The sequence below is a fragment of the Mustelus asterias genome, chromosome 25 (assembly GCF_964213995.1).
Source record: "Mustelus asterias chromosome 25, sMusAst1.hap1.1, whole genome shotgun sequence".
Taxonomy (NCBI): Eukaryota; Metazoa; Chordata; class Chondrichthyes; order Carcharhiniformes; family Triakidae; genus Mustelus; species Mustelus asterias.
Genome location: NC_135825.1, coordinates 18628984 through 18701072, shown reverse-complemented (window position 1 = coordinate 18701072; position 72089 = coordinate 18628984). Strand labels below are relative to the sequence as shown.

Below are 72089 nucleotides of genomic sequence, written 5' to 3'. Positions count from 1 at the left end.
TTGGCTTTTGCTACCAAATAAACCTGTTGGACTTTAACCTGGTGTTGTTAAACTTCTTACTGTGTTTACCCCAGTCCAACGCCGGCATCTCCACATCATGCCTGCCAAAGTTGACAGTGATTTACATTCCTCACCTGTGCTGCAGTCGGGAAACTGTGGCGAGTGCCTCAGCAGGATCCAAATCATGGAACCCTACAGTGCAGAAGGAGGCCATTCAGCCCATCTCGTCTGCACTGACCACAGTCCCACCCATGCCCTATCCCCACAATCCCATCCATTTACCCTAGCTTGTCCCCTGACACTAAGGGGCAATTGAGCATGGCCAATCCACTTAACCTGCACATCTTTGACTGTGGGAGGAACCCGGAGGAAATCCACACAGACACGGAGAGAATGTGCAAACTCCACACAGACAGTGACCCAAGGCCGGAATTTAACTCTGATCCCTGGGGCTGTGAGGCAGCAGTGCTAACCACTGTGCCATTGTGCTGCCCAATGGTGGCAGAAAAGGCTGGAGAATTCTGTCCATTGATTGAAGAATGATTTTTCCTTGATCATAGTGGTACCACCACAGTCAATATCAATGAAATACACTGTTTACTGAAAGCAACTATAAACACTAGATATGTATCAATTTATTCTGTTATGAAATTTCTGATATTTCTCTATTTCTTGTGTCATTGATGCATTTGAAGTAGCAAAGTTTGTGTATTGGTAGAAAACTACTATTGATTAAAAAAAACTTACTTTTCAGTTCCAAAATTCCAGCCGCCGATAGATATGAGTGTTTGCAAGTTTGGATTTCTGTGAAAATCAAAAGAGATGAAAAGTATTTCTAACAGCATAAAGCAATTTCTTTCTGAAAATGACGGTGATGACCTGATTTTCTTTCATTCTTGGAGATTGACTGCTACTTTTGATTTCTTTAATGAAGGAGTTTTCATTGACACAATCCTCGAATTTCCAAAGCAAAATGCTGAGAATGCTGGAAATCTGAAATAAAAGTGCTGGAAAGTGGGCAGGAAGCAGTGCAGAGAGAATGAGCTGGACTTTGTCCTCTGCTGGCATCGGGCAACCCCCCGGGCCTATTGGGGATCTAAAGTGGCCATTTAAAAGCCTAGTTCAATGTAGACTGCTATTTTATCTACGGCATAGTGAGGTCCAACCCAGATGGGTAGCTTGACATGTTTTATTGCAGAGGCTGGTGTTAGGCAAGAGGGGGATTACTTTGGAGGGAGTGGGTGCCTTGTGCCCACTGGAGGCACCCACTCCCTCTGCATCCCCCTCAAAGTATTATTCCTCTTTAACCCATTGCGCTCCCCCCATCACTCTTCCCACTGCCCTGTAGCCCCCCTGATGTTACGTTGGAGGGGCTCTAAAATGGCCATTAATTTGGCCACTTAAGGGCCTCAATAGGACCAAGGGTGGGTCGGTTGTTTGATGTCTTCCTTGTCCACTAAGATTGGAGATATGTGGGTGGGACAGAGGTCCAGTTCCATAACCCTTTGGGTACTGCCTGTGATCCCATCAGTGGCCACCGCTTGAACCTGGCATTGCTGGGACTACAGAGTTGCCAGCCAATTAGATAGGCAGAACTCCCTCCCTTGATTGAGTTGGAAGTCTAACCTTGAGACAGTTGATGCTGCTTCCAGTGTAATAGGACTGCAACGGAGCTGGCCTTCTGGTGGGCAGGCTTATGACTGACTTATCAGCAGGGGAAAGGTTGGGGAATATGGCACACCGTAAAATCCAGCCTAATGTTTCAGATTAATGACCTTTCACAAGAATCCGTTCTAATGAAATATTATGGATTGGAAAACAGTAGTTCTTTCTCTTGCCAGACCTGCTGAATATTTCCAGCACGTTCTATTGGATTTATTCAAATACCAAAATATCAGGCTCAGAGGAAGATCTAATTGAGGCTACGACTAACTTTCTGATTTTTAGCAAATTCATGATTGAGGCAAAGCTGCTTTTCTGAGATTGAGTAAGGAGAATAATACAAAGTTTTAGCATCTATTTTTAAAAAAAAGCTTTACTTGAGTTCGTGGTGTTTGACACTGACACTGAATTGTGGAAACATTCAATTTGTCATCACTAATTAATTTCTGTAATTAAGCTTTGTATAGCTGAATTATCAGGATACTTAGTGTTTACCAAAGGGACATTTCTATTGAATGGTGCCTTCTAATTATTTTATATTCACTTCTGTATAATGCAATAAGTTTAATACGTATTTAATTTTAAACTGGTGATATTTTCATGCATAATTTTCCAAAACTGATTTCCCATTTTACGAACAGAAGGACCTCATCATTCTGAAAATGTTTCATGAAGAACCTTCATGGTGGAATGTATGACTTCAGAATATATTTTAAACAATATTAAGTCGCATACCGTTTTTTAAGATTGTTGAATGAGATGTAAAGATCTTCATCATCCGTTTGCTGTGCAACTATTTGATGATTATTCCCAATAACAGCAAAAGCATAAATAAGATGGGTGCACAATTTGGGGTTAATGTCCTCTGGTAAGAACTTGCAGTCCCCTCTTTTATGGGCCCAGTTTGTGTAATAACAAACCAACTTGTAGTCCTTGTCTAAAACTGTGGCACAAGAAAGTTGTTAGTTGCTTATTTGTGCACATTCTAAAATTTATTTATTATTTATCAGTCACAAGCAGGCCTACATAAACACTGCAGTGAAGTTACTGTGAAAGTCCCCTAGTAACTACACTCTGGTACCTGTTCAGGTACACCGAGGGAGAATTTAGCATGGCCAATGCACCTAATCAGCATGTCTTTTGGATTGTGGGAGGAAACCAGAGCACCCGGAGGAAACTCACGTAGACACGGAGAACGTGCAGACTCCGCACAGACAGATCCAAGCCAGGAATCAAACCCAAGTCCCTGGTGCTGTGGAGCAGCAGTGCTAACCACTGTGCCACCAAAGTAAGTTTAAAATGACAACAGATGTTTTGGAATGACATTTGAACTCACAACACTGACTTTGCGTGCTACCAGCTGAGCCACAACAGGCTTCCTGTTATCTGCAGTGATGGAGAGAGAAAAAACACCACACTGGCATTTAACTAGCAGCCCTAACTTAAAATTGTATTGGCAAGGAGCTGTGAGTTGAGCTGAACATGCAGGCTGAGTATCTCTAATTTCAAATAGGAAGCACCAAGACAAACCTCTGGTGTTGGATTAACAGAGCATCTTGGAATAATATGTTTCAGTGTGTTATTTAGAGTGGTGATATAAGTAATCATAACAACCATATGGGATAGGTGGAATAGTGACATAAACAAAACTATTACTTGAGTGACCTGGGAGATGACTTGCATGCTTGGAGTGAGTTGCGTACCTTGGCAATACAAGTTATTGTGCGTGTTTCCATCGATCTGACGTCATTTTATTATTGTTACATTTTATTAGTTTCAGTATTATTTCAAATTGTTAGTTTAAATACTTCAATTTTCACTATGTATTTTACATCACATTATATGATAAGGGGTTATATTACTATAGATTTATTTCCAACATTGTAATGTGCCTTGATAGCACTGCGTTTGGGCACATGCACTGTAGATGATTTCTCACAACTTAAAATGGATTGAAAAAATTTAGTTGTCCAACCGGTTATTATGAGTTGTATCAAAATGCGTCGAAATTACACATTAATCTTTTGTCTATAATCCCACTATAAATGTCAACATTGAGCATGTGTAATGAGCTGACAACCCGATTAGTACATGTTTGCAGGAACTTTTCCAGACGCTACAAAATTTCTGTGCTGAATAACATGGTAAGAAATTCTTTGTAATAAAGAATTGCCCCACCCTATTCAACAGCCTTGATTTTGAACTGGAAAAGATATAGATCAAAATGCTCAGACTTTTGCAGATTGACTTTTTCAGATCCAAGCAATAGTATGAGCATAAAATGTGGTCATCAATTTAACAATGAATGGCAATGAACAGGTTAAAATTTGTTGCTGCTTACCACTGTACACTTCTGACAGCAGGACCAATCCCACTAAAATAAAAAAACATAGTGGGCATTACAGCATTTATTGAAATTTACAACTCCTAAATCATTTTAAATGTCATCTTTGGACATTCAATTATGCAGAAGTCATAATTTCCTGTTAGTTTTTCATGCCATGAAATGTATTTCTATTTATGAATTACGAACGAAAAACAATTAAAATATCTATCTGCATATTGCCCTTACCAGCACAAAAAAGGATTTTGACCATCTTGAACTTGCTGTTCGGAGGCTTTTATACAAGGTGTCTGCTCAACACTGATTACTGCACGAGCTGTATATCAGACAGCACTGAAAACATCAACATGTTATCAAGGTTTCATCTGAGAAAATGAAACATTGCAGCAGATATCTTGATAAATTATCGACCAAATAGTGACTGTGAGCAAAGCAAATGTGTGAGGAAATAGTGTTTAAAGTTCAAAGGTACGAGATAACATATCAACTATTGTCAATAATAGAGCCAGCTTCCTCAAAGACCAGTTTTCCCCCCCTCCCATCTGCACTGTAAATTTACATTCTTCTGACTTGCTGGTCTTTATTGCTCACTCCTCTGCTAGCCACTGGATCTGTGGTACATTCTCCAAGCACCTGAGGCCACTGCAAGCCTTCACTAGGGGGCAACAGGATCAATATCTGTCTCTTGATTGGCTCCCTGCTCCTTCTTAGCTCTGATTCCTCTGGACAATCTCAACATGTGCCTTTCAAAATGTTCTGTCCCTTGAATGTTCCTGGATTCATTGCCTCTCCACAGCTGATTCCAATCCTGAATGTTGGGTTGTGGATCCAGCAAGCTGACTTTATTCAGCCTATAAATTGACTTCATTCCACCACAGGGCCTCATACTTCAACTTGGGAGTGCTTCATAGCATGGGTGTGCTGTCTCTTGTTTCCAATCATGGCACGTCTTTCTTATTCTGTGCCATGCCTATTGATCATTTGTCAGACATTGCTAGCTAGGCCAGCATTTATTTCCCCATCCCTAAATAACCCCAATTCTTTGCGTCTTTTCCGCTGCATACTTTGGCAGTTGTCTGGAACTGAGCTCATTGCTCAGCACTTCTATTTCCCCGAGCATAAATTGTTATAAAAACCCATCTGCTTCACTAATGACTTTTAGGGAAGCAAATTTGCCAGATCTGGGCTACATGTGGCTCCAGATCCACAGCAACATGGTTAACTCTTAAACACCATCTGAAATGGCCTAGGCAGCAACTCAGTTCAATGGCAATTAGGGAAGGTCTAAAATGCTGACCTTGCCTGCAATGCCCACATCTCATGAAAGAATAAATAAACATTTTCATGACCATTGTATGCTCTTGTCCTCTCACTTCCCCCTTTTCTAATCCAGCCTAAAGCTCACTTTTATCTCTGTCCCCACACCCCACTCCACAATTGATGTACTGCACCTGGAGTACTATGTACAGTTTTGGTCCCCTTATTTGAGGAAGAATATTCTGGTGTTAGAGAAGGTTCACTGGATTGATTCCAGAGAGACTTTGGGAAGTTTAGGTCTGTACCCTCTAGAGTTTAAAAGGATGAGAGGAGATCTAATTGAAGTATATAACATGATCAAAGGTATTAACAAAGTGGACTGAACAGATGCTTCCTCTTGTTGGGCAATCTGGAACAAGAGGTCATAGTTTTAGGATACGAGGTCGCAGATTTAAAACAGATGAGGAAAAATTCCCCTCTCAAAGGGTCGTGAATCTGTGGAATTCACTGCCTCAGAGTACAGTGGATGCCAGGACATTGACTTAATTTAAGCAAGATGTAGACAGATTGTTAATTAGTAATGGGTTGAAGGGTTATGAAAAATGGAATTGAGGCCAAGACAAGATCAGCCACGGTTGTATTAAATGATGGCGCAGACTCGATCTGAATTGTCTACTCCTCCTAGTTCTTATCATCATATGATATTCAGTTGGCCATGGCATCTAACTACATTTGCCATTGGTTCATTTGCCTTTCATGTTTAGGTTTAGAATTCTATGCTTGGTAGGTTCCTGGGAGTGAGAGTTGATAATGGCACAGAGGGGGAAAGGGTATTTGGGAGCTGGGTACAAAGCAAGCAACTTATATCACCTTGACTAATCGGATTGAAGGATTCTATGGATTCCCCTGCTTGCTGTGCTGTTCTCGGGGCTGGACTCTAGGACCTGGCTGGTGGACCCCCTTGGCTGCTTCCTAGATTTGCCTGCAACAGAAAGGAGAGATCGTTATTGCAGGAGACATCACTCAGCATTGTTCTCTGATGGATATTGCAGTTTTATTGCCACTGGCCTCACCGTCAGCACAGGAGCAGTCCACATCCTTGCCAGCCACTTGGATTGCTCGTTTCCTTGCCTGTGAGGACCTTGATGTCAGGCATCCCTCCACCAGTCGGGATCATACTTTAAAGATGCCTGGCATGTGTGGGTGGTGAATGGGACCGTGGACCTGATGAGGACCTGACCTGCAAGGGTGAAGAGGGCCTGTGTGGGAGACTGAATTATGGTGTCTCTTGAGTTGGCACTGAATGAGATCTCTGTGATGGGTCTGAGTGTTTAAGTTGATGAGAAGAATGACGTATCCTGGTGGAACGGAAGATATCATTCATCCTCCGATGGCTGTTCTCTTTTGTAGCATGCGTCCCATGCTAAATTTGCCACCTTGCTTAGTAGTCTTTGCCCACAGCTGATGCAGAGGGCATTGTGGCAGACGTCCGCTGCATCTAGTGGGCTCTTGTGGGGGAGGCCAGGTGGTTGGGTCGAGGGGTGGATAAAGAATCCTGTGTGTTGTGGGTGGAGTGCTTAGTTGGAGGGGGAGCTATGTGGGAGTCCCTGGAGAGTTTGGGTGTTGTCCCATCTAGGTATTTAATATAATTGCACTGAAGTTGGAAGTGCTTTTATTTTTTTGAACTATTCGTGTGGTGTAACACTGGCAGAACAATCTGACGTTAGCGATCTAAATCGCTTTGTTGGATAGTTCCCAGCACAGCTCAATTGTCCAGGAAAAATTAGTACTTCTGGATAATTGCTGGGTAAACCCAGGGCATCTCCTCCCAATGTTGGGAAACCCAGAGCCATTATCTTAAAGCATGAGCTATCTATTCACAACTGTAAATCAATCTTTGTGATTATTAAACCTGCCTCTTGTTGAGTTAGAAAGTCTCTCGTTCCTCTAGCTGTAGAGAAAAATAAATAAAGTCAACATAGGTTGTCAGTTAGGCTATGTTCTCAACAACTTGCACGGTCACTGCGCCATGAACGTTGATCATCTCTTTCTCAAATGTTAGCACATTGATATCCACGATGTCGTCATTTGATATATTTAACCATGAACCAATGGATTTTGCAGCCACTGTGCACTTGGAGTAAACATTATAAAACAGGGACATTTTGACATTTTACAAGCATTAGGTCAACATACAAATAGGCAAAATGCCAAAATTATACCCATCCTCTCCAAGTTCTGTCACTGTGCAATTTACTGCTGATGAATGAATAAGGTCGCAATAATGTACATGAGTCTCACGTTCCCCATCTACCCTCTGCTATAAGTTACTACTAAAAATACCACAGGTATCATCTTCCACACAGTAACCTGAAGACCATCAATCATACAAAATGATGTGACTAACGATAAACACGGACTAAAAATATCACCATAGTGGTGGATAGAGGACTGTCAGGCTGTCTATTATTCATTTCAATTGCTATTTATTTGCGAGATCTGAACTGCTGAGATTTTTCATGCTGGGGCTGCGAGAAGCAAGAAATACATGAAAGTTTTAAGAAAATAGAATTTTTGGTATAAATGGGTATTATTAGTATTGTAGACCTTTGTTGTTGAGAGCAATATGGGCTGTAGGATTTTCCCTCCATTTTTACTGGAAAGTGCTCTTGCTACACTCAGCTCTGCCAGGAGCTTGCATTCAGAAAATTTACTCTTTTTTAAAAAAAAAATAGCCATGGCAAATGAGAATTCAAGGGGAGACTGTTGGTTGAAATGTGCGATGTAAGATTATGCGTTTTCTTGCTGGCCAGAGCAAGCAATATGCTACTCTGCATGGCTCTGAATGAGGGCTCATTATGCTGTCTTCGCCAATCTTATAGGATCATGATAGAACCAGCAACACCACTGAAAATAATGGTCCGGAATTTTCTGCAGCATTGCGAATGTTTGAACCCACACTTCAGCTCTGAAAACCTTGCTGCTGCGAATTGTTGAACTGCGGGCTGATAGCAGATCCAGGTCAATTGGGAATTTGATAATCATGACAAACAGTCCTCCTCCCAAACAAACAAATAAGGCTTAAAAGTTGAGAAAGGAACTGAGGAATGATAGGGAAGGAAATATCCTGAATTAAAGTCACAAAAAGAGAGGGAAACAAATAATGGAGTAACAGACAGAGAAGAAAGAGCCAAAATACATAAAGTATATTAAAAATTTTCAAGACTTCTAGGAAAGATTCATGCTGGAGTGAAGCTTTGTTTCAATTGTCCCCTTTCTGGGTCGGAGAGATTGAACAGCGTTGTAGAACATAAAATCTCATCATTAAAAGAGTCCTTACGTCATTGAATACTCGCCCTAACTTTCTGCAACGAGTTTATTTTGTAATTAATCCAGTAATTTGTTGAAGCTCGTGGGGAGGTTATTTTGGAGAGGCTAACAGTGGGGCAATACTAATCATGCTGCAACTTGTGATATGCAGCACATGGGGCATTTCTTCCTCACTGCAAATTTAAGCACAAACAAGCAGCCAGCATAACCACCAGGGGTCACATAGCCACCTTCTGTACTGCAAGTTTCCATGAAAGTCCTGTCTGTATGTAAATGCTGCATAGATATATTTTTGTATACAAATGTTATTATAACACCTTGCATTTTATTAGATCCTCTATTATTTAATGATCCTGAAGCAAAATGGGAATGATTACAATTGATTTATCTTTGGTGAATATTTTGAATTATATGTTAATCTATTTCAGAGTTAATGACAGCACATGATAAAGTTTATAATTTTCTGCCCCTGTGTACTGCTGGGACACAATATTGGATGATCCTGTGTCTACATAGCCCATTGTTGATGGAAAATTCTGGGCTGTACTTTTAGGCCCAGAACAGCATGCACCTGGGCCTGGCCAAGTTTACCATCAAGAGTTCAAGGCAGCGGGTAGTCAACAGGGTTGTCCAACCTGGTTGCCTGCCACTCTACTACAGCTGTTTTTGCAGCCAGGTGTCCTTGGAGAGGGAGCATGCGGTGTCCACCGGCAAGCTTCAGGCAAAGGGCCCCGGGGGAGCTGGGGTGCATCATCACCCCCAGGAATGATATTTCTGTTTAGTTAAGTTTCCTTTGACATCTTATTAGGTTACAGTGCCCCACTGGGGACTTTAACCCCTTATCTTTTTTTGTTTACTTTATTGATTCTTAGTTTGTATTGGAAGAATATAGGCCCAGAACTTCTGTTCTTCAGGGATCATACCCTAGGCCTAGAGGTATTCCAGAAGATTTGTTTGGGGAGCCTCCAGATGTCCTTGTGGAAGGATTGAATGGGCATTGCCCAGGAATTTTAAACTTCCGCCAGGCAATTACCCTGCACCAGGTATCATAGAATCACGGAATCGCTACAGTGCAGAGGGGCCATTTGGCCCATCAAGACTGCACTGACAACAATCCCACCGAGGCTCTATCCCCGTAACCCCACGTATTTACCCTGCTAATTCCCCTGGTACCAAGGGGCAATTTAGCATGGCCAATCCACCTCATCTGCACATCATTGGACTGTGGGAGGAAACCGGAGCGCACAGACACGGGGAGAACGTGCAATTCCACACAGACAGTTGCCTGAGGCTGGAATTGAACCCGGGTCCCCGGTGCTGTGAGACAGCAGTGCTTGCCACTGTGCCCCCTGGTGATGGATCCGATACTCCGATTTAATTCAGAGACTTTGGATGGTTTCAAATAGTTACAGTCAAGAAACGATGGAAGGATTAAAACACCTAGGTAACTATGGCACTGACTCCCCCAAACCTCCACTGGCCCTCTTGATCCCGCAAATCCCCCCTTTCCAACCACGTACCTAACAGCCCTGACTATTCCCTACTGCCTGGCACCCTACCTGACAACCCACCCATCCTCATTGAAGGGGGCATGGTTTTACTTTCCCTGATGCTGCTGCCTTGCACAGGAAGTACTCTAGACTGCTCTGTATATTTCCCACCGGGCCTAGGTCAGATGATATGGTGTAAAATGCGCAACTCCCAACATTGGTAAGTAAAAGGAATGTTGTGGCAATACAATGGTGATCGACATTCCACGGAAGTTCTGGTCCATACAGTTTTAAAGTGTGAACTCTCTGGGTGTTTCCTTGGGGTTGTGCAATTAGCAAATGTATCCTTAATCTAAAAGAATGTGCTAATTTTACCAGTTAAGTGTTTCAAACTCTACCTTTGAGCTTTGAAGTTCTAATATTCACAGCCAACAATGTCTTCAGGTTTTTATTTCTGTCGGAAACAAGCATAAAGTTTTTGCTAAAAAAAAATAGTGTTTGAGGTTATTGCAATCTCCATTTGTCTTGTTAAATGAGTGTGCAAAAGGATCTTGTTAAATAGACATAACCGTTGTCATTTTGTGCTTCTGTCTCCACCACCCTGAGAATTTTCATCCCTTCGATTTAATCAGCAGAAACTTCTGGTGAGTTTAGAAGTGGAAACCTCTGCCCAAAATATCAAAGATCAGCATGCTACCTGATTTGGAGAGTCACCTGTTAAAATAAAGTATTGGTAAGCAATCTCATTAAGCCAGTAGTTCCCAAAACGTTTTTCACTGGGCCGCACTTTCGGAATAAAAATTTGCTCGCGCCACACCGAATTTTTTATTGATAAGAAATACATTCAAAAACAAAAAAAAAACAACTTCTAACAGTGCTTGATTCATAACAGAACATAACTACTTTATAATATGATCATGGGACATCCAGAAAGTATAAAACAATGCAGCTACATAAAACCATGATTCATTCCCAAAATATACTTATAGATGAGCCTCTTACCTTAAGTAAGTATACAAACTCAATGAGAGGTGTGAGCTTGTTTTTGTTGGGTAATCTCATTTATATTAGGTCTAATTTGAGACAAACAAACTCATCTCCTCATCAACACAAAGAAGCCTTTCTCTTTTCTGGTCTTTGATATTTGTCAGAGCTGAAAATCCCTGTTCACAACAATATGTCGTGGAGAACTGTAGAAGAATAGCTAATGCTCTTGAAGAGATGCGTGGATACTGTTTCTGGTTGTATATCCAAAAAGAGTCCAGTGGCATACTCCTGTGTTTCATTTTCAAGGTGCGATCACTCGAAATGCAGGCCATTTCCTCCTCCTCATTCAATGTCAGACCTGAACAGCTGGAATTCGCAAAGGAGTCTCTAACCCAGTCGAATTTTTCTGTAGACAACGATGGGAAGTAATGATCAATCTTTTCTACCAGTGTTGCAAGATGTTCCTGTATGAGGCCGTACAATTCATTGCTCGTTTTAAAACTTTTTACCAGTGGGAACATTTCGAGGTTATGTTGCATCGCTCTTCCGAGCCAGAGCTGAAGCTTTTTTTTGAATGCAGTTAGTTTGTCTGTAGTTGTGAGGATATTGTCATTGCGGCCTTGCATACTGGCATTGAGCACATTCAACCGGGAAAAGATATCGGCCAAATATGCCAGCTTTGCACACCAGTCATTGTCATCCAGTTGGTGGTACAATGGGTTCCCTTCTTGTTCCAAAACTTCTCAATTCATTCTTCAGTTCCAACATCCGATTTAAAACTTTTCCGCGGGACATCCAGCGAACCTCCGAGTGCAGAATTAGGCATTGATGTTTTGATTCCATGTTTTTGCAGAGTTGAGCAAATAACCGCGCCTTTAGTGATTTTGCTTTGATGAAGTTCACAATGCGCACAGTCTGATCTAGAACCAACTTCAAATCAGCTGCAAGGGTCTTGGTGATTAATGCTTCTCTGTGTAAAAAACAGTGAGTTGATATTACATCTGGATTTTTCTGTTTGATGAGTGCTCATTCCCTATCATACATGGCGCTCCATCCGTACAAATTCCAATACAAGAATCCCATGAAATCTCAACTTTTTCCAAATACTCAGACAAGGTTTGGAAAATATCTTGTCCTCTGGTATGTTTTTCAAGTTCCTTGCAAAATAGAAACTGTGATTATTTCGTCATTGTGAATGAATCTGATATAGGCAAGCAACTGTGCTTTTCCACTAATGTCAGTTGATTCATCAACTTGAATGGCAAATTTTGAATTCTTCATACTTTCGTAAACATGCTTCTCAATATTAGCTGACACATCAACTATTCTTCTGCGAATTGTACTATCAGACAAAGGAATTTCCATAACTTCTCGCTCAGCATCATCACCAAACAAAGTTTTCACAATCAAGCTGCAGGCAGGCTGAATCAATTTTTCAGCTATTGTATGTGGTTTTGTCTGTTGAGCAATCAATTCAGCCACTTGGTAAGATACAATCTGCATCTTATCTGAGACTGTCATTCGTTTTTCGAAATATGATCGTTGGCATTTCTGCTGTTCCAAAAGCCTTTCAAAATATTGAACATCCTTGTTTGCCAGATTTCCATGTTTTGACAACAGATGTCTTTTCATCTTGCTTGGGACCAGATTGGAATTTGGAAGCTTCTCACCACAGATCAAACACATAGGCCGAAGTACGTTTTCATCTCCAGTCCATGTGAAACCGAGACTCAGATAGCTATCCATATATTGTCGACAAACTTTCTTTTTTGGAGGTTTGCTTGGGCCTGCTACTGGTGTAGAATTAAACGACTTCTTCAGCACTCTGTTCGAACGGCGATTCAGGATCACAAAGTGGACTCGGATCGTCCTCAGCATCACTTGATGCTCTTGCTCTCACTTTGGAAAAATATCTATCCATGTTTAAATGTTTCTTTGATTATCCTCGAATCTTCCCGCCACACTTGCCATCCTCTCTCGCCGCACCAGTGTGGCGCGCCGCACCCTTTGGGAACCACTGCATTAAGCACTTGTGTACTAATATGGCAAAAAATTCTGGGTTGCTACTTCTTAAATTATTTATTGATTGGATTAGCATTGAGATGTTGGTCTTAGCAATGCAATTGAAAAATTAATTATTCTAGGCATGCAGGAATTTAATATACACAATTTATAATTTTGCTGCCTCAGATGTGTTACATTGTTGTTTCCAAATGATGCTTTGCTTGAGATGAGCTGAGGAGTTGTATCATAGTTGCTGAAGGTAGACCAAATGAGTGGACAGCCACTCTGGAAAGTATCTGCTATTCTCTACTGAGATCATTTTGTAGGAGAAAGCTAAACTGAGATGTTGAAAAACATTCAAATAAATTTTTATTGGATTGAAAACTTCTGTATTCTTAATCCACTGTAGATCTTGATATAATAAAATCCTTGAATGAATCTAACATTTTGTGTAAATGTATTAAATTCTGTTTTTACATGACAATGTTTGATTGAGGTGCGTACAAAAGATTATACATTCAACTTAAACGTGGATTAACAAATTGCCACATAGTTTAATGACATTGAATGGGCTTGGAGAGGGAATGAAAAAGCTTGTAAGCTTAATTTCCGTTCATTTAAATAAAACACAAGATTCACTTAAAATTTAACCCTATGTTGTAAGTATGAAATATATTGCCCCTCATTTTTCACCCTAAAATGCATCACTGTATACTTATCCACAAATTTCAAGCTTTTCTAGTCTCCTGACTGATGAGCTGCCAGTGCTTACACAATACTGGTAGCAGACCAAAGAACCACACAAGGCCTGACCATGAAAACTTACAACAGGTTAAAGTCCAACAGGTTTATTTGGTAGCACAAGCCACTAGCTTTCGGAGCGCTGCCCCTTCATAAGAACATAAGAAATAGGAGCAGGAGTAGGCCATCTAGCCCCTCGAGCCTGCCCCGCCATTCAATAAGATCATGGCTGATCTGAAATGGATCAGTTCCACTTACCCGCCTGATCCCTATAACCCCTAATTTCCTTACCGATCAGGAATCCATCTATCCATGATTTAAATATATTCAACGAGGTAGCCTCCACCATCTCAGTGGGCAGAGAATTCCAGAGATTCACCACCCTCTGAGAGAAGATGTTCCTCCTCAACTCTGTCCTAAACTGACCCCTCTTTATTGTGAGTGGGAGTTCTGTTCACAAACAGGGCATATAAAGACACAAACTCAATTTACAAAATAATGGTTGGAATGCGAGTCTTTACAGGTAATCAAGTCTTAAAGGTACAGACAATGTGAGTGGAGAGAGGGTTAAGCACAGGCTAAAAAGATGTGTATTGTCTCCAGCCAGGACAAGAGATGTGTATTGTCTCCAGCCAGGACAGTTAGTGAGATTTTGCAAGCCCAGGCAAGTCGTGGGGGTTACAGATAGTGTGACATGAACCCAAGATCCCAGTTGAGGCCGTCCTCATGTGTGGGGAACTTGGCTATCAGTCTCTGCTCAGCTCACAATGAGGTACTCTCTCCACTCACATTGTCTGTACCTTTAACTATTCACCGCTCTGCACTACTTTCTGTCTTGCAGCAAATTTTGCAACCAAGTTACTCTTGTCCTTTTAATCCAAAGTAAAAGTAAAGTATATTTATTAGACACAAGTAAGGCTTACATTAACACTGCAATGAAGTTACTGTGAAATTCCCCTAGTCGCCACAATCCAGCGCCAGTTCGGATCAATGCACCTAACCAGCATGTCTTTCAGACTGAGAGAGGAAACTGGAGCATCTGGAGGAAACCCACGCAGACACGGGGAGAACGTACGAACTCCACAGACAGTGACCCAAGCCAGGAATCGAACCTGGGTCCCTGGTGCTGTGACGCAGCAGTGCTAACCATTGTGCCACCGTGCCACCCCCAAAAAAATACACACCACCCCTGATGGGACTTGGACCACAATCCCTGGCAGAGGAAACTACTGCCTTATCCATTAGGCCACTGGGGCTGTATTCATTGAATATACTTACAATGAAAAAATAATTTGCTTTGGTCAAAAGGGCTATGTTGAACATTTTTTTAAAAAGCAGAGTTGCTACTTGAAGCATTACTTTCAAGTTTTTCTCGGTAATTATAATCAATGTAAATAGAACATAAGAACATAAGAAATAAGAGCAGGAGTAGGCCATCTAGCCCCTCGAGCCTGCCCCGCCATTCAATAAGATCATGGCTGATCTGACGTGGATCAGTACCACTTACCCGCCTGATCCCCATAACCCTTAATTCCCTTACCGCTCAGGAATCCATCCATCCGCGCTTTAAACATATTCAGCGAGGTAGCCTCCACCACCTCAGTGGGCAGAGAATTCCAGAGATTCACCACCCTCTGGGAGAAGAAGTTCCTCCTCAACTCTGTCTTAAACCGACCCCCCTTTATTTTGAGGCTGTGTCCTCTAGTTTTAACTTCCTTACTAAGTGGAAAGAATCTCTCCGCCTCCACCCTATCCAGCCCCCGCATTATCTTATAAGTCTCCATAAGATCCCCCCTCATCCTTCTAAACTCCAACGAGTACAAACCCAATCTCCTCAGCCTCTCCTCATAATCCAAACCCCTCATCTCCGGTATCAACCTGGTGAACCTTCTCTGCACTCCCTCCAATGCCAATATATCCTTCCTCATATAAGGGGACCAATACTGCACACAGTATTCCAGCTGCGGCCTCACCAATGCCCTGTACAGGTGCATCAAGACATCCCTGCTTTTATATTCTATCCCCCTCGCAATATAGGCCAACATCCCATTTGCCTTCTTGATCACCTGTTGTACCTGCAGACTGGGCTTTTGCGTCTCATGCACAAGGACCCCCAGGTCCCTTTGCACGGTAGCATGTTTTAATTTGTTTCCATTGAGATAGTAATCCCATTTGTTATTATTTCCTCCAAAGTGTATAACCTCGCATTTATCAACGTTATACTCCATTTGCCATATCCTCGCCCACTCACTCAGCCTGTCCAAATCTCTCTGCAGATCTTCTCCGTCCTCCACACGATTCACTTTTCCACTTATCTTTGTGTCGTCTGCAAACTTCGTTACCCTACACTCCGTCCCCTCCTCCAGATCATCTATATAAATGGTAAACAGTTGCGGCCCGAGTACCGATCCCTGCGGCACGCCACTAGTTACCTTCCTCCAACCGGAAAAACACCCATTTATTCCGACTCTTTGCTTCCTGTCGGATAGCCAGTCCCCAATCCACTTTAACACACTACCCCCAACTCCGTGTGCCCTAATCTTCTTCAGCAGCCTTTTATGGGGCACCTTATCAAACGCCTTTTGGAAATCCAAAAACACCGCATCCACCGGTTCTCCTCCATCAACCGCCCTAGTCACATCTTCATAAAAATCCAACATGTTCGTCAAGCACGACTTTCCCCTCATGAATCCATGCTGCGTCTGATTGATCAAACCATTTCTATCCAGATGCCCTGCTATCTCCTCCTTAATAATGGATTCCAGCATTTTCCCTACTACAGACGTTAAGCTGACCGGCCTATAGTTACCCGCCTTTTGTCTCCTTCCTTTTTTAAACAGCGGCGTAACATTAGCCGTTTTTCAATTAACCGGCACTACCCCAGAATGCAACGAGTTTTGATAAATAATCACTAACGCATCCACTATTACCTCTGACATTTCTTTCAATACCCTGGGATGCATTCCATCCGGACCCGGGGACTTGTCCACCTTCAGTCCCATTAGTCTACCCAGCACTGCCTCTCTGGTAACATTAATCGTATTAAGTATTTCTCCTGCTGCCAACCCTCTATCGTTAATATTTGGCAAACTATTTGTGTCCTCCACCGTGAAGACCGACACAAAAAACTTATTTAAAGACTCAGCCATATCCTCATTTCCCACTATTAACTCCCCCCTCTTGTCCTCCAAGGGTCCAACATTCACTCTAGCCACTCTATTCCTTTTTATATATTTATAAAAACTTTTACTATCATTTTTTATATTAATTGCTAGCCTAGCTTCATAGTCTATCCTTCCTTTCTTTATCGCTTTCTTAGTCTCTCTTTGTTGTTTCTTAAATTTTTCCCAATCACTTGTTTCTCCAATAATGGAGAACGAATGGACTAATGCTTCTCGAACACTAATTCCCAGTGAAAACTCAGGTTTGTGTACAATCTTTGACAACCTAAATGTGGAAACTCTTGCTGACTGAGTTTCTTTACTTCTCTGACATGTCACCAGATGGCAGAGCTGACTGGAGTTGGAGAATAATATCTGAGTCAGTGAGAAAAGTCAAAAACAAAATCCCGCATATATTGGCAATCTGAAAATACTGGGACCATCTTCCACAGACTAGTTTTGTGCCCACTTAACATTTATTCAGTAAACAATACTTTGATTCCTGAAATAATGGATCGGTTTGATTTTATTCAGTTGAGGTAACTGGATAATGGGGGAAAAAAACATAACTATGCTTGAATTTTATTTTTTACATATTTGGTGATTATTGAATATTTAATTCCATTACCAAGTTAATAATATGTTGGCTGTGCTGTTATAGTCTCTTTTTATATCCTCAAAATAATTTGTATGATTTGTAAAAATACTTTCAATGTCTTGCTTATTTGGACTTATCATAACGTACTAGAAGCGAAGGAAATATCTCTGATCATGTAAATACATTAGTTCATCAAACTGTTCCATTTAGCTTAAATGGAAAAGATTAAATCCATCAATACTATGTGTAATAGTCAAAGTATTACTTCCCCATATGCATAGAGAGCTCATCACAGGAGGTCTGTCACATTTTCATGGTCAGGCCTCGTGTGGATCTTTGGTCTGCTGCCAGTATTGTGTAAGCACTAGCAGCTCATCAGTCAGGAGACTAGAAAACCTTGAAGCTGTTTGATGCTACTGAGCTGCAAGGTGTAACTTAAAAGTTGGGATTGATGGGAGGCAGGCAACAGAAGGGGAAGGAGGTTCCACTGGTACTGAGGTAGATTTTTTGCCAGAACTCAGTGCAACAATGGTTCTTGTCATGTTACCTGAATGGCCAGCAGTAGCTCCAGGGGCTGCCAGCTGAATCTCAATTTTCAGTTCTATTCAGTAGTGGTGTATTCTGCCCAGACACGGTGGCACAGTGGTTAGCACTGCAGTCTCATAGCACCCATGACCTGAGTTCAATTCCCGTCTTGGGTCACTATCTGTGCGGAGTCTGCACATTCTCCCCGTGTCTGCGTGGCTTTCCTCTGGGTGCTCCGGTTTCCTCCCACAGTCCGAAAGATGTGCTGGTTAGGTGCATTGGCCATGCTAAATTCTCCCTCAGTATACCCGAACATGCGCCAGAGTGTGGTGACTAGGGGATTTTCTCAGTAACTTCATTACAGTGTTAATGTAAGTCTACTTGTGGCACTTAGAAGGTCCTCCAGGGTAAATATTAGCTCCACCTGTGTAATCTTATGGCAGAAGGATAAGAAGTTAACTTTGAGAAAGGCCAGTACGAAACTTGGATAAACAAACTTTAATGAGCTATCAAATAAAGCAAGGTCATGAATAAATATGTAGATTAGAGAAAGGAAGAGGGTACTTGCTGAAAGGGACGTCAGTGGTTTTAAGAACAACGTGGACTTCAAAAGAAACATGCACGCAATTCTGTTAACTTAATTTTCCATGGTGTCATGGTGTTGCACTTTATTAGTCATGATCAAATGTATTTGTATACAGCTGTGAATATTTTCTGACTCTTGGAGGGATTGAGTCAATTTAAATAACAAAACAGCAAATTTTATGTTCAAAAAATGAAGAAGGTTAGCTTATTTCTCTCATACTTTCCCCAGAGGCTAATGTAAATGTGAGACATACTCACACTGCTCACCCATACTATCACACCCCAACACAGAGAAAACTTGATACAGTTGAAGGTGCAACAGTAATTATAAAAATGAAATTTAACTTGGACTCTGTTTTGTCTCAGGCCTAACATTCAGACTCAAGTTGTTACTTTACCTGAATTGAAGGTTTCAAACATGCAGAGGTTTCTCAGTTGCTGTGATGGTTCCCAGAGTTGATTTGTCCAAAGGGTGTTTTCACAGGTAAGCTTGTAGATAGAACAGGTTAGAGGAGAGAAAAGCTTAGCTTTTCTTAGATATTATAGGTAGTTGCACTGATGCTGAATGGGCTGCAGTGATCGATGGTTTTCTTATTAGACCTTCCCTCTGTGGGGAATTTTGCCTGTGTCCTTGAAGGTGTCCCTCTAAAGCAATATGAATTATCTGCTATATCTTGAGCAGGGAGGCATGATGGCCACCGTATTATGTGACCTCACATCAGTGTTGAGTCATGGTCACAAATAAGGGATTGTGGCAATTTAGTTAACAGTCTTAACTCTTCTCCCTCCTATGGTTTGTTAGGTGGCCAAAGCCTTTAGATTTGACCAGGCACATTTTCACATCTCCTGGCCTAAACTAGTGAGACAATATCAGAGGAGGTATCTTTGTCCTCTTGAGTGATAAAAATATTCAATCCACAAAACTGTCGAGTAATTCTGAGGATCCGTCTTGAGTTCCAGTTTTTTAAAAAAAATGTAATCTTCAAAAATATATTTTCAAACATTTATAATGGTATCATGCAGGTAATGTGTCATGGCAATGGATGGATACTTTTTACATCTTTCTGAAAGTGTTGCTATCAAGCTCAAATGCATCTCACCAATCTCTTCAGCTTCCGTTAAATGAATTCTTCACATCAGTGAAGAGGCTAGTACTCAAATTTCGGATATAATAAAGGTACCTGTGAAATCTTTATGTTGGGGATAATAAAGCATGGCCTTAACATTCCTGGAAGCAATTATCTCTACCTTCCTTGCCCCTTCAGGTAATGTCAACTGCAACATTTTTGCCAATTACAAAGGCTTTGTTGTAATCACCTTTTGTAAATCACCCTGAGTGACTTCTTCCATACCGAGGAAACTTCTAGCCTCTGAAAGAGCCATTATTCCTCAAGGCACTCCCTATTTCAACTAAATGCAGCACCTGAAAAGAAAACACAAATATACTCACCACTCACTGTCTTTGAGTCCAACAATCCCAAACCAAACAAGGAATATAGATTTTAATCCCGCAAAGAGCCTCCAATTGTTAAGACCCAGGTCAGAAAGTCCAAGGTTTTTGTAAAGTGAGCCTAAACCTTAAGTTTTACACTTGATTTTTGGCATTGGTGAGCATCAGGTTTTTTTTCACTGCAGGTATGATTCAAATGATACACGAGGAAGCTTTTATCAAAGTTTATTTAAGAACACAGTTAGAATAACAAAAAGAATTAGCATAATATTTACCAATTATGAGACTTAAACATAACACAGTATAACTCTAACAGCCAGCTATCTCTACTGTTCCAATGTAAAGCAATATCCCACAGACATATACCCTTCTCCAGCATTAGTTAGCACAAAAACAAGAATGCCAGGGTGCCCATGCCCAGGGGGCACCCTGCCCACCACCAATCCACTGGAGGCCCCCCCCCCCCCTTCACTCCAGCGGGGTCTCCTGCTAGTTCCCCAAAAGTGGGGAGCTGGTCTGAACCCTGCCGGAATGAAATCGTACTGATGGAGTGGGAGATGGTATCAGACCTAAAGACTTCAGTCCTGGGCCCGATAATGACATTCAAGTAACATTAAAATAAGATTAAAATCACTTACCTGCTGTTCCTGCAGGTTTCCAACATGGTCCCGACCACGGATATCCAGCACTTGGAGATGCGTGCACATCTGGAACGCATGCGTGAAATAGCTGACACATGATTCTCCCAGGCAGATGCGCCAAAACATTAGCGGGTCATGATGGCAGAATCGTTGTCCCTCAGTCATATGACATAACCTGTCAATGACCCACAATCAAGCTCCACTTAGCAATCCCAGGGGAACTTTAAAATCACAGAGCACTCCATTAGTTAAAATTAAGCCAACATAATCTAAATTACACTGCTTCAGTAACAATAAAGGACACTGGCTACAGACAACTCAGTGCAGACAAAACATCCTGCAGAGAAACAGCATTAAAATGTATTCCTTAAAGGCTCAGTACCACCATACTTTCTTACACACTATTTATTTCTTCCTGCATTCTCAGTCCTATAGTGTTAGTTCAGATAAGGGAAGAAAAAAATCGATAAACTGTATATCAGAAGTAATTCAACCTATGAAAGAAAAGCTGTTTTCAGATCTCAGCCCATGGCAAGAATAGTTGTTTTAACTACAAGCAAGCCATGTCTGGGAAGAAAGCCTGCCCTGAACTGCCAGATGTTTTGTCTTGCATCAAAAGATATAATTACCTGGTCTGGTAACTGTTACTGGATTTTGGTTTCCAGTTTTTAAAACGTGTAAGATGTTGATTGGCGAGATAGCGAAATAAAGGTGTTTGGAACTGGGTAAAATTAGGGGTACTGTTTATAGCAATTGATTTAGTTAAGTGTACATCTAGTTTATTTTGTTGTTCTTTGTTTTATTTTGTAATAAACATTTATTGAAAATCATCACGAAACGTCTGGGATATCATTCTCTGGTTTGCAAACCTTTCCTCTCACTATATCAACTTGGAAAATATAGTTGAAGGCAATTATTTTAAGTTTCATTTTTGAGATTTCATTTTCCATCTGCCATGCCATTAACAAAATATTCCAAGCAAAGGTTTTGGCTTTGCTGATGCTTGCTAGTAAAATAATCAGTGGGGCCAAAATTCTTCACTCTAGCTGGACACACCTGCCCCTCACTTCTTCTTGGTTGGGATTCCTGAGTCCCAGAGAAGGCATTCAGCTGCTCATGTATATACTTAATACAGTGAGCCTTCCCCAAAAGAGGCAACATGCAGCTGGTGGGTAGGACTTAATTAAATACTGCCCTTTATGTTGGCACAGCCAAAGATTCAGGCAGAGGTTAATTCAAGTTATGGGAGGAGCAAATTGCGATTAAGTGTATTAATTAGTGTAATTTCTCCGAAAACTATTAGCACCGATGTCTTGGAGTGATCAGTAAGTAAATGTACTATTTCCTTAAACTTACTGTTGCCCAGCAGAATTATGTAGGCACTTCTGTGTAACGAATTTGAAGTTATATTTTCTGCTCTTTCAAGTATTCCAATACTGGACAAATCTTTCTGATTGATGAGGGGAGATGACTAACAGCAATGTTTTGACAGTAATTTTCTGCAGCCAGCCTATATACTATCACTAAGCACATCTATGAACAGCCAAACATTTGAAGGAGCAGGCCACTCATCCCTTTGAGTCTGCTCCACCATACAATAAATTCATGGTTGATCTGATTATATCCTCAACTCCACATTCCTGCCTACCCTGATGACCTTTCACCCCCTTGTTAGAATCCATCCTGCTCTGCCTCAAACATATTTAAAGACTCTGCTTCCACTGCCTTTTGAGGGAGATCCATAGTCTCACGACCCTTTGAGAGAAAATAAATTCTCCTCATCTTTGTCTTAAATGGGTTACCCCTTTTTAACAGTGACCCCTAGTTCTAGATCCTCTCACAAAAGGAAACATTCCCCTCCACGTCCACCCTACCAAGTCCCCTCAGGACCTTATAATCAAATTGCCTCTTACTCTTCTAAACTCCAGGAGATACAAGCCTAGCCTATTCTACTATTCCTCAGAAGACAGGTTATTTGTTGATTTAACCCTATTTGATTTGATTTGATTTATTATTGTCACATGTATTGGGATAGAGTGAAAGGTATTGTTTCTTGCACGCTATACAGAAAAAAACCGTTCATAGAGTTCATAGGGTAGAAGAAAAGGATGGGGTGCAAAATATAGTGTTGCTGTTACGGATAGGGTGAAGAGAAAGATCAGCTTAATATATGATAGGACCATTCAAAAATCTGATAGCAGCAGGGAAGAAGCTGTTCTTGAGATGCTTGGTACATGATCTCAGACTTTAGTATCTTTGTCCGGGGTGTGTGGGGTCCTTGTTTATGTTGGCTGCTTTCCTGAGGCAGTGGGAAGTGTAAACCGAGTAATTGGAGGGGAGGCTGATTCTGCAGTTCTCTGGACTGCTTTGACACATTTATATCCTTTTATTAAAAAAAAGTGGACCAATACTGTGCCCAGTACGCCAGTTGTGGTCTCATCAATGACCTGGATGCCTGAAGCATAGCCTCCCTACTTTTGCATTTAATTCTTCTCGCAATGAACAGTAACATACTACTAGGTTTGCTAATTACTCACTGTACCTGCGTGCTGATAATTTTCAATTCATCCACTCGGACACCCAAATCCTTTTGCATCTTAGAACTCTGCAATCTCTCAAAATATGGTACAATATGAATTGTACTCATTTCTCACTCTTCTGGTAGATCTACACATGGTGCCAGTGTAGAATGAAATTCTGCACAAGTGGTCCCATATGCTTATGAAGCAACTGAATGAATTGGGTTGGACAATCTGCAAAGTTCCTGAGACAATGTATGCCTGTGAAATCTAAATTACTGGATTTTTAACTTGTTCTGTCATTGGAGCACTCATTTTTATTCAAAATTCACTTATATATTTGCACATCAGAGGTTTGCCTACAGGAAACCACAGAACACTAGCTAGAAAGCAATTATTTTGTTAGTTTCCTAATTGTCTGCTTTTGCTTTTGTTTTCATAAATTTTAATTTTAGATTGATTTTTTTAAATTAAACTTTTACTTTTATATTTACTTCCTAATCAAAAATATTAGAAGAAATCAATTTCACAAACAAATTATTTTCTCCATCCTAACAGTATGCAGTGTTACATAAACATAGATTCTTCTTCCTTTACCAATATGGATTGATACTCATCAATTACCCTGTCTCTACTTGCCCAACAACTTACCTTTACTTTGTGATGAGCCCAATCAGAACCTTGTTCTCTACGAGTAAGCAGTCTTTGTTTTGCTAAGAGCTGACGCAACTGTACCTGACCTTCTGGGTCATGTTTCTTTCTTTATCTGTTGCCAGCTTAGCACTTCAAGAAAAATCAACAAGAGCTTTGGGGAAACCTGGTGCCTTACACTGTGGCTAACGATACAACTTTAGACTTATTTCTGACTTTCAAGATCACTTGAGCAAAACCAGTAAATAAATTTTAACGTGCGCGCGCGCGTGTGTGCAGGCGCGTGTGTGTGCGCTATTGAGGAGATACCTAACCATCGCAATGCACCTGTTCGCCCCCACTGCTTTGGTGAGCTATCTGTCCAAATGTTTTGCTTTCCTGTTATCAGCAACAAAATATTATATAGGAGACCTTTTACAGAATCATCTAAGCTGGTTCTATTGGGGTTGGATGATGTGGCCTGGGAGTGAACCAGTGGAAATTCTGCCTTCCCCATTGATGGCCACTGTGTTGATGGATGGGGTTCCAGTAAAATGGCATTGCTGCTTGCTTCCTTGTTGGAACCACATAATTTTCTCTGAACACCCTGGAAGTGGCATCCAGTCAAACGGAGTTGCAAATGCGTTGCCCACTTAAGCGTCATACAATAATAAAATGTCCCACAAGTAACAATTGCGCTTGATGGTGTTGCTTCACAGCAGATTAATTTGCTCTGACCTGCATTCAGGTTGTGACAAAGCAGTTTATCTTGTGAGCATACTCTTAGTCTATATACTAAGCATCAAACTCATATTTGCACTGGAAGAGTGAATCACTGAGATGATGGGTGTTTGGTGATTCTTTGCTGTGGAAAACATAGCACATACAATTGTCAGGAAAAATTGTGACGATGTGAAAGTATCAGTGAAATTCAATAAACTGAAATGTGCTCAGCTGGTTATATATTTTTAAAAATGGACGCCTCTTAAAGGCAGGGCCAGTTTGGTTTGGGTAATGGAACTAGTACTTTTGATATGTTGATGAGCTTAGCAGCACAGCAAACAGAAATTTGCCCAAGGGGGGGGGGGGGGGGATAGAACGTAAAAGGTTTGAATATAGTGTCAGAGATTCAAAAGAGACAAGGTGTGAACTTTACATTTACATTCTAAAAGGTAAACTCTCAAAATAAAGGTAATTAAGTTTGACTTCTGAAGAGATAAGGGAAGATAAAAATGGATAAACTGTATATCTGAAGTAATTCAATCCATGAAAGAGAAGCTATTTTGAGATCTCAGCACATGGCAAGAATAGTTCTTTTAACGACAAGTAAGTTGTGTCTGTGAAGAAAGCCTGCCCTGAACTACCAGATGTTTTGTCTTGCATCAAAGCAACCCCAAAATATATAACTTACCTGGTCTGGTAACTGTTACTGGATATTGGTTTACAGTTTTTAAAAGCCTGTAAGATGTTGATTGGCGAGATAGTGAAATAAAGGTGTTTGGAACTGGGTAAAATTAGGGGTACTGTTTATAGCAATTGATTTAGTTAAGTGTACATCTAGCTGACTTTTTGTTGTTTATTTGTTTGTAATGAACGTTTATTGAAAATCATCCCAAACGTCTGCGACATCATTCTCTGGTTTGCAAACCTTTTCTCTCACTATATCAAATTGGAAAACATAGTTGAAGACAATTATTTTTTAGTTTCATGTCTGAGATTTCATTTTCCATCTGCCATGCCATTAACAAAACATTCCAAGCAAAGGTTTTGGCTTTGATGATGCTTACTAGTAAAATCATCAGTGTGGCCAAAATTCCTCACTCCAGCTGGACCCACACCTGTCCCTCACTTCTTGGTTGGGATTCCTCGGCAGGCGGGACTTCTGCCCTGGGGATATCCTGAGTCCCAGAGAAGGCATTCAGCTGCTCATTTATACACTTTGTACAGTGAGCCTTCCCCAAAGGAGGCAACATGCGGCTGGCGGGTAGGACTTAATTAAATACTGCCTTTTCTGTTTTCACAGCCAAAGATTCAGGGAGATGTTTATTCAAGTTATGGGAGGAGCAAATTGCAATTAAGTGTATTAATTAGTGTAATTTTTCAGAAAACTATTAGCACCGATGTCTTGGAGTGATCAGTAAGTAAATGTACTATTTCCTTAAACTTACTGTTGCCCAGCAGAATTATCTAGGCACACATTTTTATGCAATATTCACTTATAAATTTGCACATCAGAGGTTTGCCAATTTATCCCCTACAGGAAACTACAGAACACTAGCTAGAAAGCAATTATTTTGTTATTTTCCTAACTGCCTGCTTTTGCTGTTGTTATCATAAATTTTAATTTTAGATTGATTTTTTAAATTTAACTTTTACTTTTATATTTGCCACCTAATCAAAAATATTAGAAGAAGGTAGGTTCTTTTTCCTTTACCAATATGGATTGACACTTGTCAATCACCCTGTCTCCACTTGCCCAACAACTTACCTTTACTTTGTGATGAGCAAATGTGAACCTTGTTCTCTACTTGTAACAGACTCTGTTTTGCTAAGAGCTGACACAACTGTACCTGACCTTCTGGGTCATGTTTTTCTTTATCTGTTGCCAGCTTAGCACTTCAATAAAAATCAACAAGAGCCTTGGGGGAACCTGGTGCCTTACTCTGTGGCTAACGATACAACTTTCAGACTTATTTCTGACCTTCAAGATCACTTGAGCAAAACCAGTAAATAAAGTTTAACTCCGTGTGCTATTGAGGAGATAACTAACCATCTCAATGCATCTGTTCACCTCCACTGCTTTGGTGAGCTATATTTCCAAATGTTTTGCTTTCCTGTTATCAGCACCAAAATATTATATAGGAGACCTTTTATAGAACCATCTAAGCTGGTTCTGTTGGGGTTGGATGATGTGGGCTGGGAGTGAACCAATGGAAATTCTGCCTTCCGCATTGATGGCCACTGTGTTGATGGATGGGATTCCAGTAAAATGGCACCACTGCTTGCTGCCTTGTTGGAACCACATCATTTTCCCTGAACACCCTGGAAGTGGCATCCAGTCAAATGAAGCTGCAAATGTGTAGCCCACTTAAGCGTCATAGAATAATAATATGCCCCTCAAGTAACAATTGCACTTTATGGTGTTGCTTCACAGCAGATTAATTTGGTCCGACCTGCATTCAGGTTATGACAAAGCTGCTTAACTTGTGAGGATGCTCTTAGTCTATATACTCACAAAGAACAATACAGCACAGGAACAGCCCCTTCGGCCCTCGAAGCCTGCGCTGCTCATGTGCCCACTAGACCATTCTTTTGTATCCCTCTATTCCCAGTCTGTTCATGTGGTTATCTAGATAAGTCTTAAACGATCCCAGCGTGTCCGCCTCAATCACCTTGCTTGGCAGTGCATTCCAGGCCCCCACCACCCTCTGTGTAAAATACGTCCCCCTGACATCTGTGTTGAATCTTGCCCCCCTCACCTTGAACCCGTGACCCCTTGTGTTCGTCACCTCTGACCTGGGAAAAAGCTTCCCACTGTTCACTCTATGCCCTTCATAATTTTATACACCTCTATTAGATCACCCCTCATCCTCCGTCTTTCCAGGGAGAACAACCCCAGTTTACCCAATCTCTCCTCATAGCTAAGACCCTTCATACCAGGCAACATCCTGGTAAACCTTCTCCGCACTCTCTCCAAAGCCTCCACGTCCTTCTGGTAGTGTGGCGACCAGAACTGGACGCAGTATTCCAAATGTGGCCGAACCATCCTTCTATACAGCTGCAACATCATATGCCAACTTTTATATTCTATGCCCCGTCCAATAAAGGCAAGCATGCCATACGCCTTCTTGACCATAGAACATAACAGCGCAGTACTGGCCCTTCGGCCCTCGATGTTGCGCTGACCAGTGAAACCAATCTAAAGCCCCTCTAATCTACACTATTCCAATATCATCCATATGTTTATCCAATAACCATTTGAATGCTCTTAATGTTGATGAGTCCACTACTGCTGCAGGCAGGGCATTCCACGCCCTTACTACTCTCTGAGTAAAGAACCTACCTCTAACATCTGTCCTATATCTCTCACCCCTCAATTTAAAGCTATGTCCCCTCGTGTTAGCCATCACCATCCGAGGAAAAAGGCTCTCACTATCTATCCTATCTAATCCTCTGATCATCTTGTATGCCTCTATTAAGTCACCTCTTAACCTTCTCTCTAACGAAAACAACCTCAAGTCCCTCAGCCTTTCCTCATACAATTTTCCCACTATACCAGGCAACATCCTGGGAAATCTCCTCTGCACCCTTTCCAACACTTCCACATCTTTCCTATAATACGGCGACCAGAACTGTACGCAATACCAGAACTGTACGCAATCCAACTCATATTTGCACAGGAAGAAAGAATCACTGAGTTGATGGGTGTTTGGTGATTCTTTGCTGTGGAAACCATAGCACGCAGAATCATCAGGAAAAATTGTGATGACTTGAAAATGAAATCCAATAAATTGAAATATGTTCAGCTGGTTATATATTTTTAAAATCTATTTAAAATGAACACTGCTTAAAATCAGGGACAATTTGGTTTGGATAATGGAACAAGTACTTTTGATCTGTTGATGAGCCTAGCAGCACTGCAAACAGAAGTTTGCCCAAGGCAAGTTAGTAAAAGGGGGGGATAGAACATAAAAGGTTTGAATATAGTGCCAGAGATTCAAAGGAGGAGACAAAGTGTGAACTTTGCATTTACATTCTAAAAGGTAAACTCTCAAAATAAAGGTAATTAAGTTTGACATCTGAAGAGGTTAGTTCAGATAAGGAAGATAAAAATGGATAAATTGTATATCAGAAGTAATTCAACCTATGAAAATGTAGCTGTTTTGAGATCTCAGCCCATGGCAAGAATAGTTGTTTTAACTACAAGCAAGCCATGCCTGGGAAGAAAGCCTGCCCTGAACTACCAGATGTTTTGTCCTACATCAGAAGCAACCCCAAAAGATATAACTACCTGGTCTGGTAACTGTTACTGGATTTTGATTTATAGTTTTTAAAAGCCTGTAAGATGTTGATAGTGAAATAAAGGTGGTTGGAACTGGGTAAAATTAGGGATACTGTCTATAGCAATTGATTTAGTTAAGTGTACATCTAGTTGACTTTGTTATTGTTCATTTTATTTTGTAATGAAACATTTATTGAAAATCATCACAAAACATCTGGGACATCATTCTCTGGTTTTCAAACCTTTCCTCTCACTATATCAGATTGGAAAACATAGTTGAAGGCAATTATTTTAAGTTTTATGTCTGTGATTTCATTTTCCATCTGCCACGTCATTAACAAAATATCCCAAGCAAAGGTTTTGGCTTTGCTGATGCTTGCTAGTAAAATAATCAGTGGGACCAAAATTCCTCACTCCAGCTGGACCCACACCTGCCCCTCACTTCTTCTTGGTTGGGATTCCTCGGCAGGCGGGACTTCTGCCCTGGGGAGTCCTGAGTCCCAAAGAAGGCATTCAGCTGCTCATTTGTATACTTAATACAGTGAGCCTTCCCCAAAGGAGGAAACATGCAGCTGGCGGATAGGACTTAATTAAATACTGCCTTTTATGTTTTCACAGCCAAAGATTCAGGGAGATGTTTATTCAAGTTATGGGAGGAGCAAATTGCAGTTATGTGTAATAATTAGTGTAATGTCTCTGAAAACTATTAGCACCGATGTCTTGGAGTGATCAGTAAGTAAATGTACTATTTCCTTAAACTTACTGTTGCCCAGCAGAATTATCTAGGCACTTGTGTCTAATGAATTTGAAGTTATATTTTCTCCTCTTCCAAGCATTGCAATATTGTATACACATTTCTGATTGATATGGGGAGATGACTAACAGCAATGTTTTGACAGTAATTTTCTGCAGCCAGCCTATATTCTATCACTAAGCACATCTATGAACAGCCAAACATTTGAAGGAGCAGGCCACTCATCCCTTTGAGTCTGCTCCACCATACAATAAATTCATGTTTGATCTGATTATATCCTCAACTCCACATTCCTGCCTACCCTGATGACCTTTCAGCCCCTTGGTAGAATCTACCCAGCTCTGCCTTATACATATTTAGAGACTCTGCTTCCACTACCTTTTGAAGGAGATCCAAAGACTCACGACCTTTTGAGAGAAAATAAATTCTCTTCATCCTTGTCTTAAATGGGTTACTCCTTATTTTTTAACAGTGACTCCTAGTTCTAGATTCTCTCACAAGAGGAAACATCCTCTCCACATCCACCCTATCAAGTTCTCTCTGGACCTTTCAATCAAATTGCTTCTTACTCTTCTAAACTCCAGGAAATACAAGCCTAGCCTGTTGTACTATTCCTCAGAAGATAGGTTATTTGTTGACTAAACCTTATTTGCTTTGATTTATTATTGTCACATGTATTGAGATACAGTGAAAGGTATTGTTTTTTGCACACGACACAGACAAAACATATCATTCAAGGAGTTCACAGGGGAGATGAAAAGGATGGGGTGCAGAATATGGTGGTGTTGTTACGGATAGGGTGAAGAGAAAGATCAGCTTAATATATGATAGGACCATTCAAAAATGTGATAGCAGCAGGGGAGAACCTGTTCTTGAGTCAGTTGGTTCATGATCTCAGACTTTAGTATCTTTTTCCAATGGAAGAAAGCGGAAGAGAGTATGTCTGGGGTGCGCGGGGTCCTTGATTATACTGGCTGCTTTCCTGAGGAAGCGGGATGTGTAAACAGAGTGAATCGAGGGGAGGTTGGTTCTGCAGTTCTCTGGATTGCTTTGACAAATTTACATCCTCCTTTAAAAAAAGTGGACCAAAACTGTACCTCGTGTTCCAGTTGTGGTCTCATCAATACTGTGTATGACTGAAGCATAGCCTCCCTACTTTTGTATTTAATTCTCCTCGCAATAAACAGTAACATACTATTAGGTTTCCGAATTACTTACTGCACCTGCATACTGATCTTTTGCAATTCATTCACTCGGACACCCAAATCCTTTTGCATTTCAGAACTCTGCAATTTCTCAAAATATGGTACAATATGAATTGTACTCATTTCTCACTCTTCTGGTAGATTTGCACATGGTGCCAGTGTAGAATGGAATTCTGCACAAGTGGTCCCATATGCTGATGAAGGAACTGAATGAATTGGGTTGGACAATCTGCAAAGTTCCTGAGACAATGTATGCCTGTGAAATCTAAATTACTGGATTTTTAACTTGTTCTGTCATTGGAGCACTCATTTTTATTCAAAATTCACTTATAAATTTGCACATCAGAGGTTTGCCTACAGGAAACCACAGAACACGAGCTAAAAAGCGATTCTTTTGTTAGTTTCCTAATTGCCTGCTTTTGCTGTTGTTTTCATAAATTTTAATTTTAGATTGATTTTTTATTAAACTTTTACTTTTATATTTGCTTCCTAATCAAAAATATTAGAAGAAATCAATTTCACAAACAAATTATTTTCTCCATCCTAACAGTATGCAGTGTTACATAAACATAGATTCTTCTTCCTTTACCAATATGGATTGACACTTGTCAATCACTCTGTCTCCACTTCCCCAACAATTTACTTTTACTTTGTGATGAGCCCAATGTGAACCATGTTCTCTACTATTAACCAGTCTTTGTTTTGCTAAGAGCTGACGTAACTGTACCTGACCTCCTGCGCCATGTTTTTCTCTTTATCTGTTGGCAATTTCGCACTTCAATAAAAATCAACAAGAGCTTTGGGGGAACCTGGTGCCTTGCACTGTGGCTAACGATACAACTTTCAGACTTATTTCTGACCTTCAAGATCACTTGAGCAAAACCAATATATACATTTTACTCTGTGTGCTATTGAAGAGATAACTAACCATTCTCAATGCATCTGTTCACCTCCACTGCTTTGGTGAGCTATCTTTCCAAATGTTTTGCTTTCCTGTTATCAGCACCAAAATATTATATTGAGGCCTTTTATAGAACCATCTAAGCTGGTTCTGTTGGGATTGGATGATGTGGGCTGGGAGTGAACCAGTGGAAATGCTGCCTTCCGCGTTGATGGCCACTGTGTTGATAGATGGGGTTCCAGTAAAATGGCATTGCTGCTTGCTTCCTCATTGGAACCACATCATTTTCTCTGAGCACCCTGGAACTGGCATCCAGTCAAATGGAGTTGCAAATGTGTAGCCCACTTAAGCGTCATAGAATAATAAAATGTCCCTCAAGTAACAATTGCACTTTATGGTGTTGTTTCGCAGCAGATTAATTTGGTCCAACCTGCATTCAGGTTGTGACAAAGCAGCTTAACTTGTGAGGATGCCCTTAGCCTATATACTAAGCATCAAACTCATATTTGCACAGGAAGAGGGTATCACTGAGATGATGGGTGTTTGGTGATTCTTTGCTGTGGAAACCATAGCACACAGAATCGTCAGGGAAAATCATGACGACGTGAAAGAATCAGTGAAATTCAATAAATTGAAATGTGTTCAGCTGGTTATATATTTTTTTAAAAACTATTTAAAAATGGACACTGCTTAAAGGCAGGGCCACTTTAGTTTGGATAATGGAACTAGTACTTTTGATATGTTGATGAGCCTAGCAGCACTGCAAACAGATGTTTGCTCAAGGCAAGTTAGTAACAAGGGGGAAATAGAACATAAAAGGTTTGAATATAGTTTCCGAGATTCAAAGGAGGAGACAAGGTGTGAACTTTACATTTACATTCTAAAAGGTAAACTCTCAAAGTAAAGGTAATTAAGTTTGACTTCTGAAAAGATTAGGGAAGCTAAAAATGGATCAACTGTATATCAGAAGTAATTCAACCTATGAAAGAGAAACTATTTTGAGATCTCACCCCCGGCAAGAATAGTTGTTTTAACTACAAGCAAGCTGTGTCTGGGAAGAAAGTCTGAACTACCAGACGTTTTGTCCTTCCTTTACCAATATGGATTGACATTTGTCAATCACCCTGTCTCCACTTGCCCAGCAATTTACTTTTACTTTGTGATTAGCCCAATGTGAACCATGTTCTCTACTATTAACCAGTCTTTGTTTTGCTAAGAGCTGACGTAACTGTACCTGACCTTCTGGGTCATGTTTTTCTCTTTATCTGTTGGCAATTTCGCAATTCAATAAAAATCAACAAGAGCTTTGGGGGAACCTGGTGCCTTACACTGTTGCTAACGATACAACTTTCAGACTTATTTCTGACCTTCAAGATCACTTGAGCAAAACCAGTATATAAATTTTTACTGTGTGTGTGCTATTGAGGAGATAACTAACCATCTCAATGCATCTGTTCTCCTCCACTGCTTTGGTGAGCTATCTTTCCAAATGTTTTGCTTTCCTGTTATCAGCACCAAAATATTATACAGGAGACCTTTTATAGAACCATCTAAGCTGGTTCTGTTGGGGTTGGATGATGTGGGCTGGGAGTGAACCAATGGAAATTCTGCCTTCCCCATTGATGGCCACTGTGTTGATGGATGGGATTCCAGTAAAATGGCACCACTGCTTGCTTCCTCATTGGAACCACATCATTTTCTCTGAACACCCTGGAACTGGCATCCAGTCAAATGAAGCTGCAAATTTATAGCCCACTTAAGCGTCATAGAATAATAATATGCCCCTCAAGTAACAATTGCACTTTATGGTGTTGCTCCACACCAGATTAATTTGGTCTGACCTGCATTCAGGTTGTGACAAAGCAGTTTATCTTATGAGGATACTCTTAGTCTATATACTAAGCATCCAACTCATATTTGCACAGGACAAGGGAATCACTGAGTTGATGGGTATTTGGTGATTCTTTGATGTTGAAACCATAGCACATACAATCGTCAGGAAAAATCGTGACGATATGGAAGTATCAGTGAAATCCAATATATTCAAATTATATATTTTAAAAAACTATTTAAAAATGGACGCTGCTTAACGGCAGGGAAAGTTTTGTTTGGGCAACGGAACTAGCACCTTTGATATGTTGATGAGCCTAGCAGCATTGCAAGCAGATGTTTGCTCAAGGCAAGTTAGTAACAAGAGGAAATGGAACATAAAAGGTTTGAATATAGTGTCAGAGATTCAAAGGAGGAGACAAGGTGTGAACTTTACATTTACATTCTAAAAGGTAAACCCTCAAAATAAAGGTAATTAAGTTTGGCTTCTGAAGAGATAAGGGAAGATAAAAATGGATCAACTGTATATCCGAAGTAATTCAACCTATGAAAGAGAAGCTATTTTGAGATCTCAGCCCCTGGCAAGAATAGTTGGTTTAACTACAAGCAAGCTGTGTCTGGGAAAAAAGCCTGCCCTGAACTGCCAGATGTTTTGTCTTACATCAACCCCAAAAGATATGACTATCTGGTCTGGTAACTGTTACTGGATTTTGGTTTTACAGTTTTTAAAAGCCTGTAAGATATTGATTGGAGCAATAGTGAAATAAAGATGTTTGGAACTGGGTAAAATTAGGAATATTGTTTATAGCAATTGATTTAAGTGTACATCTTGTTGACTTTGTTATTGTTTATTTTATTTTGTTATGAACATTTATTGAAAATCATCACAAAACGTCTGGGACATCATTCTCTGGTTTTCAAATATTTCCTCTCACTATATCAAATTGGAAAACATAGTTGAAGACAATTATTTTAAGTTTCATGTCTGAGATTTCATTTTTCATCTGCCATGCCATTAACAAAATATTCCAAACAAAGGTTTTGGCTTTGCTGATGCTTGCTAATAAAATAATCAGTAACATACTATTACGTTTCCTAATTACTTACTGAACCTGCATGCAATTCATCCACTAGGACACCCAAATCCTTTTGCATCTCAGAGCTCTGTAATCTCTCAAAATATGGTACAATACGAATTGTACTCGTATCTCATTCTTCTGGTGGATCTGCACATGGTGCCAGTACAGAATGGAATTCCGCCCAATGGTCCCATATACTAATGAAGGAACTGAATGAATTGGGTCGGACAATTTGCAAAGTTCCGAAGACAATGTATGCCTGTAAAATCTAATGAACTGGATTTTTAACCTGTTCTGTCGATGCAGCACACATTTTTATACAAAATTCACTTATAAGTTTGCGCATCAGAATATTGCCAATTCATCCCCTACAGGAAACCACAGAACACTAGCTAGAAACCAATTCGTTTGTTAGTTTCTTAATTGCCTTCCTTTTCTGTTGTTTTCGCAGATTTTAATTTTAGATTGATTTTTTTAATTAAACTTTTACTTTTATATTTGTTTCCTTATCAACAATATTGGAAGAAATCAATGTTTGTCAATTTACCCATTTTGGCCCACATTGTCAGTATCTTTTGGTGAGGCAGAAGCCAGGTCATAGGCAAATTGCTTACCTTAAAGCAGTGTCAGCAATATTTATATATCTGAATTTACAGATATTACAGACAAATCCATTTGCTAGATGGCAAATAATTTACACAGAACAATATTTGCATTTGTGTTTGCTGCAGATGGTTGGGCATTGTTCATATTATATTTAGATTTGATCAATAAATCTTTCTTGTTATCAGTGTTTACGCTAATGTTGTACTCAGGATCCAGTGGATGTAGCAGAGAATAACTTTAGTGGGGCTATTTTGTGGGTTCCTACTCTGGATGGTTTTACTGTAGTCTTCTGCAACCAGGACTGTTATTCCCTGATTAGAACATTGTTCATTGGGCTTGCAGTTTCTTCAGCTGAATGCCAAGTTTGAAATAGGCAGTGGAACCAGTATTGGTTCACCAGAAGGAACTTTTCAGTTGTAGGCAATAAAATAAAACAAAACTTACTCCAACTTATAAACCAAAGAAAAAGATTTGATGAAGAAACTTCATTACTCCAACACTTGAGGCTTCACCCTGGGCCATCCGAAGCTTCCACAAACCCCAGCAGCAGCTTATTTATACTGTGTCAGCTGACCACCACATCATTTTGTCATTGGTTACATAGTTTACTGGGTCAGCTGACCCTTACAGCATTTTACCATTAATCGCACTACAACAGATCCAAAGTTATAATTGGTTGCATCCTAACAACCAGAAGCTCGGAAGAAAACCTGAGCAGGACATATTTCTGAAAACCAAGAAATTGTAGCCATGTTATAGTAGATTTGATATAATTTAACATAAATACGTTAATAATAAGAACATGAGCAAATCAATAAGGATAAAGAGAAAATGAGATAAAAAGGTAAGAGAAAGAGTTGAACTACTTTTTACATGGAGAATTACATTGAATCAATGTCACAGAAACATGCTATCTGTCGAACAAGTCTATGCTGGCATTTATGCTCAAAGCATCGCTTTCAATCAGTTGCACAGGTTAACATTTTAGTAAAGCAGCTGTTCCAGAAATCAGACTACCTTTGAGTTTGTTTCAGTGTCAAAGTGTTTGAACTGAAAACTATAGAACTATAGAATCCTACAGTGCAGAAGGAGGCCATTCGGCGCTTCGAGTCTGCAGTGACCACAATCCCACCAGGCCCTTTCCCCATAACCCCATTCATTTACCCTAGCTAGACCTCCTGACACTAAGGGGCAATTTAACATGGCCAATCCACCTAACCCACACATCTTTGGACTGTGGGAGGAAACCCACGCAGACATGGGGAGAACGTGCAGAATCCGCACAGACAGTGACCCAAGCCGTATCAAACCCGGGTCTCTGGCGCTGTGAGGCAGCAGTGCTAATCGCTGTGCCGTCCTATTGAGATAGAACCATAGAATCCCTACAGTGCAGAAAGAGGCTATTTGGCTCACCGAGTCTGCACCAACTCTCCGAAAGAGCATCAGACCCAGGGCCCACACCATCATCCTGTGGAAGTTAAAATGCTCAACCCCCTAAACCCTTGCATATACCATGGCTAATCAACCTAACCTACATATCTTTGGACACTTAAGGAGAAATTTACCCTGGCCAATCCACCTAACCTGCACATCCTTGGAATGTGGTGGAAACTGGAGCACTCAAAGGAAACCTACACAGACATGGGGAAAATGTGTAAACTCCACGCAGTCATCGAAGGCCAGAATCAAACCTGGGTGTCTGGCACTTTGAGGCAGCTGTGTTAACCACTGTGTCACCATGGGGACATTGGAATTGTCGAGAACTTCTGGAATTTACTCTGCTGAGTAAAATAAGGGCCCATGGTATTCGAGGCAAGGTACTAACATGGATTGACGATTGGCTGTCAGACAGAAGGCAGAGAGTTGGGATAAAAGGTTCTTTCTCAGAATGGCAACTGGTGACAAGTGGTGTCCCGCAGGGTTCAGTGTTGAGGCCACAGCAGTTCTCTTTATATATTAACGATCTAGACGACGGGACTGGGGGCATTCTGGCCAAGTTTGCCGATGATACAAAGATAGGTGGAGGGGCAGGTAGTATTGAGGAGGTGGGGAGGCTGCAGAAAGATTTAGACAGTTTAGGAGAGTGGTCCAAGAAGTGGCTGATGAAATTCAACGTGGGCAAGTGCGAGGTCGTGCACTTTGGAAAAAAGAATAGAGGCATGGACTATTTTCTAAACGGTGACAAAATTCATAATGCTAAAGTGCAAAGGGACTTGGGAGTCCTAGTCCAGGATTCTCTAAAGGTAAACTTGCAGGTTGAGTCCGTAATTAAGAAAGCAAATGTAATGTTGTCATTTATCTCAAGAGGCTTGGAATACAAAAGCAGGGATGTACTTCTGAGGCTTTATAAAGCACTGGTTAGGCCCCATTTGGAGTACTGTGAGCAATTTTGGGCCCCACACCTCAGGAAGGACATACTGGCACTGGAGCGGGTCCAGCGGAGATTCACACGGATGATCCCAGGAATGGTAGGCCTGACATACGATGAACGTCTGAGGATCGTGGGATTATATTCATTGGAGTTTAGGAGGTTGAGGGGAGATCTGATAGAGACTTACAAGATAATGAACGGCTTAGATAGGATGGACGTAGGGAAGTTGTTTCCATTAGCAGGGGAGACTAGGACGCGGGGGCACAGCCTTAGAATAAAAGGGAGTCACTTTAGAACAGAGATGAGGAGAAATTTCTTCAGCCAGAGAGTGGTAGGTCTGTGGAATTCATTGCCACAGAGGGCTGTGGAGGCCGAGACGTTGAGCGTCTTCAAGACAGAAATTGATAAATTCTTGATTTCTCGAGGAATTAAGGGCTATGGGGAGAGAGCGGGTAAATGGAGTTGAAATCAACCATGATTGAATGGTGGAGTGGACTCGATGGGCCGAATGGCCTTACTTCCGCTCCTATGTCTTATGGTCTTATGGTCTTAATTTAAAGTATTGTAGTGACTCAGTGATACCCAATGACAGATACCTGGCGTTAATTCCTAATCTTCATTGGGGAAGGTTTGTGGCGCTGGATGAACAAATTAAATTTGAGAAGAAAATAATCAAAGCTCACAAAAATACATTTTGTATTGACAGAATTTGACTGATTTTGATGCAAAGTGTCCTTACAATTTTCTGCTCTATCATGAGCAATCAGCACATTAGCTTACATGAAATATTAATTGCTTCCAGAACTAATGGTGCAATTGCATTTGGATTCTCTCTCAAGCCATAAGCAGGCAATACAATGAGAAGCAGAGTATGCACATTTTTTGTGTGTCAACAGTTTAATGCCAAAAGGTTAGTTATAAAGTTGAGTGTTAATAAACTCTGCTTTTGCCAGGCTGCTAATGATCTTCAATCAGCATCATCTGAAGTGAATACAAACAAAACAAAATGTGTTTGAGTTTAAGAGTTTGCCTCAACTGGTGATAACGACTGAACCAGCAAAATGAAAGTATCAATTAATGTAACGAGTTGGTTATTTTATACATTTTAAAATTTCATTATTAGTTAAACTTAATTCAACTGGCACAGTGGTTAGCACTGCTGCCTCACAGTGCCGGGGACCCGAGTTTGATTCATGGCTTGGGTCATTGTCTGTGTGGAGTTTGCACATTCTCCCCTTGTCTGCGAAGATTTCTTCCGGATGTTCCAGTTTCCTCCCACAGTCCAAAGATGTGCAGGTTAGGTTGATTGGCCATGCTAAATTGCCCCTTAGTGTCGGGGGGTTAGTAGGGTAAATATTAGGGTTATGGGGATCGGGCCTGGATGGGATTGTGGTTGATGCAGACTCGATGGGCCGAATGGTCTCCTTCTGCACTGTAGAGATTCTATGATTCTATGAACTACATTGATCCACTCTGAAAGATGGAATCTTCTAACGATTAGCCTGAATAAAAGTTCAATGTACGGTCTACATTTTTACACAGATACTCGCACACCTTCTAATGTTTTTATTGAAGTATAACAAAGAATATCCCGAGTAAAGTGAAAACCTAAGCAACCCGCACAGAAGATAGCACATGAAGAAGATAATCCTCACATCCATGCTGACTATAGGGGAAAATAGGTACATATGAAAGCGTAGTTTTGTTTTGGGGCAGGATCCTTTTCACTTCGATTCCACTAAAGTTTCCACATTAAGAGGAGGGAGTCTTTCATCTGCTCCTTCAACAATGCGCACGTACAAATGAGATGGAAGTCATGAATTGTCAGAATTCCCATTGTTCCATCCCTGTTAAACTCAATGCGATTTATGTGCACACAAACCTCCTGCTGGTAATCCATTTAAAGGTACCTTCAGCATAGGCAACCTTCGACAGTATCTTAGGTTTACCTAAATGATTATCCACTTTGCTTTGTGGAACTGACTAACATGAGCTTCAAGCTGCCAGAATGCAAGCCTTTCTTTGCCACCAGCACATTTTTCATCCTAACATGCAGTTAGGGGTAACAGAGTAAAACAGATATCCCCATGGAGGTTGCACTATTTGTTGCCTTGATGGAGAAGGACGATGAGAACAGAAGACAGTGAGAAACAATGAAGCAACTTGAAAGGAGGATGCATCCATCCCACTCTTACCTCACACAATAAGCCTGTAGGCCATATAGGTCATATGAGGGAGTAAATAAAATGCAACTGCTTTCACTGCGTTCAATTCTAAAACAAGATACTAGGTTTCATTAGCTATGACTGCAGCACCTTCTTTGCAAAGCAATATTTAGCCATCTATATGTGACATGGGCAACTGAGGGTGTGTGTTTTGTTGATGCTGCCAGTTCAAGTACAGTGACCTGCTCTGTGTACTTAGTACGGACAGTGAATGTGTGCTTTAACTCAGGACCTTGAAGTGGGGTGATTGAAATTGTTTGATATTGAAATTCACATTATGATGTACATTTACAACTTTAGAAATAGGTGAAAGTAGTTTGAATATTAAGGCAGCTATGGGAGCCTTTCAGGCAGGATGGGAAAGTCAGCTAAAATGAGGCATTAAGAAGAGACTAAAGCAGATGGGGAGTTATCCCTGCTGTAAGCCAGGAAGGCCACACCGTGGAAATAAGGGGCCACCTGTGTAAGACATTGTGTATTCCCTGATTATTGATATATGTGTGAGACCTCCCATTTTTCTATAACCAAAAGATATAAATACGGCCATTGTATTGGGCAGACACTCTGTAGGAGCAGGATTATGTGTTTCAGAATAAAGTTTCAGTACTGCAACTTACAGACTTGAGTGGTTTCAAACTTTTGCCACAACAACCTGGAGTATGTCGACATTTGTGCTCCAATGTTTAGATTGAGACTTATCCTAATTAGCCCATCAGTTGTAAATTACTGGTTTTCACTATGTTTAACTTTAAAATAAGAGGGATTACTGGCTGCTGCTTCCCTGGGTCTGTGAATAAGTGACCAATGCATGAGATACAGTCCAAAAGGCACATCAACACATCCCTGATGTGAGGGAAAAGCAAGGTCAAACTAAACTCAGTGTCATTGAATCAGGGAACTTTTGGCATTGGAGATTATTCAGTCCATAATAAATAGCTCCTCAACGGAAAGTATCTAATCATATTCCCAGGCCTTTTCCGCATATCTTTTTATGTTCTTATAATGAGTGACTCTGAACCACTTTGACTTCTGATTTCCAACTTGCATGTGATATACTTCAACAGGCCAGTAGAAAATGAAAGGACAATATAGTCCTCTTCCTTCATGTTAAAAAACAAAATTGTCATTATGAATCCAAATCTGGTCTTGTGCAATCCCAGCATGCTAGGTATAATTGTGCTTTGTTGCAATTGTTCATCAGGACACATGGCTGCACTGAGCTGACTCGGTGTACTTTGAAGGCCAGGTCAAAGTGCCTTCAGCCAATGATCCAACAGAAAGGAAGTTTCCATTCCCCATTGGCTGAACAGATGCCAATAGGTTGATGCTCTGCAGTGCCAACAACTGCAAAGGAACAGTCAGATAATGTCAATGTAACTTAACATGCATTAGCTGTAACATCAATACATGCAAATTTTATTTTAATGACATGTGTGCGGTGAAAAATGAAACAATAATGCACAGTTTAATTTTTGAACCCTGATAAATGATCTTTACCCAACATAATGACGCTTAGACTGCTTTTCTGTTAGTCATTGATATATGCGAACATCTAGTGATATAAGTACTTAGACAAAGTTCTGGGTCAACTGCAAAGAATAACTGCTTGAAACAAGAACATAATAAATGGAGATTAATGTTTGCTTGCTGAATTATTGCTGATTTACTGGTATTAAATCTGGACTACAGGGGACATTGGTGATCAATCAAATCCAGCATCTTTTGTGTACTTGATCTCATATCTATCACAATCAATGTGTTTTATAAGAAAGTTACTTGCAGGAAAGGCTGCATGGGCAGTGAGATCTGCAGGCGTACAGTCTTCAAAAGTGGCACCATAGATTGGTAAGGCTGTTAAAAAGGAATATCAGATCCTTGCTTATATTAATAGAGACGTAGAGTACAAAAGCAAGAGAGTTATGCTAAGCATTTATAAGCCTATGGCTTGGTCCCAGGTGGAGTATTGTGGCCACTTCTGGGTACCATGCTTTAGGAAGGATACGAAAGCTTTAGAAAGGGGGCAGAAGAGATTTACTAGAATATTCCCAGAATTAAAAGACTTCAATTATTGGATAAACTAGAGAAATTGGAACTGTCCTCTTTAGAGAGAGTTCATAGGAGTAAAAGCAAAATATTGTGGATGCTAAAAATCCAAATTAAAAACAGAAAGTGTTGGATAAACTCAGCAGTCTAGCAGCATCCACACAGAGAGAAACACAGTTAAAGCTTTGAGTCCAATATGGAGCTTCAGAGGAGGTTTGACAGAGTTTATCATAATAATGATGGGTTTTGATAGATGAAATGAGAAGAAACTTATTTAAAGTAGTTGACAAATGTACCAGAAACAACATGAGGAAAATGTTTTCATCCATTGAGATGTCATGATCTGGAATATACTGCCTAAATGGGAGAAAAAAGCGGGTTCAGTAATAACTTTCAAAAGGGAATTGGATAAATATTTAAAATGTGATGAAGTTGCAGGGTGATGGAAAAAGAGTAGGGGATTGGGGCTAAATGAATAGCTCTTTCAAAGGGTGAGTATAGTCACGTGAATTGAATGGCCGCTTTCTATGGTGTATCATTCTATGAATATATGCAAATGAGATTGAAAGGGTGGACTTCATGGCCTCTCTTGTGGCATGTTTGGAGGTGGGAAGGCTATCTAATGAGGCAGAATGGTGGTGCGCCTGAACTCTGTCACCTTCCTGCCTTCTGCCAGTTGTGGCCCTTAAGTGGGTGATCAATGAGTGCTTAAGGGCTTCAACCCACCATCACTGTTACGAACCCATGATGTGGAGATGCCGGCGTTTGACTGGTGTGGGCACAGTAAGAAATCTCATAACACCAGGTAAGGAAGGAGCAGCGCTCTGAAAGCTCGTAATTCCAAATAAACCTGTTGGACTTTAACCTAGTGTTGTGAGACTTCTTACTGTGTTACTAACCCAGTGTCAGATGTCAACATGCAAAATAGGTAAAACTGTGCAACTTGTTTGTCTCCACGGAGCACTGGGAAATGTTCCTTGCTCAAAGGTGTTTAGTGCCATCCCCTTGTCCTTGCTACCACTCTCCCTGCACCCCTCTCCCCATGATCCCCACCCACAACCCCTCCCACCCTCCGCCATTACTAGGGTTGCCAATCCTTTAAGATTGACCTGGACTCTCCAAGAATTGAGAGTCAATCTCCAGAACACTGCCGTGTGCAACCCCGGAGAAAATCCATCAGGACATTAAAAAAGATTTTTTTTGTTGTCATTTTCTTTCAGCATGTCTCTTTACTGGATATAAACATGTTAAAACTGGAAGGTAAGAAAGCTGTTTGGCTGACAATCAAGAAGAATGCAATTGGGTAATGGGTCTTTTTGCTTTCCAGTTGGTGTAGAAGGCCATGCATCACAAGGATGGATGTGTTGGCTGATGAATGATTGAAGTGTAGGGGAATGTCATGTGATGAAACCTCCAGGAACGCACTTCATTGGAGTTGGCAACCCTAACCATTAACGATGTTTGGCCTGGTTCACACCTTGATCCCGATGGGTACCACAGCCTCCCAGTGACATTGCTGTTCAAAAGAGCTGCCAGCATCTGACTGGCCAGCAGCATTCAGTAGGTGGGATTTCTGTCCCCGAGTGGCACTTAATATCGGCAGGCTTTGCGGGGAAGGAATATGGGTATAGAACATAGAACATAGAAAGTCACAGCACAAACAGGCCCTTCGGCCCACAAGTTGCGCCGATCACATCCCCACCTCTAGGCCTATCTATAGCCCTCAATCCCATTAAATCCCATGTACTCATCCAGAAGTCTCTTAAAAGACCCCAACGAGTTTGCCTCCACCACCACCGACGTCAGCCGATTCCACTCACCCACCACCCTCTGAGTGAAAAACTTACCCCTGACATCCCCCCTGTACCTACCCCCCAGCACCTTAAACCTGTGTCCTCTCGTAGCAACCATTTCAGCCCTTGGAAATAGCCTCTGAGAGTCCACCCTATCCAGACCCTATCTTGCCAGCTCTCCATAACTTCCACAACTAGTACATTGGAAAGGGATGGTGAATGCTATTTTTATTACACAATTGTACGTCTGGCAGTCACAGGATCATTGCTCATAGAAACATATCCCTACAGTGCAGAGGAGGCCATTTAGCCCAAAGATTCCATGCTGGTTACTTCAGGGTCCGGATATGTGGATGTTGGCAATTGAAACAGAAGAAGCAGGAACTACTCAGCAGGTCTGACAGCATATGTGGGGAGGGAAACAAACGTGTGGAGTATTTCCAGCATTTTCTATTTTTAAGCAGGAGCTAAGTCAAATTGTTTTGCTTGGCTTGAAACAAAAGCCTTTGTAAGCAAGCATAAGCGTGCACCTGTTTGAGCATATATCTGGTACAGCAAGTTGTCTCGCCTCTGGCCTAAGTCATATATTAGGCTGAGTGAATTTGTAGGCCAGAATAATGTTGTCTGTTTTTCAATGTTGTTTGATCCATGGCAAGATTTGCTGAACCATTCATATAATCAGTGGACAAAGATAAAAACTGCCACCACCATTGTCTTCCATTGCATTACTTGGAAAAAACAAAGAACAAAGAAAAGTACAGCACAGGAACAGGCCCTTCGGCCCTGCAAGCCTGCATCGATCACGTTTACCTATCTAACCAACCGCTTATATCCCTCTTGTTTGTTCATATGCCTATCAAGATAAGTCTTAAATGTGTCTAACATATCTGCCTCAACCACTTCACTTGGCAGTGCATTCCAGGCCCCACCACTCTCTATGTAAAGAACTTTCACTGCATATCTCCACTGAACCTTTCCCCCCTTATCTTGAATTTGTGCCCCCTTGTAATTGTCATTTCTGCCCTTGGAAAAAGCTTCCATCTGTTCATCCTATCTATACCTCTCATAATTTTATGAACTTCTATCAGGTTGCCCCTCAGCCTCCACCTTTCCAGGGAGAACAATGCCATAGCTCATAGCTGATACCCTCCATACCAGGCAACATCCTGGTAAACCTTTTCTGCACTCTCTCCAAAGCTGCCGCGTTCTTCTGATCGTGTGGTGACCAGAATTGGACACGGTATTCCAAATGTGGCCTAACCAACGTTTTATGCAACTGTTAATTAATTTGCCAACTTTTATACTCGATGCCCTGTCTGATGAAGGCAAGTATGCCATATCTTTCTTCACCACCTTTTCCACCTCTGCTGCCACTTTTAAGGATCTGTGGACCTGTACTCCCAAATCTCTCTGTGTCTATATGCTCCTGATTGTTCTGCCATTTATTTTATAGCACCCACATGAATTGGATCTACCAAAATGCATCACCTCATATTTGTCCAAATTAAATTCCACCTGCCATTTCTCCGACCAATTTTCCAGTTTATCTGTATCCTGCTGCATTCTCTGACAATCTTCATCACTATCCACAACTCCATCAATCTTAGTATCATCTGCAAACTTGCTAATCAGACCACCTACGTGGTCCCAGCACTGATCCCTGCAGAACACCACTAGTTACAGACCTCCATTCAGAAAAACACCCTTCCACCTTTTATGGCCAAGCCAGTTCTGAATCCATCTAGCTAGTTCACCCCTGATCCTGTGAGATATAAGCTTTTGCACCAGCCTGCCATGAAGGACCTTGTTATCAGACTGTTCCTGGAAAATACATGTAACTTTACTCATCAAATTACCAAGCCGAAAGGCGAAGACAAAAGATTTACCCAAGGTCATTTTTCTAAATCATAGAATCATGGAATCCCGACAGTGCAGAAGGAGACCATTCGGCCCATCAAGCTTGCACTGACAACAATCCCACCCAGGCTCTCTCCCTGTAACCACATGAATTTACCCTGCTAATCCCCTGGGGGCAATTTGGCATAGCCAATCAACCTAACCCGCACATCTTTGGAGTATGGGAGGAAACCGGAGCACCCAGAGGAAACCCATGCAGACACAGGTAGAATGTGTAAACACCACACAGTCACCTAAGGCTGGAACTGAACCCAGGTCCCTGGCGCTGTGAGGTGGCAGTGCTAACCACTGTACCACCGTGCCTTTCATAAAGGTATTCCACTTTAAATATCAAACCAGAATATTACATTTGGTTCTCTTAATATGTTTATGTATAGATTGAACCGAATATCAGAAACCCTGATAAGAACTAGTAACACTTTAAACATGTTTACTGCATATGCGTATTTCTCCGCTAATTGTAATCAGTCTGTTCTCTTCAAATAGTTGACTTTTAAAACCACATCAAAGGCATCAGGTGGGTCTTCAGTGTCAAGTGTGAAGTGTTTCTTGACACTCAAGTTCTGTTCAGCTATATTTCAGAGGCAAAATTTCTGCCCCTGTGTTGTGTGAGGGATTTTTTTTCCAGGGTACTGCTTTTGGTGGTCTTGGCATCATCTTATAATTCCTTGATGCAGCAAGTTCAACTGATGTTCTTAGTATGCAGTCATCTTTGAGAAACCTTAGCCTGTGGCCTGACCTACCAGTTTGAAATCTACTGTCGACCTAGTATTTGAATATATTTAAGTCTGAACTGTTGATCAGACTCCATCTAAGTACTACTACTCGCTGCCGGACCTGATTAGATTAGATTTGATTTATTATTGTCACGTGTATTGGGATACAGTGAAAAGTATTGTTTCTTGCGCGCTATACAGACAAAATATACCGTTCATAGAGTACATAGGGGAGAAGGAAAGGAGAGGGTGCAGAATATAGTGCTGCAGTTACAGGTAGGGTGTAGAGAAGGATTAGCTTAATCTATGATAGGACCATTCAGAAGTCTGATGACAGCAGGGAAGAAGCTGTTGGTGTGTGTTCTCAGATTTTTGTATCTTTATCCCGATGGAAGAAGGTGGAAGAGGATATGTCCTGGGTGCATGGGGTTCTTGATTATGCTGGCTGTTTTTCCGAGGCAACCAGAAGTGAAGACCAATCTGCCTTGGTAAATGTACTTGATGCACACAATATTCACTGCGGGGACATGCCAATGGGATTGAGTTGAGCCTGTTAACTTTGGAAGTGGCGGGTAGGCTGCCATTGGGGTGGACAAGTGTCAAAGCCTGCTGGCTTTGACACTTGTCACACCCCACCAACGCGATGGCCACTCACTCTCCCCGTGCTAATTTACTACTGATTCAAGCTCCCACACCCACCCCGCCATGAGCAATCATACCCTGCATGCCAATCAATGCCCACTCATGACCTCGCTGATACATAATGGCCATCATACTCTCCATGCCACATCCATAGCCACTAACCGACTATCTACCATGGGAATACCTCAGAACCCATGTGGAGGTGAAACAAATTCATCTTCTAAATACATAATACAGCTCCCATCCTACATAGTTATCATGAAAAAAGCTCCTATTCATCCAACCCATTCAAAGCTTTCAAATATGCTCAAGTGGCTGATCTCTTATAGATACAAATAAATCACTATGTCACTAAGCCCAACAAAGACAGCGAATCCTTTAATAACTTATTTAGAGTTACTCAAACAATTCAAACGATTTAGTACAACTGCAGCTTGCAAAATAAATAGATTTTTTTTTCAGACAGTAGGTGCTGGTAATGTTTGGGGCGTTGCCATTTATAGCTCATCTAACCCTGCTTTTTAAATGCTAAAAACTGTGGATGCTGGAATCTGAATGACCCCTTGAAACATTGACTCCATTCTCTCTCCACAGATGGTGTCAGACCTGCTGAGGTTTTCCAGCATTTTCTGTTTTTTTTTAACCTTGTATTTTACTTGCTCGATTCCCATTCCACTTTGTATTTTATCATTCCTGGCTTCCACCTTACCACAAGCCTTTCCTTTTATCCTCTCCCCTGTTCCCCATGCTACCTTTGACTTAACTGCTTAAAAACTGTTGCATCTCTGACCTTTGCCAATAGTGGTAGGAGGTCAGTGACCAGCAATGTTAATTCTGTTTTTCCTGCCTCCACAGATGCTGCCTGACATGCTGAGTATTTTTAGCAATCTCTTTTGGATGTCAACCATGGCGCAGCGAGGAACATTCTTGCCTCAGTCAGAAGCTTGTGGGTTCAAGCCTTGATCCAGAGGCTTGAGCAGAAAAACCCAGGGTGATATTAATCCAAAACCCTTCTCATGCTCTACAAGTAGATGTAAAAGTTTCCATGGCACTGTTTCTAAGAAGAGTCTGCTGTCCTGGCACAATACCTAGCCCTCATCATAAGATCATACAATGTAGGAACAGAAATAGACCATTTGGCCCATTGAGTCTACTCCACCATTCAGTGAGATCATTACTGAGATAATCCTCAACTCTACTTTCCCATCTTATTCCCATAACCCTTGATTCCCTTACTGATTTGAAAGCTGTCTGTCTCAGCCTTAACCATACTTAATGACCCAGCCTCTACAGCCCTCTGCAGTAAAGAATTCCACAGATTCACTGCCCTCTGAGAGAAGAAATCTTTCCTCATCTCTATTTTAAATGGGTGCCCCCTTACTCTGAGATTATGCCCTCTGGACCTTAACTCTCCAACAAGGGGAAACAGCCTCTCTGCATCTACCGTGTCAAGCCCCCTGAGAATCCTATATTTATCAATAAGATAGTCTTTCATTCTTCTAAACTTCAGTGAGTACAGGCTAAGCCTACTCAACCTCTCCTCATAAGAAAATCCCTCCATACCCAAGATTAACCTCATGACCTTCCCTGGACTGCCTCCAATGTCAGTATACCTTTCCTTAAATGAGAGACCAAAACAGATGATCTGGTTATTATCACATTGTTGTGGAACAGACACACCTTGGAATTTTCTATCAAACAACTTTTCCCTCAGCTGTTTTCAGCAAGGATCCACTTCCAGGTTTTCCAACTCTTCTTTCAAGATTCTTTTGCCTTGAATAGCCATGTACATTCAAGCTTTCATGGAAACTGTCAGATCTAGCCACCAATTGAATACTATTGTTCGTAAGACTGGAAATAAGGACACCAACATTACAATTGTTTCAGATAGCTCTGGCTTTTCCCTAGCTAATGACACCCAAGACCGTACTTCTCAATTCTGTCTGTAACTTCAATGAAAAGTACCCTGCACAAATTACAGTTTCTATTTTCCTTTTGACTTCAATCTTCATGAAAACCTATCTCTCCTCTACTTGCTTTCTAGAATGAGTTATGCTTTAGTTTCTAGCATTTGCTTTCCTGTTCATTACTCCATTATATGGCTTTTCTTCCAACCGAACTGAGAGCTGTTCACTGATTATAAAATCCCTATAGTGAAGAAGGAGGCCTTTCAGGCCATCAAGCCTGCACTGACTCTCCAACAGAGCATCTTTCCCAGGCTCTATCCTCGTAACCCCACTTATTTACCTCGCTAATCTCCCTAAACTACACACTTTGGATACCAAGGGACAACTTTGCATGGCCAATCCACCTAACCTGCACATTTTTTGACTATGGGAGGAAATTAGAGCACCCGCAGGAAACCCCCACGCAGAGACAGAATGTGCAACCTCCACACAGACAGTCATTCAAGGCTGGGATTGAACCCAGGCTTGTGAGCTAGCAGTGCTAACCACTGTGCCACCATGCAACCATCTACCTTAGATGCACTGTCTACTTTCCAAGCTCCAATTGCTATTAATTCAGTTAAACATTATCACAAGATCTGTCTTTCCTAAAGTGGGCCCAGGTTGCTAAGCAACATCTCATTCTTTCTCCAAGCTTATGTTTACTTTTCAGTCCACGTAGTGGAGTTACCCCCACATGAATTATTGGGAGGGAGTTTCCCAGTGACAGTGAAAGAACAGCGGTATTATTCTAAATCAGGATTATGTGTGACTTAGAGAGGAACTTGCTGGAGGTGGTGTCCCCATGTGTCTTGTCTTTCTAACTGGCACTGGTTTGGAAGATGCTGTGGAAGGATAACACTAAGATTAGTGGAGTTGCTGATAGTGCTGAGGATTGTCAGAGGATACAACAGGATGTAGATAGATTGGAGACTTAGGCACATAAAAGACAGATGGAGTTTAATCCAGACAAATAAGAGGTGATGCATTTTGGAGGATCAAATTTAGATATGAATAATACTGTAAATGGCAGAACCCTTAGGAACATTAACATATAGAGGATCTGGGCGTGCAGGTCCACAGTTCCCTAAAAGTGGCAACACAGGTGGCCAAGGTGATTAAGAAGGCATATGGCATGCTTGTTTTCATCAGCCAGTGCACTGAGTACAGGAGTTGGGAAATCATATTGCAACTATGTAAAACCTTGTTTAGGCCACATTTGGAGTATTGCGTGCAGTTCTGGTCACCACATTATCAGAAGGACGTGGAAGCTTTGGAGAAAGTGCAAAGAAGGTTCATCATGATGTTGCCTGGTCTCGAGGGTGTTGGCTATGAGGAGGGGTTGAATCAACTAGGATTCTTTTCATCGGAAAGATGAAGGCTGAGGGGAGACCTGATACAGGTCTACAAAATTATGAGAGGCATAGATAGGGTGGATAGTCAGAGGCTTTTTCCAATGGTGGAAGTGTCAATTACAAGGGGGACAGATTCAATGTGAGAGGGGGAAGTTTAAGGGAGATGTGTAGAGAAAGTTTTTCAGAGAGTGGTGGGTGCCTGGGTGCCTGCCCGAGGAGGTGGTGGAAACAGGCATGTTAGCAACATTTAAGAGGCATCTGGATGGGTACATGAATAGGGAGGAAATAGAGGGATAGGGACCGAATAAGGGCAGAAGTTTTTTTTCAGTTTGGGCATCATGATCGACACGGGCTTGGAGGGTCGTTGCGCCTGTTCCTGCGCTGTACTTTTCCTTGTTCTTTGTTCCTAATGCCACAGTAAAAGAACACAGGCCTCTCAACTCTTCCCATCAATTTCCTAGCCTGTTTCTCGCGCAAAAACAAATCTGGGGTTACAATGAAGGTCGACAATCTAGATGACATTGTAGAGGAGATAAGTTGTTATTCACGAGAAGGTGAAAATATATATAAAGACAAAATAAGAACTGTTATTTTTCCTTGTGACTGACCCTTTCCCAGTGATAAGGTTAATGATGTTTGGAATTATTTATCACTAATGATAAACTCAGTGTATAAAAGGCAGTGTTGGTGCCCTCAACACACCAGCTGCAAGATGGCAAAGCTTCTACTTGGAACACGTAAGCCTGTTGTGTACCATTTCATTAACTTTGATATCATAATTGGATTCTCCTATCTGCTGTTCCGACACATAACTCTCTTTGACAGTAACATGCATCTGAATATTTGTGTTGTGACACAGAATAACATCAAAGTACAAGTGTGACTGTGAGCAATCCTGGTTCTCTGTTACTTCTCAAGTTTTCCCAATTCTGTTTTTAACCTATGGTGAAGTTGATGAAAACAAATAGAGTTAAATTCTATGATGTGATCGCAGTAAAACTGTAAGAAATTACTCTGCCTGGCATTTTCAGCAATAGCAATTAACTACCTAGGATTAACTGGTTAAATTGGCAAAATGAATGCCATACAACCACATTGGCCATGGCAATGCGATTTGCCCTAGAACATTTTATTCGCTTGAGGGCAGGCAGAAAATTGTTTAGGAATGAGTTCCCTTCCCCTCCCCCATTATCTAAAATGTACTTCTCCTGTAGAGTGAGTTTGCTGTGGAGGCAGAATGGATGTCGACAGTCCCAAAGATCGAGTTAAGGCCCAAGTCCCAATTCTGGGATGGATCAGTATAATTTCTATCCCATTGAGATTGGAGATGACCAATAAGGCTTTTAGTGGGCAATTGGCTGGCAAGCAATCTGGTTTGTTCTGAGACAGTGAACAAGAAGGAGTTGGTGGTAAAGTTGGGCATGGGGGACTATCGATGATAAATACAGACTTGCAATGCTTAAGTGGAAAAAATATGGTTCGTCTCAAACTGATAGTCGGGCAAAGAAATCTGACAGTAGAGAAGCAGAGAAAGGGAAGGTGTTGATGAGTTAAAGCCAGCGTTGTCAATTGATGTGTAGATCCTGACCCCATGTCTGTCGATGATCTCACCAAAGGGCAGCAAATAGATGTGGAGAAGAGTTTGACCAAGGATGGATTCTTAATGGTTCCTATTCACTCATATAATAGATTGTTGTGATGTCTTGAACCTTCCAGCATATTTTGATCACATTTTTAACACTTCTCCTATATTCTTTATTACAGTGGTGGTCTTGTTGGCGTGCCTGGAACTGGGTGAGTCTTTGTGCTTTTTGAGCTATTTTGAATGATGTGTAATGAGTAGAGGCTCAGTGCTGATTTTCCTTTCTCTTCACTCTCAGGCTCTGCCTACAGACTGGTTTGTTACTTTACAAACTGGTCCCAGTACAGACCAGGAGCAGGGAAGTTCAAGCCGCACAATGTGGATCCCTGCTTGTGCACACATATGATCTACGCTTTCGCTGGGATGAGAAGCAATAAAATTGCCACTTATGCATGGGATGATGTGAAACTCTACCACGAATTCAACGCCCTTAAAAACAAGTATAATTATTCTATAAATAACCAGGATGTACTTGCAATGCTAAGTGTAGTTGGTCCTTATTGTATATTGTTGCACGTTGAAAGATTATGCTGAATTATATGCAATTTAACATGACTGGCCCATTCAGATAGCTGATGTTTGGGTGAAATTGGGTTATGCTGATTTGTGTCCCATTGGCAGAGATGGGTTAACGCCTAACGGGTCTGGCAATGCCTGACACGTTCATGATATCACCATGTTGTGCCATACAAGCAAGAAAATATTTTCAACGTGTCGAAAACTCTTGAGGTGGTAGAATGAGCTGAGAAGTTATTTTAATTAGTGTGCAGCTAGATTATATTTGCTACATGCAGTAAATGTATGTCATACAAAGTGCAGTGTGTAGAAACCTCCATCTGTGTGGAAACACTGGGCTGTGGAGAGAGCTGGAATTTCCACTCAGCTCAGCAACTCAGAGTGAGTGAGATGGTATTTGCATTTTAATAATTTCAGCCAGCTAAAAAGCACCAATCATTGCATGTTAAATATTCTCACAAAATTGACACGAGGTCCCATTATTGTAGCCTAAGTGATTTCGTTCCCCTGTTTTTAAACTCGTCCCTTGCCCTTTGTACTTTCTTGTCTTAGAGGACAACCAGGTAACTATTGTTCACAGGACTCTGCTGTTGATGTTCATTCAATGCTACAATATGCACGTCATCCAGCAAGGTTTATTAAAAGAAATCTGGTTAATTTGCAATTACTAAAGCTCCCCTAGACAAACTGCTCCAGTGCAGTTACAATGCTGGCAGCTACTTGACAAGATGTAAAATTCCTGAGGTATATTGTATCCAAGAAAAGCAGGACAAATATAACGCAGCCAATTACTGCCCCATCAAGCTCCATTTGATGATTTAAAAATGTTGGAAGGTGTCCTTGTGCATCAAGCAGCATTCGCAAAATGATAACCTGCTTACTGATGTTCAGGTTGGGTTTCACCAGTTTCAGTTGGCTTCTATCCTCATTTGATCCTTGGTCCACACATACGAGATGAGAGTGACTTCTGCGTTTGACTGAATGTGGCATAAAGGTTCCATGGGAGATGGAAGTCAGTGAGAATAAGGGGGAAATCTCTTCATTAGGTTGGCTTCATAGTTGGCAAAAGGAAAATGGTCATGGTTGTTGGAGGTTAATCATCTCAGTCCCAGGACCCCTCAGGTTAGAATCGTTGACCTCAACATCAGAACTACTTCAGTAATGATCTCCGTCAACAGGTCAGAAATGTAGATGCTCTCTGATAATTGCACAATGTTCAAAAATATCCAATAATCCACAGGTACAGAAGCAGTCCATGTCTATATGCAGCAAAACATGGTCAAAATTCAGGCTTTAAGCTGACTAGGGGCATTAGCATTCATGTCACACAAGTGCCAGGGAATGTCCATCTCAACAATAGAGAATTTAACCACCCCCACCCCGGTAAATTTAATGGCATTGCCAAATGCTAGCTTTGCCAAAAAATGCCACACCGATGAAAGAATAAAATAAAGAGATGGTTTTATTGATTGTGGGCCATGCCCACATGAACCATATCCTCATTCCTATGGCACACCATGTTGTGAAATGTATGTTCTGCATTGAGGTATTTCTGCTTAACCAAGATTTCGCACTAAATGAAGAAAACAATAGAAAGGTTCAGACAATAATGATGCATTTGCTTGTGTTCTTTTTTTCAAAATGAACAATGTGTTCAATTTTGCAATAGAAATAAAGACCTTAAGACACTCCTATCCGTCGGAGGCTGGAACTTTGGAACTGCGAAGTAAGTTGAAAGTTTGAAAAAAAATATTGGGTGAAGAGTGCTTCTTTTCCTATTGCTCATGATGTAAAAGAGACTGGGTCAAAGAGCTAAATTTGGAATGATAAGTGTAGTTTTATACAACGATATATCTTATCTGCGAATGAATGTACTATGACTATGCTGAGCTTTCTATAAAATATAATTCAAACAATATTACTAACAGGATCCCTGTCTGAAACGAAAGCACCTCATTTTCAGAAAGACACATTTGTAGTTAATAAAACCATTCAAGATTGATTGCACTGATTGTCGAGAGCAGCAAAATTACAACATGTCGCAAATATCTTTTTGTAAATTATAATTAGTTTTCTGCTATGTATTGAAATTTTAAAAGGTATGAAATTCTGAAAGGGTCAGCTGGCAATTACTGAGAGCTAACTACACCTCTTCTGACCTTGGTTAACATTCTACTCTCCTCTAGATACACCGCCATGGTTTCCTCACCAGGAAACCGCCAGATTTTCATTAAGTCTGCGATTAGCTTCCTGCGCGGTTACGGTTTTGATGGTTTGGATATTGACTGGGAATATCCTGGCTCAAGAGGAAGTCCCCCACGTGACAAGCATCTCTACACCGTGCTGGCACAGGTAGGCACAAATGTATTTAACAGGATGCTTAGTCTAGCAGCTAAAATAACACATCTTTCAATCCTGTTTGTAAATTTAAACTTGCTCTCAACGTCCTCATCAAGGACGAGGAACATAGGGACAGGCATGGGCCATTGACCTCTTACAGGCTGTTTGGCCATTCAGTTAGATCAGTGCTGATATGTAAACTAACCAACTATTATTGAAACAGATGTAAAATACACTGTTGCACAAATTGTGAAACATAGAAGTGGAATATTCCAACATGAAACTTATGAATTTATATACAGCAAATTAGTTTGATAGCAACCTCATTAATCAAGGTGATAAAAGATGTCTGTTCCAACTACTGTGCAATAACAGTGATCCATTTAGACTCCATTTAATAAAAATGTGAGAAAATGCTGAAAAGTCTCAGCAGGTCTGGCAGCATCTGTGGAGAAAGAAACTGAGGCCAGAATGTTTTTGCTGTTCATGCTGGTGGAATTTTCCCATCGCACTGCAGTGAGTGGAGATTTGGCTGGGCACCAAATTCTCCGATCTCGCTGCAATGGGCACACGGCATGAGTGGCTGTGAAGGTTGTGCCCAGAGAGTTAATGCTTTGATTCTGTATGTCTTAATTTGAGTCCAATTAGAACTTGATCCTCCCTTTGACTGTACCCTTGGACGGGCAGACTATTGTCTGACACATGGTCATGGAGATTTTATGAAGCCAGAAAATGCTTTTCTGTGCATCTGAAACTCTTTATTGTTTGTGCTAAATGAAACTTTATTCATTTTCAACTTTCAGGAACTGATGGCAGCCTTTGAAGCTGAGGGGAAAAGCACCGGAAAACCAAGACTGCTGTTGTCACTTGCAGTTGCTGGTGGGAAGAATAACATTGATACTGGCTATGAGGTTCCTCAGCTTGGACAGTGAGTATCCCTGTTAGTCCCACAATTTAGCAAGTTTAACCAGTTAGCAGCTGAGCCGTACAGATCTAGACAGCCCTCGGTTCAATCTCCAATTAATATTGAGTTGATTGAATCTAGCTGAGGCAATGTTAGAGTTCCTAAGATTGTTTGGTAATATTGTTCTCATTCCTGCTTGTAACTCACAATGCTTCCGTCTGGTCATCGGGTGAGGTTAGAACTGGGCTCGTCTTTAAATCTTTGCACAGTTAATTGATAATCAGTGTTGACTCTCAAAGCTAAGCCTTCAATATTGGTTCATCGCGTGATGCCAGTCGAACTGCATTCTGGCAAAGGGATGGAAAATCATTGAGTATTACATCTAATTCTGCCAGTTTTTGAAGCAAGGTGAGGGTGAGAGGGTAATTGTGGAGGGTAGAGAAAGGTGCAGAGGTGGCAAGGTGAAGGAGAGAGGGACACATTAAAGGGGAGATGAAGAGAGAGGGGATCAATTTGCAGACTGAGTGTTTTGTCAAAAATTCATAAAGCCTGAGCTCAGCTTCTTGCATGATTTTGAGTTTAATATTTTGGATATTGACTGGGAATATCCCAGTTATCTTGTATTCACAACTTGGGTAATGTTGAGAAAGCTGTACAAATGCTTCTTTATTTCAATGAAAGCAGAATGTGAAAACCAGAAAGCGAGTCATAGAAGACAGAATTAGAATTTCACAACTTTGGGATGTCCCTAAAATATTCACAGTCGACAAAGTATTTTGGAATGTAGACTCTGTGGCAGCGTAACGCAGCAACCAAGAAACCTGCACCAAGATTGCAGAAACAATGAGATTTAACTTTTTTTAACCTGCACATAGTCACAGAGCTAAGCAATGGCCTTGTCAGTGGCGAGATGGATTCCTTTAAACATGTCTTCAGGTTTAGTCGGCAGACACACACCAACAGTGTGTCATTGTTTGGATTGCATGACAGCTGCAGCCTGGTTGGCCTTCGCGACCTCTGATGAATTAACCCCACTTAAGCAATAAGATGATCTGAAGTTTTTCGAGTGAAGACTGAAGGATAGACGTTGTTGAGGAAACAAGGAGAATGTATAGAAATATAGAAGATTGAAGCAGGAGTTGGCCATTTGGCCCTTCGAGCCTGGCCCGCCATTCCTTTTGATCATGGCTTATCATCAAATCCAATAACCTAATCCCACCTTCCCCCCATATCCCTTGATTACTTTAGCCCAAGAGCTATTTCTTCTTGAAATCACACAACATTTTGGCCTCCACTATTTTCTGTGGTTGTGAATTCCACAGGTTCGCCACTCGCTGCATGAAGAAATTTCTCCTCACCTCAGTCCTAAAAACTTTACCCTTTATCCTCAAATTATGACCATTACCTTTGGACTCCCCACGAGGAGAACATCTTGCTCCAAGTAGGTCTAAGTTATGCAAAAGGTGTCCACGCATTAAGATTTTTTTCTATACAAACCCTACAGCACAGAAAGAGGCCATTCGGCCCATCGAGTCTGCACCGACCACAATCCCACCCAGGCCCTACCCCCATGTCCCTACATATTTACCCACTAATCCCTCTAACCTACACATCTCAAGACATTAAGGGCAATTTTAGCAGGGCCAATCAACCTAACCAGCACATCTTTGGACTGTGGGAGGAAACCGGAGCACCCGGAGGAAACCCACACAGACACGAGGAGAATGTGCAAACTCCACACAGACAGTGACCCAAGCCGGGAATCGAACCCAGGTCCCTGTAGCTGTGAAGCAGCAGTGCTAACCACTGTGCTACCGTGCCGCCCTACATTGCTAGATTCCCCCTCATCAATTATTATGTAGTCTATTGTTCTTGGATTTTATCATCTTATTCAGATTCCTGAAGGTAAAGGCCCTATTCTCCATAACTGAGCTTTGATGTAAATATATCTGTTATAAATTCTGCTGCTTTGTTCTTCAGGCAGACCAGGACATTTCATTAGGTTACCACTCCATTTTACAGCATGAGCAAGATTGGAGGTTGAAATACAAAAGACTCAAATATTTTAGTACGCTGTAGAAACATGCAATGGTCTTAGCAGTGGCTCAGTGGTAGCACTTGGCTCTGAATTGGATGATTGTGGGTTCAACCCCCACATGAGGACTCGGAGACACATTGTGGGCGAAGACTCCTGGATGTCAGTGTAACTCAGATCTCTCCTCACACAGGATTGTGGACTTTTTCAATGTGATGACATATGATTTCTTTGGACCCTGGAGTCACGCCACTGGAGAAAACAGCCCACTTTATGCTCTCCCAAATTCCAAGAGCGCCCTCAATCTTGAGTTTAATGTGGTAAGTGTTCGGAAATAGAATCCAGTTACATTTAATATTTCCAAATGGTAAACATCTTCAACCAAGTGGATGCAAAGACCGTCCAGCAGATCCTTTCATGTATTTTTTTTCTGTAGAACTTTGCAATGAAATACTGGTTAAAGATGGGAGCTCCTGCAGACAAACTGAACGCTGGATTCGCTACATATGGCCACACCTTCAGACTGAGAACATCCGCCCATGGAGTCGGAGCCCCAGCAACAGGGGCTGGACCACCTGGACAGTACACCAGACAGGCTGGGTTCTTGGCCTATTATGAGGTATTGAGAACAGTAACCTTCTTCATTCCATAAGATCTTTGCCAGGAATCATTCTAAGTGCCGAATTTGCCTAAAAAATGGAGTAAATCCCGCTGGTTTTTTTAGCGGCATTTTCATAATGAATGTCCCACACTCACAGAGAGCCCTAGCGTGAATCTCAATAAGAATCAGGGGGCGGGACCTATTCCCGCTGGTGAGGCCAGCAGCATAGTGCTGAACGGGCCACTGTGCATGCGTCGATCAGTCATAGCGGAGGTTGGCGTGTGTGCAGTAGTGTGCATTGCCAGCCTCCCGATCATTGGCCAGCTCAATCACAGCAACCCTCTGATCCTCTCATGCCCCAATTGCTGGCCTCCAGCCATACATCTCCAGCCAGCCCCAACACCCTGCCCTCCCCAGGTCGATTTCTCTCCCTCCCCACCCCCTCCTCCCTCCGCCACCCCCCCCCCCCCCCCCCTCCGATCCCCAGCCCCCTGCCCCACCACTTTCAACCATTGGCAGCACTGGCGCCTTGTCCCCCCCTCCCTCCGCCCCCCCAAGCAGGCCAACACCAACCCCCACCATCTACCCTCCAAAAACATTCAGAATTTACTCTGACAACATAAGTGCAACATATGCAGGCCAGTCAGCGGTGCCCATGTCCCACAAATGAGTACATCTGCATTACCTTCATCATACAAACTTCCTCTGAAAGACTAAGTAAAAAGCAATAATGTACCTGAAAAGCATATGTGACCCTGATGCAGTTCGAGTGATGAATGCTTGTGGGATGACCGCATTTAAAAGACAGGAAGTGCATTCTGACATCCTTACCAAGGACACTTCTTTCTGGCCATCTGTCCCATGTATGAAGATCCCCCTGACCCTGCCAGCATCACAACACATGGCATCACTCAGCTTAGGTACCAAAGGAACAGGTGCTGAGATGTGCATCATCATGCTCTAATTAACAGAGACAAAGGTCACAATCTTACTGGCCCTTCACACCCCGCTACCACTGCAAGCAAGGATGGAGGATTTGGCACTCAGCCAAATCTCCGTTCACTGCAGCGGGACCAGAAAAGCCTTCCAGTTTGAATGGCCGGAAAATTTTGCCCATAACGTCACAGCCTCCATCATCGGAAGTTGCTTGACAGGCCATTGTTGTCAACCTTGGAAAATACACAAGGCAAAATGGAAGATGTAAACTTTTGCATCCCAAACTTTCCTTGCTACCGAAAATCCCAGGGTTTTTTCTGAAAAGATTACACTCAGTCCTTAGCAGTTTGTGTGCCTATCTTTCGCACTACTTACAAACTTTGAAAACAACCCCTTTGTCAGGTGCATGAGTAAAATCCCAATGCTTATTTGGCTCCTCCTGTGCCGCATGTTGGGAACATTCGGTGCGAGGAATCATTGATTATTTTTAATGAAAAGTGGTTTGTTCAGCATTTGCTTTTTCTGAATTTAATATATCATTCTCAACAGCAAAAAAACAACAGGAACTCCAGTGTGAGGATTGCAATTGAGAGAAAATGAAGCTGAAAAAATACAATACAAAAACCTGATGTGAGAAAGGTTGTCAATGTATATTGAGAATGTTGCAAAGCATTGTGATCACTGACATTTTGAATGTCTCACTTTTTTCACAGATCTGCACATTTTTGAAGAGTGCCACCGTGGTATGGAATGCTCCACAGATGGTCCCATATGCTTATAAAAGAATGGAATGGATTGGATATGACAATGTGAAGAGCTTTCAAGATAAGGTATCTTTGAGAAGCTGATGTCCTTTTTTTATCTGTTGCTTTGATGCAATATATGTTTGAATATGCAACTATAAGCATTGGAATCATGTTATTGATTGGTTGAATAACTGGAACATTACACAGAGGATGGTTGGAGCGTGACTTCTGTAAAAGAAAGTATCAAATATTGTTCTTGTAGCCTGAGCCTCAAGTTAGGTGATGAGAACAAGGAAAATTGATAACACAAAACCTCCAGTGAGCTGACACATTCATTCCTGCTAAGTTTGATCGCACACAAAATGTTCAGCGAAACAACAGAGCAAAATGAGTCAGTTTAATTTAAAATGGAGAAATTATCTCTTTAAATTTGTTTTGTCCATCATTTTTATTTCTTGGGGCAGCACGGTGACACAGTGGTTAGCACTGCTGCCTCACCGCGTCAGGGATCTGGGTTCGATTCCTGGCTTGGGTCACTGTCCGTGTGGAGTTTACACGTTATATTTGGTGTAAAAATTGTACCCAAACAATGATTTGCGAAATTAATTTGTGAGCAATGTATTTCAGATTGCGTGGCTGAAAAAGGTCAACATTGGAGGAGCTATGGTGTGGGATCTTGCTCTGGATGATTTCTCTGGTGCTTTCTGCGGCCAAGGACCATATCCCCTCATTAACACTCTGTACACTGGACTTGGAATTTCTACAGGCAAATATCAGGATTCTTTATACTTGGAACTTACTAGAGTAGTTGGGGAATGTTTCAACTAACATGGCGGGGGATAGGAACCTATCTTTCCTCAGTAGTTCCCAGTGAACAGAATTTCCAAGAAGCTTGTTCCTCATACCATAAGGAATTGAGTTCTACTGGAGTCTTTCATTGCAGCAGCAACCCTTGACTTTGCAATGTTTATCTTTGTTTGCTTCTGATTTTGAAGAAAGAAATTAATTTCCGAATTTTGTTTCATTCCAGGTTGTGTTCCTCTCAAACCAACACAGAAGCCAGCTGTTCCTGCAACTCAGGCACCTAGCGGTGGTGGTGGTGGAAGCAGTGGTGGTGGAAGCAGCAGTGGTGGTGGTGGCAGCAGCAGTGGTGGTGGCAGCAGCAGTGGTGGTGGTGGTGGAAGCAGCGGTGGTGGTGGAAGCAGCAGTGGTGGTGGAAGCAGCAGTGGTGGTGGAAGCAGCGGTGGTGGTGGAAGCAGCGGTGGTGGTGGAAGCAGCGGCGGTGGTGGTGGCAGCAGTGGCGGAAGTGGATTCTGCGCCGGCAAAGCCAGTGGTACCTACCCTGATCCAAAAGACAAGAACAAGTTTTATGAATGTGTCAATGGAAGGACCTACCAGGAGAGTTGTGGTTCTGGATTAGTCTTTGACACCTCCTGTGAATGCTGCAACTGGCCATAATGGGAAATCAGAAGGTAAGTTTGCTCAGGACCTAAATAACAATTCAAAGTCGCCATCCTGTGGAAATTAATAATGTTGAGGTGGTGTAAAATGCCAGCGTGGCCTTCAATAGAAGTCCTAGTTCATTAGAATTTCAAAACTGATGGGTAAAATTTAATAAACTGCAGCTCACAGGGTGTACAAGTACAACATTTGACGATGTGTGTCAAATGAATGTAAATTCATTTTCCTAGTTTTGATTGGGTGTAAATGGATGGTATGCCCCTACTTTCATACGATTTTTTATTGGCTTATCGGATGTGGGTTTCATTGTCTTGCCCAGCTTTAATTTCCCATCCTTAATTGCCCTCGATTAGCCGCCATCTTGAACTGTTGCAGTCCCCGTGACAATGCTCTGACATGATAAACATCTGCAATGATATTTTCACAAAACAAGGTTACTGAGTTTTATTTCAGTCCAAGCTGCTTGTCCATATTTGTTCTAGAGCTTAGTTGTGGAATTGGGAAATTCTGTGTGTGTGTGGTCCTGGTCAGTTCTGTTGGGTGAAGATATGTTGTTGGGGAAGAAGAAAGGCGAGGAAACAAGAAAATAATTATAATTTTAAAAATAGACCGAATATAGAAACTGTTTTGAATGCGACTGATTATTGTTCAATAAGAGAACATTAAAACACTCTTTATTTTTCCAGCTTGCCTCAATCTTCGTTGGGCACCAGTGAAGCTGTAACTGGTCTTCAGTTTAATTACTGAAGTGACACTACTTTGAGGATGAAGACCATTAATGTACCACATCTACTTTGTCTCAGCTGAAGATGTAAATTGCAGTTTAAACAGCAAAATAAAATCACTGGTTCTTTAAAAAAACAATTTCCTTGTATTTCTTTTATGTGTGAAGTGATGCTGCAAAGGCTGGGAGCTGACAACATTCGGACAATGTTGCTGATATAGCTGAGTCCTAGCCAGGCTCTTTCAGTACAGAATTTACCCCCTCCAATGTGAAAAATTGACTGGGTATGTTCTATCCAAATAAGGCAGGGCAAATCCAATCTGGCCAATTACTGCCTCATTAGGCTACCTTTAATCATTAGCAATGGGATTGAAGGGGTCATCGACAGTGCGCTCAAGCAACACCAACTCAGCAGTAACATGTTCACTGACACTCAGCTTGGGTTCAGTCAGAGCCACTCAACTCCTAATCTCGTTACAGCCTTTTCGGAAACATGGACAAAAGAGCCAAACTCAAATATGAGGTGACACCAAGGCAGCATTTGACTGAGTGTGGCATCAGGGAGCCTAGCAGAACTGGAGTCAATGGGAATCAAGTGTTGGAGTCATACATAGACAAAACGAGATGGTTGTGGTTGTTGGAGGTCAATCATCTCAGTCCTAGGTCATAGTTGTAGGATTTCCATGGGGTAGTGTCCAACCATCTTCAGCTGCTTCATCAATGACTTTCCTGCCATCATAAGGCCAGAAATGTATATTCTCTGATGCTTGTACATTGTTCAGCATAGTTTCCTATTGCTCAGAAGCAGTCCATGTCAATATGCAGGAAGACCCGGTGAACATTCAGATTAGGGCTATTAAATGACAGGTAACGTTCATGCCACTCAAATGTCAGGCACTCACCATCTCCAATAAGAAAGAACCTGGTTATATTTCCAATTCAATGGAATTCCCATTGCTGAATCTCCATCTACCTCCTGGGGATTCCCGTTGATCAGAAATTTAACTGGACCAGCCACACAAATCCTGTAGCTACACGAACAAGTCAGAGGCTGGGAATTCTGTGGAGAGTAACTCACTTCCTGACTTCCAATCTGCTGTCCACCTTCCACAGGGCACAAGTCAGGATGTGCACCTCTCCACCTGTCCAGATCAGTACAGCTCCAATACCCCTCCTTTCCCCCATTTGTGATTGGGACTTTTTTCCCTGGAGTGTAGGAGGCTTAGGGGCGATCTTATAGAGGTCTATAAAATAAGGAGGGGCATAGAAAAGATAGATAGTCACCATCTTTTCCCAAAGGTGGGGAAATCTAAAACTAGAGGGCATAGGTTTAAGGTGAGAGGGGAGAGATACAAAAGGGTCCAAAGGGGCAGTTTTTTCACTCAGAAGGTGGCGAGTGTCTGGAACAAGCTGCTAAAGGCAGTTGTAGAGTCGGGTACAATTTTGTCTTTTTAAAAGCATTTAGACAGTTACATGTGTCGGATGGGTATACATGGACAAGTTGGGCCGAAGGGCCTGTTTCCATACTGTAAACGTTATGACACGTTACACGCAAGAAACTCGACACCATCCAGGGCAAAGCAGCCTTCTTAACTGGCAACTAACCAACCACCTTAAACATCTTCTCCCTCCATCAACAATGCACAATGGCAGCAGCGTGTACCATTTGCAAGATGAACTGCCGTCACTCACCAAGTGTCCTCTGACAGCACCTTCTGAAATTGCACCTCTACCACCTAAAAGGAAATGACGGCAGATGCCATGGGCAGGACAGTGTCACAGTGGTTAGCTCTACTCGCTCACAGCTCCAGGGACCCGGGTTCAACTTCGGCCTTGGGTGACTGTCTGTGGAGTTTGCATCTTCTCCCCATGTCTGCGGGGATTTCCTCCGGGTGCTCCGGTTTCCTCCCACAGTCCAGTGATGTATGGTTAGGTTGATTGACCATGCTAAATTGCCCCTTAGTGTCAGGGGATGTGTAGGTTGGTAGGATTGGCCATGGTAAATGTCTGGGGTGATGGGGATAGGACGGGGCCTGTCAGAGAGTTGGTGCAGACTCAATGGGCCAAATGGCCTGCTTCTGCACTGTCGGGATTCTATGATTCTATGTGTGGGGACACTGCCACCTGCAAATTCCTCTCTAAGCCACACACCATCCTGACTTGGAGCTGTGTCAAAATTCCTTCACCGTTGTTGGGTCAGAATCCCAATACGCCCTCCCTAACAGCACTGCGGGTTTACCTACACCACATGGACTGCAGCAGTTCAAGAAGAGAGCTCACTACCACTTTCTAAAAGGCAGTTAGAGATGGGCAATAAATACTGGTGTAGCTAGTGTTGCCTGAACCTATTGAAAAAAAATCCACTTTGTTTGAAAGGACTTCATTTGCATTAATTTATTTCCAACCTTAAAGTTTGAGGGAGAAGCAGACATTTGAAACTTTGACACCAACTCAAAGCACAGCTCTCCGATATCTACAGTCGTTTTTGCATGTCACAAGGAGAGAATTTCTGGAATGAAAATGGACCAAACTGAGTTTTGGTATCCTGCATCCTACTGACATTTGTTTTCACAAGAAAAGTGAAATTAATAATTCAAATAGCATATTAATTTATTGCGTGAGAGACAGATATAGACAGAAGCCAGAGGGGATTACTGGACTGGAAGTTCATATCCACTTCTCTGTGAACTCTGACTCTCAGGTACAGGATTTTCACAGTAACTTCACTGCAGTGTCAATGTAAGCCTACTTGTGACACTAATAAATAAATTTTAAACTTTAGCTGTGAGAGGGCATTTAGTATTAACTGTTTGGTTTCGTTTAGTTGAACTGTTTGGCTTAACTGCACAGCATTAAAGACCTGGAAGAATGACACTGCCCCCAAGGGAATTTCTTGAAAAGCTAATTGCAGATTTCTCAAGAATCAGCTGTGTACCACTGAGAAGATCATTGTTGCCAGAGCGGCTAACTGACCGTACCGTGAGGAGTTAAGCATATCAGTTTAATAGCCAGAGCTAGATTTAGTTGCACAGTCTGGAGACAAAAGTTTATTCTTTGGAACACAAAGCCCCAAGCTTGTGGGCCCGTATTTCAGGTCAAGCTTTAGCAGTACACAGCTCACAGACACCACTCGCCCTCTTCAATATTATGACTGGCACCATTTTTGAGCTGCCCCATCAGGATAGAGACCTTGTTGTCTGCATTCTCGCTGATGCACTTTAGCGCTATGCCAGGTCGAGAGTTATGTTCTTTGGTGGTGGGATGGAGAATGTATGGGTCAGATGCCATGAGACGATAGCATTTCTCGCTTTCTTGCTCTCGCTCTCGCTCTCGCTCTCTCGTGGCTGAAAGACTGACACACCTTTATATAGGGAGCATGAGGCTCCCTGATTGAACCATCAATTCGGACTCATCAGGTAGTTCATAATCTAGCAAGCCAACCTCATTAGCCTGGCTGAAGTTGTCACACTCTTCCCCCCCAAAGTCTGAGGAATCCCCTCGGTTAGCTTTCCTCAGGAGTCTTTTCCTCGGCTTGAGCGCCGAGTTAGGATACTCCAACTCGACCTCTGATGTCGGCAGGGCTTAACAGTTTGGTGCCCATCTCTTCCGCAGCGAACGCTGGAGGGCTGGTTCCTGTCCACTTCTGGTGTTAAGGGAATCGCTGCAGCTTTGTCCCCTGTGCCCATTGCGGACTCTGAGGTCCCCATCAAGGGTGCTGGAGAGACGGTACTGGCCCGTTGAGTGGGACTCTGCTCATCCCGAGGGCTGCAGAGTGGATTCAGCTCAGGAGCGGGTGGAGAGCTTGAGGCTAAGACCTGGTCCAGATGTTTCCTTACCACTGCCACGACCATGTGTACTTAGAAATCATAGAAATCATAGAAACCCTACAGTACAGAAAGAGGCCATTCAGCCCATCGATTCTGCACCGACCACAATCCCACCCAGGCCCTACCCCCACATCCCTACATAGTTTACCCACTAATTCCTCTAACCTACGCATCTCAGGACACTAAGGGGCAATTTTAGCATGGCCAATCAACCTAACCCACACATCTTTGGACTATGGGAGGAAACCGGAGTACCCGGAGGAAACCCACGCAAACACGAGGAGAATGTGCAAACTCCACACAGACAGTGACCCAAGCTGGGAATCGAACCCAGGTCCCTGGAGCTGTGAAGCAGCAGTGCTAACCACTGTGCTACCGTGCCGCCCCTCATTAGCCTGGCTTGGTAGGATACTGGTCCTGTCCTGGACTCGACTGTCCCTGTTACTCAGGCGGGTCCATTTGCATAATTGTTGACCCGAACATTCTCCCCAGCATCGAAGTGCCTCTCTCGGCGTGTGTTGTTATGGCCCCTGCATTGGGCTTCCTGGTGTCTTTCCAGCTTTCCTCCCAGGTTTGGAAACAACAGGTTCTGTCTGGAGTTAGGTCGTCTGCCCATCAGCAACTCTGCTGGCATGGTTCCCGTAGTTGTTCTTTTGTCAAATAACCACCGTGAGAGTTTAGTCTCTACTGAGGCCGTTGGCTGTTTTTTCAACTCGGCCTTTAACGTCTGGACTGCTCTCTCCGCTAACCCATTTGACGCCGGTTGATAAGGTGCCATCTTGATGTGCTGGATCCCATTTGATTTTATAAATACTGTAAAACTCTTGGCTGGTGAACACTGAACCATTATCAGAAACTATTACCTCTGGGATTCCGTGCGTTGTGAATGAGGTGCGCAGTTTCTCAACTATTGCAGTTGCGTTTCCCGAGTTTAGTTTATAGACATCTCGCCACTTGGAATGGGCATCTATTATCACCAAAAACATGGAGCCCCTAAAAGGGTCTGCGAAATCGACATGGAGTCGCGACCACGGTCTACCTGGCCATTCCCACAGGTGCAGCAGGGGTGCCCGTGGCACCTTCTGCCCTTGTTGGCACTGTTGGCACTGTCCCACCAGTTCCGCTATGTCCGCATCCAGACCTGGCCACCTGACGTAGCTCCTGGCCAGCATCTTCATTTTTGATACACCGGGGTGCCCATGGTCTAATTCGGCCAGTATGGCCCGACGATCCTGTCTTGGGACGATGACCCGTGCTCCCCACAGCAGTATCCTGTCTTCCACTGTGATCTGCTCCCTCTTGCTCCAGTATGGGTGGAACTGTGGATGGACTGGTCTTTCCAACTGCCCTGTTAGCACCAGGTGCTTTACCTTCGCCAATATAGGGTCTTTCTGCATCCACTGGCAGATATTGTGTGTGTCCACCGGGAGGATATCCAGAAAGTTTTCTCTATAGAGGTCTCCTCTATCCTGGGGACCAATGGTGGGGTGTCCCAGTAACAGTAGCCAGCTTAAGGCATCAGCGTTTGCCACACGAGTCCCTGGCCGGTGCTCCAACCGATACTGATATGCTGCCAGCAATAATGACCAATGCTGGATTCAGGCTGACGCTATCGGCGGAACTGCTTTGTCCTCATTACGTAGGCCCAACAAGGGTTTATGATCTGTTACAATTGTAAATTTTCACCCGTATAAGTACTGGTGAAATTTATTACCTGCGAAGATTACCGCCAGCCCTTCCTGTTCAATCTGGGCATATCTTCACTCTGCCATTTCCAGGATCCTGGAAGAATACGCTATTGGCCGTTCATGTCTGTTCTGCCACCTGTGTGCCAGGACTGCGCCATCCCCAGATGGGGACTCATCACAGGTGAGCACTAATTCCTTCTTGGGATCGTGATGTACCAATACATTTTTGGACGAGAGTTGCTGTTTAATTTTCTTGAAGGCCCTGTTTCCCCCAAACAGGGCCTTCAAGAAAATTAAACAGCAACTCTCTCAACTGACCATTCCCAAGCTTGTCCCTTTTTTAGCAACTGTTGGAGGGGATCCAGAATGGAGGCCGTATTCTGTATGAATTTCCCGTAGTATGTTACCAGTCCTAAAAACGACCTGGATGGTTGTGGGAGCCTACATCTGACAAGGAGCAGCTACTGTGCGTAGCAATGACAAAATCAGAACCCATCAAATTGTCAGTGAGACTGAACGGAGTATTTTATTGCTCGCACCCGATCCTCCAAAGGATGTAGGCCCGACTTATCCCGAGGTAGGTTAGTTGTGGTGCTAAAAAGACGCATTTCTCCCTTTTCAAATGAACCCCTGCTGCATCAAATCTCCTGAGAACTTCCTCCAGGTTCTGCAGATGTTCCACCCTTGTTTTTCCCATAATGAGGACCCTGTGGTAACCCTTGTAGGATGCTGTCCATGGTCCTCTGAAATATGGCACTTACCCCGAAAGGTAATCTTTAATACTGGAAGAGGCCTTTCAGCGTATTTATTGTAGTGAATCTTTGCGAATCCTCGTCCAGCCGTAGTTGCAGGTATGCATGGCTCATGTCCAGTTTTGTGAATAGGAGTCCTTCTGCAAACGTTGCGTACAGATCCTCAATCCTGGGGATTGGGTATTTGTCTAGCTGAGAGTAACGATTTATCGTCTGTTTGAAATCACCGCAAAGGCGCACCAAGCCATCAGGTTTTAAGACAGGAAACACAGGTGCCGCCCATTCGCGAACTGGACCAGTTTTATTATTCCTTCGTGCTGCAATCTTTTGATTTCCGTGTCGACCTTTTCCCTTAACGCAAATGGTACTGGTTGGGCTTTGCAAAACTTTGGGACTGTCTCCGGGTGGACATGTTATTTAGCATCGACTCCTTTGATTGTCCCTCAGCCTTCCCGAAAAACCTCCAGATTTGCTCAGGGCTTCACTCAGGTGATCATTTTCCAGCTGGAAGATATTTGTCCGAACTAGCTGGATTTCCTTTAGCCAATTTCACCCTAATAGGCTTGGTCCTGAACCTTCCAATACCATCAATGGTAGCCTAACTAGTTGTTTCCCATAAGTAACTGGCACATGGATTGTACCCATCACTTTCAGTGGTTTCCCCGTATAGGTCCTCAGCCTTGCCAAAGTTTTGGTCAGGGCTAAGGGTTGGAGTCCAGTGCATATCTTGTTAAACACTGTTTCCTCTTTGACCGATACGGCTGCGCCTGTGTCAACCGCCATTAAAATTGGACGTTCATTCAGTCTCACTGACAATTTGATGGGTTCTGATTTTGTCATTGCTATGCACAGTAGCTGTTCCTCGTCAGACGTAGGTGGATCTTCCAGGTTGTGCATTCTCCTGTCCCTCAGCCTACGTGTTCTTTTTGGCCATATTGGTTTCAGAACTTTGCTTTTTCTCTGGGCCTCCTGATACTGGCAACCATAGCGATGTCGTCTCGGGTGGGACTCTACAGGAACTGCTGTCGTTCTGGGTTTAACCTGGCCTTGTCTAGGTGAGGTTCTGTAGGTCGATTTGGGCTCCCTTATATCCGAATCCTTCTGGAGAGCTGCTATGTAGTCCCCTATCCCGTCGTGTTAGTCCCCTAATCCAGTCTCCCTGGTGTTGGCCTCTACCTCTATCGGGATACCTTGTAGCTCATGGGCTCCACTTGCCACTTTTTCAAACGACAACGCCAGCTGTAATGCCTGTTTACAGTCCAGTCATTTCTGTATAGTCATATCGTTAATTCCACACACCAGTCGGTCTTGGAACATCTCATTTAATATCCCACCGAATTCGCAAGCCTCCGCCAGAGGTCTTAGCCTTGTCAGGAAACTGGTGATTGACTCCCCTGCTTCTTGAAATGTGGAGTAAAACTGGTACCTACGCAGGATCAGGGGTGGCTTAGGATTGTAATATTCTTGAACTAGGTGTGACAACTTTGTGTTCGGTGCCTCCGGGAAAGTTAAACTGCGCGTAATCGCAAAAGCTGCTCGTCCACACGCAGTCAGCAGGATAACCCTTTGCTTCTCATCTGAGGCTATGTCGTTTGCCCTGAAGAAATACTTCACCCTTTCCACGTATTGGGTCTAATCCTCCACTGCGGGGTCAAAAGAGTCCAATTTGCCAAACAGTGGCATTTTTCCAACAATGGCTTACCCTCAATATGTGCGGTAGTTCAGCAAGTTCCTTCAGGTGACTCCTTTTTCCTCATCGCCACTTAAATAACTCCACAGAGGTGAAAGTCCCGTCACCAAACTACTTTATTTATAACTATAATATATATACTGAGCTAGCACTTTCGGTAGCTTCCTGCTATGGCAGGCTGAGAGACTGACACACCTGCTTTAAATAGGGAACATGGTGCTCCCTGATTGGACCATCAATTAGGACTCATCAGGAAGTTGGTACTCTAACAAGCCAATCTCATTAGCCTGGCTGAAGTCATCGCACTATCTAATCAACCGCTTATATCCTTCTATTTTCCATTTGTTCATATGCCCATCAAGATAAGTGTTAAATGTGCCTAACGTAACTGCCTCAACCGCCTCACCTGGCAGTGCATTCCAGGCCCCCACCACCCTCTGTGCAAAGAACTTTCCCCACACATCTCCACTGAACATTTCCCTCCTTATCTTGAATTTGTGCCCCCTTGCAATTGTCATTTCTGCCCTGGGACAAAAACTTCCATCCGTTCACCCTATCTATACCTCTCATAATTTTACAAACTTCTGTCAGGTCGCCCCTCAGCCTCCGTCTTTCCAGGGAGAAGAATTGCAGTTTATTCAATCTCTCCTCATAGCTAATGCCCTCCATACAGGCAACATCCTGGTAAATCTTTTCTGCACTCTGCTCACAACTGTAACGTAATTTGCCAACTTTTGTACTCAATGCCCCACCTGATGAAGACAAGCATACCAGATGCTTTCTTCACCATCTTTTCCACCTGTGTTGCCACTGTTAAGGATCTGTGGACCTGTCCTCCCAGATCTCTCTGTGTATCTATGCTCCTGATTGATCTGCCATTTATTTTATAGCTCACACCTGAATTGGATCTACCAAAATGCATCACTTGCATTTGTCCCGATTAAATTCCAGCTGCCATTTCTCCGCCCAATTTTCTAGTCTATCTATATCCTGCTGTATTCTCTGAAAATCTTCATCACTATCCGCAATTCCACCAATCTTAGTATCATCTGCAAACTTGCTAATCAGACCACCTACATTTTCTTCCAAGTTATTTATATATGTTACAAACAGCAGAGGTCCCAGCACTGATCCTTGCAGAACACCACTAGTTACAGACCTCCATTCAGAAAAACACCCTTCTACCACTACCCTCTGTCTTCTATGGCCAAGCCAGTTCTGAATCCATCGAGCTAGTTCACCCCTGATTGCGTGAGATTTAATCCTGTGCACCAGCCTGCCATGAGGGAGCTTGTTATCAGTTTGTTCCTGGAAAAGACATGTAACTTTACTCATCAAATTACCAAGCCGAACGGTGAAGACAAAAAATTTACCCCAAAGTCATTTTTCTAAATCATAGAATCATGGAATCCTGACAGTGCAGAAGGAGGCCATTCAGCCATCAAGCTTGCACTGACAACAATCCCACCCAGGCCCTCTCCCTGTAACCCCATGAATTTACCCCTGGGTCAAATTAGAGTGGCCAATCAACCTAACCCTGCCACATCTTTGGAGTGTCAGAGGAAACTGGAGCACCTGGAGGAAGCCCATGCAGACACAGGTAGAACGTGCAAACAGACAGTTACCCAAGGCAGGAACCAAACCCGGGTCCCCGGGTCCCTGGTGCTGTGAGGCGGCAGTGCTAATCACTGTACCACCATGCCGCCCCTTTTATAAAGGTATTCCACTTTAAATATCAAACCAGAATATTACATTTGGTTTTCTTAATATGTTTATGTATAGATTGAACCAAATATCAGAAACCCTGATAAGGACTAGTAACGTAGTAACACTTTAAACATGTTTACTGCATATGTGTATTTCAACCTAATTGTAATCAGGTTGAATTCCTAATAAGACCAAACCGTTCTCTTCAAAT

General features: G+C 42.1%; 2 protein-coding genes across 2 annotated transcripts in view; one reads left to right on the top strand and one right to left on the bottom strand.

Moving 5' to 3' along the window:
• LOC144511834 (acidic mammalian chitinase-like) overlaps window positions 1–6239 on the bottom strand; it is a 21048-nt gene extending 14809 nt beyond the window's left edge. Inside the window, exons 1-5 of the mRNA XM_078242198.1 lie at window positions 6134–6239; window positions 4235–4339; window positions 4004–4036; window positions 2398–2605; window positions 748–804 (exon numbers count right to left, since the gene is read on the bottom strand). Coding sequence (XP_078098324.1) covers window positions 748–804; window positions 2398–2605; window positions 4004–4036; window positions 4235–4259 — 323 coding nt within the window. The 5' untranslated portion in view covers window positions 4260–4339; window positions 6134–6239. The remainder of the gene's footprint in view (window positions 1–747; window positions 805–2397; window positions 2606–4003; window positions 4037–4234; window positions 4340–6133) is intronic.
• Window positions 6240–52299: 46060 nt separating this feature from the next.
• On the top strand, window positions 52300–62344 carry LOC144479252 (acidic mammalian chitinase-like). The gene is made up of 10 exons (XM_078197923.1): window positions 52300–52391; window positions 54137–54193; window positions 54654–54819; window positions 55611–55735; window positions 57940–58066; window positions 58183–58365; window positions 59997–60113; window positions 60657–60795; window positions 61060–61501; window positions 62177–62344. Exons 1-9 carry the CDS (start codon window positions 52315–52317, stop codon window positions 61485–61487), a joined length of 1419 nt encoding a protein of 472 aa, XP_078054049.1. The 5' UTR covers window positions 52300–52314; the 3' UTR covers window positions 61488–61501; window positions 62177–62344.
• Window positions 62345–72089: the final 9745 nt, after the last annotated feature.

What these genes read in the sequence shown, in the direction of transcription:
- LOC144479252 (XM_078197923.1), top strand. Translation starts at nt 52,315, where the DNA reads ATGAGAAGCAATAAAATTGCCACTTATGCATGGGATGATGTGAAACTC. An exon ending in GAGGTTCCTCAGCTTGGACA is followed by an intron (nt 55,736 to 57,939) that starts GTGAGTATCCCT and finishes CTCCTCACACAG; the next exon opens with GATTGTGGACTTTTTCAATG. An exon ending in TCAATCTTGAGTTTAATGTG is followed by an intron (nt 58,067 to 58,182) that starts GTAAGTGTTCGG and finishes TTTTTTCTGTAG; the next exon opens with AACTTTGCAATGAAATACTG.